Source organism: Eschrichtius robustus, chromosome 1, assembly GCF_028021215.1.
Source record: "Eschrichtius robustus isolate mEscRob2 chromosome 1, mEscRob2.pri, whole genome shotgun sequence".
NCBI classification, from domain to species: domain Eukaryota; kingdom Metazoa; phylum Chordata; class Mammalia; order Artiodactyla; family Eschrichtiidae; genus Eschrichtius; species Eschrichtius robustus.
This window is the reverse complement of record NC_090824.1, coordinates 119,854,974-119,927,062: the sequence shown is the minus strand read 5'-3', so window position 1 is coordinate 119,927,062 and position 72,089 is coordinate 119,854,974. Positions and strand designations below refer to the sequence as shown.

Below are 72,089 nucleotides of genomic sequence, written 5' to 3'. Positions count from 1 at the left end.
CAAGACAGTATGGTACTGGCACAAAAACAGAAATATAGATCAATGGAACAGGATAGAAAGTGCAGAGATAAGTCCATGCACTTATAGTCACCTTATCTTTGATAAAGGAGGCAAGAATATACAATGGAGAAAAGACAGCCTCTTAAATAAGTGGTGCTGGGAAAACTGGGCAGCTACATGTTAAAGAATGAAATTAGAACACAAAGTACCACCATACACAAAAATAAATTCAAAATGGATTAAAGACCTAAATGTAAGGCCAGACACTATAAAACTCTTAGAGGAAAACATAGGCAGAATACTCTATGACATAAATCACAGCAAGATCCTTTTTGACCCAGCTCCTAGAGAAAGGGAAATAAAAACAAAAATAAACAAATGGGACCTAATGAAACTTAAAAGCTTTTGCACAGCAAAGGAAACCATCAACAAGACGAAAAGACAACCCTCAGAATGGGAGAAAATATTTGCAAACGAAGCAACTGACAAAGGATTAATCTCCAAAATATACAAGCAGCTCATGCAGCTCAATATCAAAAGAACAAAGAACCCAATCCAAAAATGGGCAAAAGACCTAAATCAACATTTCTCTAAAGAAGATATACAGATTGCCAACAAACACATGAAAGGATGCTCAACATCACTAATTATTAGAGAAATGCAAATCAAAACTACAATGAGGTATAACCTCACACCAGTCAGAATGAAATGGCCATCATCAAAAAGTCTACAAACAATAAATGCTGGAGAGGGTGTAGAGAAAAGGGAACCCTTTGGTACCATTGTGGGAATGTAAACTGATACAGCCACTATGGAGAACAGTATGGAGGTTCCTTAAAAAACTAAAAAAAGAACTACCATACGACCCAGCAATCCCACCAGTGGGCATATACCCTGAGAAAACCATAATTCAAAAAGAGTCATGTACCACGATGTTCGTTGCAGCTCTATTTACAATAGCCAGGACATGGAAGCAACCTAAGTGTCCATCGACAGATGAATGGATAAAGAAGTTGAGGCACATATATACAAGGAATATTACTCAGCCATAAAAAAGAAATGAAATTGAATTATTTGTAGTGAGGTGGATGGACCTAGAGTCTGTCATACCGAGTGAAGTAAGACAGAAAGAGAAAAACAAATACTGTATACTAACACATATAAATGGAATCTAAAAAAAAAAAAAAAAGGTTCCGAAGAACCTGTGGGTAGGACAGGAATAAAGTCACAGACATAGAGAATGGACTTGAGGCCATGGGGAAGGAGAAGGGTAAGCTGGGACGAAGTGAGAGAGTGGCATGGACATATACACACTACCAAATGTAAAATAGATAGCTAGTGGGAAGCAGCCGCATTGCACTGGGAGGTCAGCTCGGTGCTTTGTGACCACCTAGAGGGGTGGGATGGGGGGGTGGGATACGGAAGGTGGGAGGGAGACACAAGAGGAAGGGGATATGGGGATATATGTATACGTATAGCTGATTCACTTTGTTATACAGCAGAAACTAACACACCATTGTAAAGCAATTATACTCCAATAAAGATGTTAAAAACAAAAAGTTCCTTATCAGATATATGATTGCAAATATTTTTATGCATTCTGTAGGTTGTGTCCTTTAAGCACAAAAGTTAAAGTCCAATTTATCTATTATTTTTTGTTGGTCATTATGCTTTTGGTATAAACCACTGTCTAATCCAAAGTCATAAAATTTTATGCCTATGTTTTCTTCTAAGAGTTCTATAGTTTTAGCTCTTACATTTAGAGACTTGATCCATTGTGAATTAATTTTTGTATATCTTATAAAGTATTGATCCACATTCATCTTTTGCATGTGGATATCCAGATATCCAGTTGTTCCAGCACCATTTGTTGAAAAGACCATTCTTTTCTCCACTGAATTGTCTATGTACCCTTATTGAAAATCAGTTGACTATGAATGTGAAAATTTATTTCTGGACTCTCAGTTCGATTCCATTTTTATATGTCTATCCTTATCCACACTGTCTTGATTACTGCAGCTTTGTACTACGTTGTAAAATTGGGAATCATGAGTCCTCCAACTTTGTTCTTTTTCAAGATTGTTTTGAGAGTGTTTGAGCATGTTAACCATCTGTATTGATTTTCTATGGCTCCTGTTATAAATTAGCACCAACCTAGTGGCTTGAAACAACAGAATTTTGTTATATTACAGTTCCACATGGATTCACCAAAATCACAAATTCCACATGGATTCACCAAAATCAAGGTGTTGGCAGGTTTGTGTTCCTCCCTAGTTGCTCCAGGGGAGAATCTATTTTCTTGTCTTTTCTAGCTTCTAGAGGCCACCCTCGTTCCTTGGCTCCATGATATGCTTTTCCATCTTCAAAGCCAGCGGTGGCAGGCCTAGTCCTTCTCACGCTGCTCTCTCACACATTCTCTCTTCTGAGGGAGGCACACCTCCCTCCCAAAATAATGTTTTGTAGTTTTCAGTATACAAGACTTGCATGTCTTTAATTAAATTTATTTGTAAATGTTATTCTTTTTGGTACTATTGTAAATGGAATTGTTTTCGTAATTTTATTTTCAGATGGTTTGTTGCTAGTGTATAGAAATAAAATCTATTTTTGTTTTTTTGATCTGTCCTGCAAACTTGCTAAACTCATTTATTATATCCAATGACTTTTTTGTGTGTGAAATCTTTAGGATTTCCTACATGAAATATCATGTCATCTCAAAATAGAAGTAGTTTTACTTTGTGTTTTCCAATCTAGCTGTCTTTTACTTCTTTTTCTTGCCTAATTGCTATAACGTCCAATAAAATGTTGAATAGATGTACCAGAGTGGACAACCTTGTCTTGTTCCTGATCTATGGGGGAAAGATTTCAGTTTTTCACCATTAAGTGTGATGTTGCTTTGTGTTTTTATGTAGATTCCCTTTATCCCATTAAAGAAGTTCCCTTCTATTACTAATTTGTTGAGTGTTTTTTATAATAAAAGTGTTTTGAATTTTTGTCAAATGATTTTTCTACTTCTGCTAAGATGACAATATATCCTCCCATGTTTTTCTCTAAAAGCTTAATAGTTTTGGCTTTTATTCTGAAGTCTGTAATCCATCTTGAATTATTTTTTGTGCATTAGGTTACCCTGAAGTAGGAGTCAAGGTTTCCTTTTTTCTAGTTGTTCAGTACCATTTGCTGAAAACAGTTTCCTTTCTCTATAGGATTGTATGGGCTCCTTTACTGAAAATCAATTTACTGCATAAGCATGGGTCGAAGTCTGAATTCTCTATTCTGTTCCATTTATCTATTTGTCCCTCCTTATGCCAATAGCATACTGTCTTGATTACGATAGCTTTATAGAAAGTCTTAATATTATATAGTATAAGTCCTCTAACTTTGTTCCTCTTTTTCAAGTTTGTTTTGGCTCTCCTAGCTCCTTTGTATTTACACATACATTTTATTTTATTTTTTTTAAACATCTTTACTGGGGTATAATTGCTTTACAATGGTGTGTTAGTTTCTGCTGTATAACAAAGTAAATCAGCTATACACATACATATATCCCCATATCCCCTCCCTCTTACGTCTCCCTCCCATCCTCCCTATCCCACCCCTCTAGGTGAGACACAAAACACCGAGCTGATCTCCCTGTGCTTTGCGGCTGCTTCCCACTAGCTATCTATTTTACATTTGGTAGTGTATTTAGGTCCATGCCACTCTCTCACTTCGTCCTAGCTTCCCCCTCCCCATGTCCTCAAGTCTGTTCCCTGTGTCTGCATCTTTATTCCTGTCCTGCTCCTAGGTTCTTCAGAACCATTTTTTTTTTTTAGATTCCATATATATGTGTTAGTATACAGTATTTGTTTTTCTCTTTCTGTCTTACTTCACTCTGTATGAGTCTCTGTGTCCATCCACCTCACTACAAATAATTCAATTTCGTTTCTTTTTTATGGCTGAGTAATATTCCTTGTATATATGTGCCTCAACTTCTTTATCCATTCATCTGTCGATGGACATTTAGGTTGCTTCCATGTCCTGGCTATTATAAATAGAGCTGCAGTGAACATCGTGGTACATGACTCTTTCTGAATTATGGTTTTCTCAGGGTATATGCCCAGTAGTGGGATTGCTGGGTAGTATGGTAGTTCTATTTTTAGTTTTTTAAGGAACGTCCATACTGTTCTCCATAGTGGCTGTATCAATTTACATTCCCACCAACAGTGCAAGAGGGTTCCTTTTCTTCACACCCTCTCCAGCATTTATTGTTTGTAGACTTTTTGATGATGGCCATTCTGACTGGTGTGAGGTGATACCTCATTGTATTTTTGATTTGCATTTCTCTAATGATTAGTGATGTAGAGCATCCTTTCATGTGTTTGTTGGCAATCTGTGTATCTTCTTTGGAGAAATGTCAATTTAGGTCTTCTGCCCATTTTTGGATTGGGTTCTTTGTTTTCTTGATATTGAGCTGCCTGAGCTGCTTGTATATTTTGGAGATTAATCCTTTGTCAGTTGCTTCATTTGCAAATATTTTCTCCCATTCTGAGGGTTGTCTTTTCATCTTGTTGATGGTTTCCTTTGCTGTGCAAAAGCTTTTAAGTTTCACTGGGTCCCATATATTTATTTTTGTTTTTATTTCCCTTTCTCTAGGAGGTGGGTCAAAAAGGATCTTGCTGTGATTTATGTCATAGAGTATTCTGCCTATGTTTTCCTCTAAGAGTTTTATAGTGCCTGGCCTTTCATTTAGGTCTTTAATCCATTTGGAGTCCATTTTTGTGTATGGTGTTAGGGAATGTTCTAATATCAGTCTTTTACCTGTAGCTGTCCAGTTTTCCCAGCACCACTTATTGAAGAGGCTGTCTTTTCTCCATTGTATATGCTTGCCCCCTTTATCAAAGATAAGGTGACCATGTGTGAGTGGGTTTATCTCTGGGCTTTCTATCCTGTTCCACTGATCTATATTTCTGTGTTTGTGCCAGTACCATACTGTCTTGATTACTGTAGTTTTGTAGTATAGTGTGAAGTCAGGGAGCCTGATTCCTCCAGCTCGGTTTTTCTTTCTCAAGATTGCTTTGGCTATTCACGGTCTTTTGTGTTTACATACAGATGGTGACATTTTTTGTTGTAGTTCTGTGAAAAATGCCATTGGTAGTTTGATAGGGATTGCATTGAATCTGTAGACTGCTTTGTGTAGTATAGTCACTTTCACCATGTTGATTCTTCCAATCCAAGAACATGGTATGTCTCTCCATCTGTTTGTATCATCTTTAATTTCTTTCATCAGTGTCTTGTAGTTTTCTGCATACAGGTTTTTTCTCTCCTTAGGTAGGTTTATTCCTAGATATTTTATTCTTTTTGTTGCAGTGGTAAATGGGAGTGTTTTCTTAATTTCCCTTTCAGATTTTTCATCATTAGTGTATAGGAATGCAAGAGATTTCTGTGCATTAAGTTTGTATCCTGATACTTTACCAAATTCATTGATTAGCTCTAGTTGTTTTCTGGTAGCATCTTTAGGATTCTCTGTTTATAGTATCATGTCATCTGCAAGCAGTGATAGTTTTACTTCCTTTCCGATTTGGATTCCTTTTATTTTTTTCTTCTCTGATTGTTGTGGCTAAAACTTCCAAAACTCTGTTGAATAATAGTGGTGAGAGTGGGCAGCCTTATCTTGTTCCTGATCTTAGTGGAAATGGTTTCAGTTTTTCACCATTGAGGATGATGTTGGCTGTGGGTTTGTCATATATGGCCTTTATTATGTTGAGGTAAGTTCCCTCTATGCCTACTTTCTGGAGGGTTTTTTATTATAAACGGTGTTGAATTCTGTTGAATGCTTTTTCTGCATCTATTGAGATGATCATATGGTTTTTATTCTTCAATTTGTTAATATGGTGTATCACATTGATTGATTTGCGTATATTGAAGAATCCTTGCATTCCTGGAATAAACCCCACTTGACCATGGTGTATGATCCTTTGAATGTGCTGTTGGATTCTGTTTGCTAGTATTTTGTTGAGGATTTTTGCATCTATGTTCATCCGTGATATTGGCCTGTAGTTTTCTTTTTTGTGGCATTTTGGCTGGTTTTGGTATCAGGGTGATGGTGGCCTTATAGAATGAGTTTGGGAGTGTTCCTTCCTCTGCTATATTTTGGAAGAGTTTGAGGATAGGTGTTAGCTCTTCTCTAGATGTTTGATAGAATTCGCCAGTGAAGCCATCTGGTCCTGGGCTTTTGTTTGTTGGAAGATTTTTAATCACAGTCTCAATTTCAGTGCTTGTGATTGGTCTGTTTATATTTTCTATTTCTTCTTGGTTCAGTCTCAGAAGGTTGTGCTTTTCTAAGAATTTGTCCATTTCTTCCAGGTTGTCCATTTTATTGGCATAGAGTTGCCTGTAGTAATCTCTCATGATCCTTTGTATTTCTGCAGTGTCAGTTGTTACTTCTCCTTTTTCATTTCTAATTCTACTGATTTGAGTTTTCTCCCTTTTTTTCTTGATGAGTCTGGCTAATGGTTTATCAATTTTGTTTATCTTCTCAAAGAACCAGCTTTTAGTTTTATTGATCTTTGCTATCATTTCCTTCATTTTGTTTTCATTTATTTCTGATCTGATCTTTATGATTTCTTTCCTTCTGCTAACTTTGGGGGTTTTTTGTTCTTCTTTCTCTATTTGCCTTAGGTGTAAGGTTAGGTTGTTTACTTGAGATGTTTCTTGTTTCTTGAGGAAGGATTGTCTTGCTATAAACTTCCCTCTTAGAACTGCTTTTGCTGCATCCCATACGTTTTCGGTCATCATGTTTTCATTGTCATTTTTTTCTAGGTATTTTTTGATTTCCTCTTTGATTTCTTCAGTGATCTCTTGGTTATTTAGTAGTGTATTGTTTAGCCTCTATGTGTTTGTATTTTTTACAGTTTTTTTCCTGTAATTGATAGCAGTCTCATAGCGTTGTGCTCAGAAAAGATACTTGATACGATTTCAATTTTCTTACATTTACCAAGGCTTGATTTGTGACCCAAGATATAATCTATCCTGGAGAATGTTCCATGAGCACTTGAGAACAAAGTGTAATGTGCTGTTTTTTGGATGGAATGTCCTATAAATATCAATTAAGTCCATCTTGTTTAATGTATCATTTGAAGCTTGTGTTTCCTTATTTATTTTCATTATGGAAGATGTGTCCATTGGTGAAAGTGGGGTGTTAAAGTCCCCTACTATGATTGCGTTGCTGTTGATTTCCCCTTTTATGGCTGTTAATATTTGTCTTATAACAGTTGTAAATATTTATGCACCCAACATAGGAGGTGCTCCTATGTTGGGTGCATAGTTATTTACCATTGTTCTATCTTCTTCTTGGATTGATCCCTTGATCATTATGTAGTGTCCTTCTTTGTCTCTTGTAATAGTCTTTATTTTAAAGTCTATCTTTTCTGATATGAGAATTGCTAATCCAGCTTTCTTTTGGTTTCCATTTGCATGGAACATCTTTTTCCATCCCCTCACTTTCAGTCTATACGTGTCCCTAGGTCTGAAGTGGGTCTCTTGTAGACAGCATATGAACGGCTCTTGTTTTTGTATCCATTCAGCCAGTTTATGTCTTTTGGTTGGAGCATTTAATCCATTTACATTTAAGGTAGTTATCAATACGTATGTTCCTATTACCATTTTCTTAATTGTTTTGGGTTTCTTATTTTAAGTCTTTTCCTTCTCTTGTGTTTCCTGCCTAGAGTAGTTCCCTTGGCATTTGTTGTAAAGCTGGTTTGGTGGTGCTGAATTCTCTTAGCTTTTGCTTGTTTGTAAAGGTTTTAATTTCTCTGTCGAATCTGAATGAGTTCCTTGCTGGGTAGAATAATCTTGGTTGTAGGTTTTTCCCTTTCATCACTTTAAATATGTCCTGCCACTCCCTTCTGGCTTGCAGAGTTTCTGCTGAAAGATCAGCTGTTAACCTTATGGCGATTCCCTTGTATGTTAATTGTTGCTTTTCCCTTGCTGCTTTTAACATTTTTTCTTTGTATTTAATTTTTAATACTTTGATTAATATGTGTCTTGGTGTGTTTCTCCTTGGATTTATCCTGTATGGGACTCTCTGCGCTTCCTGGACTTGGTTGACTGTGTCCTTACCCATATTAGGGAAGTTTTCAAGTATAATGTCTTCAAATAGTTTCTCGGTCCCTTTTTTTTTTTCTCTTGTTCTTCTGGGGCCCCTATAATTCGAATGTTGGTGCTTTTAATGTTGTCCCAGAGGTCTCTGAGATTGTCCTCAATTCTTTTCTTTCTTTTTTCTTTATTCTGCTCTGTGGTAGTTATTTCCACTATTCTGTCTTCCAGGTCACTTATCCGTTCTTCTGCCTCAGTTATTCTGCTATTGATTCCTTCTAGAGAATTTTAAATTTCATTTATTATGTTGTTTATCATTGTTTGTTTGCTTTTTAGTTCTTCCAGATCCTTGTTAAACGTTTCTTGTATTTTTTCCATTCTATTTCCAAGATTTTGGATCATCTTTACTATCATTACTCTGAATTTTTTTTCAGGTAGACTGCTTATTTCCTGTTCATTTGTTTGGTCTGGTGGGTTTTTACCTTGCTCCTTCATCTGCTGTGTAGTTCTCTGTCTTCTCATTTTGCTTAACTTACTGTGTTTGGGGTCTCCATTTCGCAGGCTGCAGGTTTGTAGTTCCTGTTGGTTTTGGTGTCTGTCCCCAGTGGCTAAGGTTGGTTCAGTGGGTTGTGTAGGCTTCCTGGTGGACGGGGCTGCTGACTGTGTTCTGGTGGATGAGGCTGGATCTTGTCTTTCTGGTAGGCAGGACCATGTCTGGTGGTGTGTTTTGGGGTGTCTGTGAACTTATTATGATTTTAGGCAGCCTCTGTGCTAATGGGTGGGTTTGTGTTCCTGTCTTCCTAGTTGTTTGTCATAGGGTGTCCAGCACTGTAGCTTGCTGGTCGTTGAGTGGAGCTGGGCCTTAACGTTGAGATGGAGATATCTGGGAGAGCTTTTGCTGTTTGATATTACATGGGGCCAGGAGGTCGCTGGTGGACCAATGTCCTGACCTCGGCTCTTCCACCTCAGAGGCTCCGGCCTGACACCCGGCCAGAGCACCAAGACCCTGTCAGCCACAAGGCTCAGAAGAAAAGGGAGGAAAAAAAAAAAGATAGAAAGAAAAAAGGAAGGAAGGAAGGAAGGGAAAAAGGAATGAAAAGAAAGTTATTGAAATAGAAAAAAACGTTAAAAATAAAAAAGTAATAAAAAAAAAGAAAGAAGAGAGCAACCAAACGAAGAAACAAATCCACCAAAGATAACAAGCACTAAAAACTATACTTAAAAAAAAAAAAAAAAAGGACAGTCAGAACCCTAGGACAAATGGCAAAAACAAAGCTATACAGACAAAATCACACAAAGAAGCATACACATACACACTCACAAAAAGAGAAAAAGAAAAAATATATATATATAAAAAAATTTAAAAAGGAAGCGAACAACCAAATCAATAAACAAATCTACCAATGATAATAAGTTCTAAATACTAAACTAAGATAAACATAAAATCAGAAACAAATTAGTTGCAGAAAGCCAACCTCAAGTCTACAGTTGCTCCCAATGTCCACTGCCTCAATTTTGGGATGATTCGTTGTCTATTCAGGTATTCCACAGATGCAGGGTACATCAAGTTGATTGTGGAGATTTAATCCGCTGCTCCTGAGGCTGCTAGGAGAGATTTCCCTTTCTCTTCTTTGTTTGCACAGCTCCTGGGGTTCAGCTTTGGATTTGGCCCCGCCTCTGAGTGTAGGTCACCTGAGGGCATCTGTTCTTCACTCCGACAGGCCGGGGTTAAAGGATCAGCTGATTCGGGGGCTCTGGCTCACTCAGGCCGAGGGGAGAGAGGGGTACAGAATGCAGGGTGAGCCTGTGGCGGCAGAGGCTCGCGTGACGTTGCAACAGCCTGAGGTGTGCTGTGTGTTCTCCTGGGGAAGTTATCCCTGGATCACGGGACCCTGGCAGTGGCGGGCTGCACGGGCTCCCGAGAGGGGAAGTGTGGATAGTGACCTGTGGTTGCACACAGGCTTCTTGGTGGCTGCAGCAGCAGCCTTAGTGTCTCACACCCGTCTCTGGGGTCCGCGCTAATAGCCGCAGCTCACACCCGTCTCTGGAGCTTGTTTAGGCGGTGCTCTGAATCCCCTCTCCTCGTGCGCCCCGAAACAACGGTCTCTTCTTGCCTTTTAGGCAGTTCCAGACTTTCTCCCGGACTCCCTTCCGGCTAGCTGTGGTGCACTAGCTCCCTTCAGGCTGTGTTCACGCAACCAACCCCAGTCCTCTCCCTGGGATCTGACCTCCGAAGCCATAGCCTCAGCTCCCAGCCCCTGCCCGTCCCGGCGGGTGAGCAGACAAGCCTCTCATGCTGGTGAGTGCTTTTCGACACCTATCCTCTGTGCGGGAATCTCTCCGCTTTGCCCTCCGCACCCCTGTTGCTGCGCTCTCCTCCATTGCACCGAAGCTTCCCCGCCGCTATCCCCCATCTCTGCCAGTGAAGGGGCTTCCTAGTGTGTGGAAACTTTTCCTCCTTCACAGCTCCCTCCCAGAGGTGCAGGTCCCGTCCCTATTCTTTTGTCTCTGTTTTTTCTTTTTTCTTTTGCCCTACCCAGGTACGTGGGGAGTTTCTTGCCTTTTGGGAAGTCTGAGGTCTTCTGCCAGCGTTCAGTAGGTGTTCTGTAGGAGTTGTTCCACATGTAGATGTATTTCTGATATATTTGTGGGGAGGAAGGTGATCTCTATGTCTTACTCCTCCACCATCTTGAAGGTGCCCCCCTGCACATACATTTTAGAACCAGTTTGTAAATTTCTACAAAAAAATCGTGCTGAAATTTTGATGGGAATTGCATTAAATATGTAAATCATTTTTATTTTTGATAGATTTTTGGATAAATTTGGTAGCTCTATTAGGCAATTAAGTAATTTGGTTAGCTTCTTTATTGAAACTAGACTCTGTAATTCATGAACTAAACATGGCCCTGTGCAAGTTCTTTGCACCTGAGTATATGAAGAAAACTGTCAAATCTAAGTCAGTCACATGACTTGGATTATTTAAGTGTCAGCAAATTTACACTCCTGGAGATTTTTCTGCAACGTTTTTTTATGTTAGCAAAGCAGATATACAGCTGAATTTGTAAATGTGAAATAGTAATAGAATCAGCTGACACTAATGAAGAGGAAAGTAAATTCCAGGCTCTGTGTTAAATGTTCCACAGGCATTTTCTAAATACTTCCAACAACACATAGAAGGCGAGTGCTAGTATCATTCCCATTTTATGGATAAAGAGGCTGAGGTCTAGAGGGTCACACAGCTATTCAGCAGTGGATCAGAATTCAGTCTGGTTGTCTGTAAAGCCTGACCTCTTGAGGACTAGCCACTTAGCCACCAACCTGTGTTTGCACAGACTCCTTCCATGGTCTTATTCCAGAGGTCTGTGATTCAGCAACAAAACATCTATTCCCTTCCCTTGGCCCCAGGCTAAGAGCAGGCTCCTGGATCGTCCTCTGTGGTGCATGGTCCTCTTTGCTTCTTGATCCACAGAGGTCTTTTTGGCTATAAATATATCATCTATTAAATTAGAATCTAATTCTCTGTATATCAGCAGATGAGATCTGCCAGCTGAGGACCATCAGAACCGCCTTTGGTAGAGGTAATTTCCTTCATGCAAAAGTTGGGAAGTATTAGCTTTTTTTCTAAAGGTCTGAAGTCATTGGGCAAAAAGTATAAACAAAAACAAACAATAAACAGGAAGTATCAAATAAACACCACTACTCCAGGTGGAGAAGCTTCAGTCACAGTGACTCCCTTGCATAGGGCTGCATGGATGTTAAATATTTGGATTTCTTTCTACAGTGTGTTTTAGCTTTTAAAGTATAAGCAGTTTATGGAGTGTGCATTTTTTGATGTAACAATAGTCACTAAAGGCCTTTTCTGCAATTCAGGTAAATTCAAGACTTCCTCTCTTTCTAAAAATAATTTCACTCCTGGCAGATGGCTACTTTTAGTAATAGTAGACAAACACATTTTCCTTTTGGTATAAAAATGAAAATATTTTGCAAAAATCTTACAGAAGACTCCGATACAAGGGTACAGAACTGAGGTAAACTTGTGCTACAAACTGAGGTAAACTTGTGCCCCATGTTCTCCTGAACAATTAGACATCAGAGTAAATCCCCTCTTTTCAGTTTTCACAGATTCCACATTATTAACTGGGGTTGAAGGACAGTCTCACTAGAATTGTGAACTGTGACTGGATATTTGATGATATTAAGAAATTATTGATAATTATTTTTATGTGTGATAATGATATTTTGTTTTTGTTTCTGTTTTTAAAAAGAATCCTTATCTTTTAGATATACATATTAAATATCCATGAATACAATTATATCATGTCTGGGATTTGCTTCAAAAAATAATCCTAGGGAGAGTAGTGAGAAACAGAGAGGAGGTATTGATGAAACCATGTTGACTATGTGCTGGCAACTGTTGAAGCTGGTTGGGAGTCTGTTATACTATTGTACTAGCATGATACTATTTCCTACTATGGTATATTTTAAAAATCTTCCATAATAAAAAAAAAAATGAAGGCAATCCCACTGACTTCTGTTAGAGTGGACAATAAAACTGGATCGTTAAGTATTTGAAAGATAGTTTTTGGAAGATACATGTAACTGAGAATTATTAAACTACAGAGAGTAAGAGAAGAGCTCGTGACCAAATTCTGATTTCCTCACTCCATGTCATCAAACTACAGCACATTAGAATGCCATTAATAATAGTAACAATAGCTGCTGCTACAGCAGCAACAGTTCATATTCATTGAATACATACCTTGAGCCTGGAACTGTTTTAAGAACTTGGCATTGATTATCTCACTATTTTTAGCCCCACTTAATAGATGACTAAACTGAGGCTAAGTAACTCGGCTACTGTCCTAGTAGTAAAATCCTGAGAAACCAGGATTTGAACCCAAAGAGTCTCACTCTACAATCCATTCTTTCATTCCTTCTCCAAACACCTATTGAGCAGCTACCATGTTCCAGGCACTGGAGCAGCAGTGGTGAATAAAAGAGCAAGAAGTCCTGCAAGCATGGGGCTTCTATTCCAGTGGGAGGAGCAGGCAAAACCCAATATGCTTAATAAGGAATATGTGTGTTTTATTTATTTATTTATTTATGTTTAAAAAATATGTGTTTTTTAAATTTATTTTTTGGCTGCATTGGGTCTTTGTTGCTGTGCGCAGGCTTTCTTTAGTTGTGGTGAGCGGGGGTTACTCTTCGTTGTCGTATGCGGGCTTCTCATTGCAGTGGCTTCTCTTGTTGTGGAGCGTGGGCTCTAGGTGCACAGGCTTCAGCAGTTGTGGCACATGGGCTCAGTAGTTGTGGCTCGTGGGCTCTAGAGTGCAGGCTCAGTAGTTGTGCCTCACCAGCTTAGTTGCTCCGCAGCATGTGAGATCTTCCCAGACCAGGGATCGAACCCGTGTCCCCTGCATTGGCAGGTGGATTCTTAACCACTGCTCCACCAGGGAAGTCCAGGAATATGTGTGTTTTAGAGATGGTAGTAAGTGCTGTGGAAAAAGATTAAGAAGGGAAGAGGACAGGGAGTGACAGGGTTGTCAGAAATACCTGACAAATGTGGTGACATTTGAGCAGACCTGAAGGAAGTGGTATAGGAAATTTCAGGCAAGAGAAACATCAAGTGCAAAGGTCCTGTGGCAGGAGCTTGTGTGGTGGGTTCAAGGATCAGGACAGAGGCTTGTATGGCTGCAGCTGAGGATAGACAAGGAGTACAATAATGGCAAGACCAGGGACACCCACATATTACAGGGTCTCTGGAGCTTATGGCGCCCCAGGACCTCCCTGGTTCCTTCTCAGAAGGTCAAGAAGGCCCTTTCCTGCTCAGTGCTTGAGAAGGAGAGAGAAGGGCCAAGATGTGGATGGTCCCCATGGCCTCAGGCCTCAGACCTGGCCTCCAGAGTATCCTCACAACTTCTAGGACTTCCAAGGCTCTCCTCTGTTTCCATCCTTCCTCTGCCCTTGGCCGTGTTTCCTGAGACCCCACAGGCAGGGTGTTGAGGACCCCAAGGAGGAAGAGGCTGCAGTATGACTGAGCTCTGGGACAGCAGGGGGCATGCTAGAGCCCAGGATATTTTTAGCAGACCAGGAAAATGTTTTAGTGTCTTCTAACATGATATAAAACATAATAATATAGTCTAGCTTGCCACCAGTGCAGTCATAAAACATAATTTAAGCAATAAAATTTTCTGTGAGGGAAGGGACCCATGAAGGCAAACATGCCTAAAGTCTACAAAAGACATAATGTAGCCCTGGAGAGGTGATAGAGTCAAGCTATGCTTGGACAACATGTCCATCCTCACACAGTTCCGTGGATTCTCTCAGCTAACTCAGTTCACTTATTCATGTTCAGTTTTAGGGGGGGCCTTCCTTTATTAATCTTGAGACTACGTTTCTTGATAGAGCTACTCCATTTCCAGCAACAAGAAAGAAGTTGGGGCTTGGTGGATCAGTCTGTCTACCTGTCTGTCTGTCTGTCTGTCTATCTATATCTATCTGTCTAAATATCAGTTATCTATCTATATTTATCTGTCATCAACTATGTACCTATTTATTTTTATAGAGACTTAGAGAGTCAGTAAACCTGACCAGGTCTACCACTGTTTCTCTCCATATACTGTGATAAGTAAACAAATCCTCAGTCTGAGAATTGATAAACAACTTGATATACAAAATTTCTTTGTGGGTGATATTTGGTAGGTTGAGTAATTCTGTTTAACTTATCTAAATACACTTACTAAGAAGTCTTTGACAAATTACCTGAGATTGAACTAACATCGCTTTTTGTAGGTTCTATACTTGAAACTTTTATAAAAATTTTTAGTAACAACTTGTCCCAAATTCTTTATCAATGGTTTTCAAATGGCGTCCCCCACCACACACACAGAGTTTCTCTTCAGAGACCCTTCAGTGGCTGCATTGGGGGTGGTATGTGAGATGATATCACAGGCAGGATGAAACTCACATCCTCTTCCCTGCCCTCTTTCTATTTATAGCAGCTCTGCTTTACTTGTGGATACCATATAAGATTTTATTTGAACAGTAGGTTCTGTGGCTAAACAAAACTTGTAAACCATTCTCTATAACTGGAAGTTGTAATTATTTTTCCATGATGACATTTTTGAACACTGACATACCTTTAAATAAGGCAAGTGTGTGTGTGTAAGCAATTTAAAGGAAATAATAATTTATATCTTAAGATTTGGATTTTTAAATGTGACATTTTTACCCCACATATTCTGTTCAACAGCTGAATATTAACTCTGGCTCTTAAAGATTAGAAAAGTCCTACAACCCTTGGCATGCTCTGAGATCTCAACTGGTTGGGGAATCATAGAGAAATTCCATCTTTGACATTAAAATAAATGCTTCTATTAGGTTTTGTGATTGACAAGGAAGAGAGGAGGAAAGATGTTGCATTTCTACCTCCTAAAGAATCTATTTTTTAAAGGTAGGTAGGCTCTAACTGACTTCTGACACATGTCATTCAACACTATAGAAACTCTCTTGGATAAGAACCTGACCCAGGCACACCCACTTGTAAACTGGGGAAGGGGGAGGATTTGAGTGTAAGCACCTTGAACCAGAGGACATTTTTTTTCCATTTAAAAAAACCTTCCTGGGGTTAATTTCCATAAGTGTACATTTCCTTTTCATAATTCTAGTCATTAATCACCAAGTAGTGTTTAAGAGCACCTGTGTGGATCACAGATTCCACAGTCCAACCTGAAAACTCGAATTTGGGATTACTTCTTGCTCTAAGAAGTATAATCCATCCCCAGGGTCTGCCCCTGACTCATCTGGCATCTCTGTTTTTGAAAGAACTTGGATCAGGGCACAGGATTTCAGTGTCTTCTCTTACTCCTCTTTTCTTGAATCCAGGGTCTCTTAACCTCCGCACTGTAGACATTTGGGGATGGATACTTCTTTACTGCAGGGGAGGCTGTCCTGTGCGTGGTGGGATGGTTAGCAGCGTCTCTGACTTCTACCCACTAGGTGCTAGAAATGCTCCTACCCCAGTTGTGACAACCAAAAATGTCCCCAGACATAGCCAAACGTCCCCTTGCAGAGGTAATAGGTAGGACTGTGAAGGAGCAAACTGTCCCCTACTGAGAACCACTGCTCTCTAATCCCTGAGCATCCCAAAACTGAGGATCCTACCAGGAATTACCCGGTCACCACTAGACATGGTTCTCAAGGATACCCATGTACTTTAACCAAGTCAGTGTTCTCAACACTGGTTGCACATTAGAATCACCTGAGATGTTTACCAATGACCAACTGAGCATTAGCATTTTTTAAAAAGCTCCCCAGAGATCTCAATTTGTAGACAGGACAGACAACCTCTGAACTAAGTGTACGTAGCAATCTTAATACTTATTAAAACACCAAAAAAAAACCTCACCCCAAATTTATTTCAAATAGGAAATGCCAAGTAGTTTCAGAGAAATAAAAAATTCCATATATCAGTCTATTACAGTCTATTATAGGCCCCTGGAGACATTCACATGTGCTTTTTGTTGTTTTGTTATCATCACAAAGCAGTTGAGAAACTGGATAACTCTGGGAATTCTGAGCTTTATAACAGTTTGACTGAAGGTGCATCACTTGATGTAGAGCAATTTCTCTGGTGCTTGTAATTCACAGACTCTTTTGACCAAAGTGACAGGGAGGAGCCTGACCAAGAGGAAATTCCTGGAATGTACAGTGTTGGAATTGACAGGGAAGGAAGATCAAGACTTAGCAAGACTAAGCGTGGCTTAGGAAGGGAGGCCTCTGATAATGTTCTTCAGCAGATGAAAAATATGATCTAATGGCTACCTCTTTCCTTTGTTAGTGCTTCAGTAACAGTGGGAATAAAACCAGACAATGGCGGTCTTCGTAACTTAGGATCCAGAAGAATGATGCCCAGAAGGTGTACATGTTCTGGCAGCTGCCAGTCCCACTTCTGGCCGGCCAGGAGGGGCTGGCCAAGGTTTTCATCCAGTTATTAATCTTCTGAAAGGTATAGGATGCATTCAGTGATGTTCAACTTTCCATGTGACCTTAGGCAACTCAACTTCCCTGAGGTTTTGTTTCCTTATTTGAAAGATGAGCAGCATGATATTTACCCCAGACAGTGACTATAAGGATTAAATTAGATAATGTGTGTGAAAGTGCTTTGTGAAATGTAAGGCCCAGTAGGTAGCCCATTGTAAACCCAGAACTGAGCGTGCTATTACATTATCACATTAAGTTCATGTTTCTCTGGTTTGTCCTCTGGCTGTTCTTCCTCGCAGTCTGGGTTAGGATCCGGGTGGTGGATTTCAATGACAAGAACATAGATGAGGCCTCCAATGATAGCACCAACAAAAGGGCCCACTACAGGAATCCACCAGAAGTTATTTCCAGCTCTGAAATCAAACAAAGAAATTAGTGATACACCACTTGGCCTTCTTCCTGGTATTACTGCTAGTTATTCACTAACCAGCTGGTCATTTCTCATGCTCATGACTCCCTTTTAAATCAGCAAGAGCTAAGTATAAGGGCACTCACTGTAGCTTGGCAACCATCATCCTAGATTTTGCAGTATACCTGATTTCAGATGATCTATTCCATTCTCCTATTAGTACTTGTGAGAGAAATGACCCGTTTATTTTCCTTTCAGAAAATATAGTCCCCGAACCCATGGCTACAATTGAGGGCATTTAGGGAAAGTTCAGGTCGATTATTCAGGAGTTGCCTTCCCCTCAAACTGAAATAATGAGTCTTGGGGATTATGAATGGTTGGGAGATGTGGAGAGATTCCTGGACATGATTGGTATATGAGGGCAATTACAAAATTAACAATCAGGAAACATTTGCCAATAAGTGAATTTAAAAAAATCAAAGGTAGAGATATGAATTACCTACTAAATATAATTTAGTTCAGTACTTATATTTTGAGGTCACAGCTTACTTAAACTTACTCTCTGATAAGGACTTTCTGCCATGTTTCCCTCTCCCCTCCAGAAATCCTCAATGTCAGCACATTGTATTGGAGGTATAGTTCTGAGAGAAAGCAGGTGCCTTTGCGAATTGTCACCATCTCTTTTGGAGATAGAAAATCCATTTAAATAATTCCGTAGAAAGGACCATGAGTGGTCAGAAGCAAGTAAAACTATACAATATGTTGTTTAAGGATATGTGCATTTGAGATAAAACTTTTTAAAAGCAGGATAATTATGAACAAAAAATTCAGAGTAATGCAGAGGAGGCAGAGGAAACAAGAGGAACACAACTACGCATGGGAATTTCACAGTGTTCTATTTGGGGGAAGGACTCATGGCTGCTATTTTTATTTTTATTCCTAACAACTATACATATTTCCATGGGACCTTTTGTTTGTATCAGTTTTTTATTAGAAAGGATAATAAAGGAAATAAGCACAGAACAGGGGGCCTGTCCTAGAATTCATGAGATTTAGTTCTAATCTCAGGAGGGTCCACAAGGTCTTTGGGCAAGTCTCCTCATCTCTGAGCTTCATTCTTCCATCTGAACAGTGGTCCCTTCCACCTGTATCATCCAAGCACTTTCTTAGATCCTGAATCTTGTATCATCAATGCAGGCTCACAATAAGATAATAAATCTTAAGACCATAAACGCAGGCTCTGGGGAAGAGCACCGTGATTAAGCACAGTGGCCGGCAGATGTCACTCTTACTGCACTGGAAAGAGGTCACTGCACTCAGCTGTTCTCACAGCGCCCTTTCCCATGCCTCCAAATCCAGGTGGAATTCTCTATGAGAGGCACCTGGGCTTTAAAGAACTAGGAGCCTTCTCTTCAGGTAAGCACACGAAGCAAGGTTAAGCCACTTATTTGGTCCATCACTTCCATCACTGGTTTGTGGCAAATCTCTTACTGTCATTTAACAGATTAGGGTCCAAGATATCTGCCAGCACACATGTCCTCCTTTCACTGGCTGGACCCTCTTGAGCTGGATGTGTTGCACCAGGGTCACAAGGCTTAAATGGAGGAGCTCTGATGCGGTTCCCTGCCTGGCCTCACAGGTAAACAAGGTCATTTGCACACTGTGATTTGGGGGATGCCAGAAATATGTCTGTGTTAATTGCTTACGGTACCATCATCAGGGATTCATTCCTTTGGTTAAACTATTTTAAAAATTAACAATACCCCTGAGATCCTTCATCCACTAAGTTATCAACACTTTAAAGTGAATTAGTGAAGACCACTTGCTTACATCCTAATACTTAAGGGAAAAGCAAGAGTCAGCCAGGGTCTGTCTTGCCCTTGTCAGACCTGCTGGAGCCCCGCTCCCGCTGTCATCCTCACTCCGTGCCGTGCAGGGACAAGTGAGGATCCAAGGCAGTCTCGGCTTTATCTGAGACCTTGGGTGTGGATCCAAACTAGAAAGTCCCCTGAGATGCTTAGCTTGGATGTAGAACCCTGAAAGGATGGGACACTTTAGGGACACTTTGGAGTCCTGTTATCCCTCAGAGGTTTCCTTGGGAACTTTTTGGTTGAGGATTATCAGTCAGTCTAGCTATTTCCTAACTGGTTTCTGCTGCCTCTACTCATTTTTAATCTGTTCTATATAATAATGTCGGATCAGTTTTGCTAAATTGAAGTTCTAAACATGTCAAACTTCTGCCCTAAATCCTTTGTTGCTCCCTATAACCTACAGAAGAGGGAGCAGCAAAAACCCCAAAGTCTCGTTCTGGGAATCTAGGTCCTCTAATGGTCTGAAACAATTGCCCTTCCAAGCCTCTTCACGCACCCTTCCAACTAAACTAGATCATGTGTTATTTTAACATTCTGTCTTGGGATACAGAATCCTCTCTGCCTGAAATATCCTCTCTGTCCCCTGTTTAAGCATGTCCAAATACTACAAAATGCCCCTACTTCCACCCCCATAATTCTCAAATTTGGAGCTACAAACCTTCTCTCAACTCTTGGAGTTAATTAGTCAAATCTCTTTAATGGCACTTGACAGCTTCAACCTGTGTAAGAGCCTATGCTCACTACTCTGAAATAGAACGTAAATAAAGCAGTGAAGGGCAACAACAGTGAAGGGCATCTTTAGCACAGGGCCTTGAATAAGAAATCAGGTAGCTGCATGGATGAATGAATGCATGAATGAGGGGAAAAGACCCTGATGCTAACAAGGAACATGGTGCTCAGAGTTTGGCATTAGGTGATTTCAGCATTCTCCCACAGACATGGTCTCCTGCCATATACTCAACAAAGCAAAGAAAACAGGCAAGATCTCTACCTCTTTAGAACCACCATCACTCTTAGAACTTTGGGTGAATCACCAAGCAGGGCTCAAATAGAGGTCACATCACTATGGGGCACCTTTGTTCTCGGTGTCTGTGTGAAGCTCACAGAGGTGTCTTGATGGTGCGGGCAGTGGTCTCCTGGAGTGAACCTCAGGAAATTGGGATTAAAGGAAACTCATGGGCCAATTCTGGGCTTTGGAAATAAGGAGATCTTTAACGTATGCTTTTGACAGTCCATTGGAAGAATACAAATGATCCTTCCTAGTTGTCATTTTCTTCAACCTTTTCACGTTCTAGTATGATCATTCTGGAAGAGAGCTCCTCAACTGTGGCACTCTTAACATTTTTGGCTGAGTAATTCTTAGTTGTGGCGATCTGTCCTGGATACTGTAAGATGCTTAGCAGTATCCCTCTACTGGCCTCTACCACTAGATGCTGGTGACATCTGCCCCCACCCTCCCCAGTTGTGACAACCCAAAGTGTCTCCAGGCATTGCCAAATGTCCCTAGGGGCAATATCACCTCTGGCTGAGAACCACTGCTCTAGAAAATTCACTGCATTGTTCGTTTCTTAAAGATAGGAAATGTTTCTTGATTCTTTTTTATCCCTCATCTCCTAGGACATGTGTGTCACATAGCATTTATCCATACTTTTATTCAATAGCTTTTATTGAGGCTTTCTATGCGCCAGGCCCCATCCTAGTCACAGTGGACACAGCAGTGAAAACATGGTCAAGGGCTCTGTCCTCATGATGCTTACACTATAGCGTAATGCTAATGCTGTCTGTGGTGGTGATCAGAATGGTGTCAGTGATTTCAGTAGCTTGTGTTTCATGATGGTGAAGGCAATCCAAACCCTTAAATAAAGTCATCACTTGTGTACAACTATATACAGGTCAGCATTAGGGACACTCAAGTGTTTTGTTCTCACAGCAGACATTAAACTAAAATTTGCTCACACATGTTTTCCCTGCTTCTCTTTCTCCATGTTAGAGCCCTGTGTCCTGGGGAACAAAGGTGGGTGGCTTTCCCAGAGAGAGATGTGATGAGTGGATGAGGACTGGCCACCATGACTTTAGTGGGGGGACAGTGGGAAGGAATTAATGGGCAAAGTTTGTCTTGGGAGCTTGGTACCAGCAGTTGGCATATTTCATCAGCACGTTCTGAGGTGTAAGGCACGGGGTCTTGCCACTTCCTGTGCACAGGCTCTCTTTGATGCCTGTTCTGCCAGGAATTTCTTATGCTTTAAGAATTCAAGAACCAGTGATTAGGACTCTGCACTTTCACTGCCGAGGGCAAGGGTTCGATCCCTGATTGGGGAACTAAGACCCCGAAAGCCACATGGCATGGCCAAAAGAAAAAGAAAAAAGAATAAGCTCAGCACTCACTTCTTCTGTGGTGCCTCCCCCAACTTCCCTGGGCAGAGCTAGTCACTCCCTCTTCTGTGTTGCCTTAGTACTTTGTTTCAAGGGTTACCAGAGCACTTGTTACATTGCTCAAGGCCAGTGTCTTATCTGATTTTGAAATTTCCTTGTCTGGCACAGTGACCACAGCATAGGTGGTGATCAAGGAAGATCTGTTGAATGAATGAATGAAGCGAAGCTAGCATGATCCACTAGAAAGAGCCCTATAGTAGTATCAGAAGATAGAAATTCTACCCCTTTGTCACAAAGTGAATATGTAGACAAGTTCTACATCCAAAATAGTCACATAAAACCATATACCAATTGAGAAATTATTATTATTATTATTATATAGGACAAACCTATCTCTTTGAATCTATCTAGAGCCTCTCTATCTTTCTCTGTCTCTTTGTCTCTCTCTCTGTCTCTGATTATGTCTCTGTGTCTATCTCTTTGTCTCCCTCCCCCTTCTCTCTCTCTCTCTCTCTCACACACACACACACACACACACCCCGTATCATAAATCACCAGTGATATGTTCCACACTTACGATGAGGATGCACTTAACCTCACCCTCCCATCTGCACTCTTTTGGATCTCCAGGTCAAAGCACAGCCTTCCCCATTGAGGCACAGTGTGAATCTTCCTCCCTCCTCCCTGACCGTTGTTACTTACGTGAAGACCTCAAACCCCCAACCTGCCAAGGCAGTGAAAAGTCTGGGACTCAGGTCTCGAGCTGGGTTCATGGCACAGCCACTGTTCATTCCCAGAGAGGAAGAAATGACAACAATCAGGAAGCCAATGACAATGGGCTGTAGGCCTTTGGGGACTCCCAAGTTTCTTGAGTCAAAAATGGCAAAGATGACAATGAGGAGGAACATGGTGGCCACTACCTGGGGAGGGAGAAAATGTACAAGGGATTTAGCTTATATTCTTCCCCCTTGCCCACCTCAAAATGCACCCACTCTCATTAAAAACAAACCTAGTAATAAGTAACGTACGCTGGGTGAGCACTCTGTGCCAGACCCTTATCGCAGCAATCCTAGACATGGGTGCTGATATCATTCTCCTTTACAGATTAGTTACCTGCCCAAGGTGACACAGTCAGTGACAGTCAGGTGTGGATCCAGAGAGTTCAGCTCTAGAGACTGTTATCTTTACTACACTATCCTGCTGAGCTACTACCAGCTAAATGGAGAGCAAGCTACAGGCTGGAAAAATGAACAAAGGGGCTCATTCAAATTGGTGAGAAAAACAATGTGAGACATCAATAGATGAATGGGCAAAGGAAATGAAAAGAAAATTCATAAAAGAAAAATAGATTTAAGAAACAAATAAGAGGGAAAAACTGATTCACAGTGAAAAAAAGTGCAAACAATACCAAGTGTTAGGGAACTGATACCACTTCTCTCAGGCTTTCCTAATTAAACTAAGCACATACTACACTTTTGAAAGGCAATTCATCAGTAATTTAGCAACATGCATTTAAAAAAATCCATAAGATTATGTACTGAATTTGACCCAGTTAGATATTTTGAGAACCACATCATGGAAATAATCTAACATATGGAAACATCATAAAGCAAATATGCAAATAAATAATTAAGCATCATTTATAGTATTGAGAAACTGGAGTCCACATCAATAGGGAAAGGGCTAACTATATTATGAAGTGCCCATTCTATAGTCTATTATACAGCCATTACAAACAAATACAAGAGCTATCTGGTAACATTTTTAAATGCTTATGATATTAAGAAAAATATGTGCATTATATTTTATACTTGAAAACAACATAAAAACAAGTTGTAAGAGATTATACAAACAATGGCAGCAGGTATTCTGAAGTGGTGTGGTACAGTGGGTATTTTCCCCACTCTCTAGTTTCTAAAATTTCCAAACTGTTATTTTACTTTAACAGCTAAATGATAGCTTCTATTTACCAGACACTTATTATGTGCCAGCTACTTCATATGCTTTTTCTCATTAGAACTTCACACCAATCGGTGAGATAAATCCTGTTTATTCACAGTTTACAGGTGAGGAAATGTAGATAGAAAGAGGTTAAGAAACTTGCCCAAGGGCACACAGCTCATAAGCAGAAGAATCAGGATAAGAACAAGGCAAGTGATTTTAGACCAGAATAGTTGTGCTATTGGCTACACGACAGATGCTTGGATGCAGCTTGTTTAAATGTCATTAAGGCAGAGACACTTCTAGCTGCCTAGAGAGTCTGGATAAACCTGTGCACGTGGGGAGACACAGAAGACCTGTGATACTCTTAAGCTCAACTACTACACTTCACAGTCCTTGAACTGAGATCACAATGTCTTTTCTTGAGGCCTCTACGTTTAGATCATGTGCACAAAAGAGACAGTTAGGTGGAACAAACCCCATTTGCCCCTACAGGGGTTGAAATGTCCAGTCATGCACTTTTCTCTGAAACTTGACTGATGTGGAACAAGTGTATGTATTAAAGAGGAGGCAGGAAACCCTTAGTGGTATCAACTTTGGCAAGGGCAGGAATTTGTCAACAAAGCCTGGGTTATGCGTAGGGACCTCTGACTTTGGAAACACAGCCTTTCCTTTCTGATAGGCCTATAATGTTCCTATGCATCCCCCTTATTAGATTATGTCTTTTCACCAAAGTTAGGTCTTTGTTGAATGTACACTTACTTGGTCTGCAAGTGCATTCACCAGAGACAGATACGGAGCTGGGTATGTTGCGAAAATGTGTGCTGTTGCGTTTTCTCCCACGACGAGCAGTTTTCCACCAGCAAAAGACAGAAATGCATCTATGGAAGACAGAGCTCTGGCATGTTAGTGTCCTCTGGGCAGAGGGGAGGTAGGCCTATGCCAGGTCTTGTGCTGAACAAGTACAGGAGAACCCTCAGGTTCAGCTAGGCAGATCCATATCATTTGCCTCTTTTCACTTCACAGTATGGTAGCTTTAGAGATACCCAGAGAACTTCCAGGATAGCTGAGAAAGTCCCGGCTGCCCTTGATGGTTCACTCCACGTTTGAGCCAAATCCTTATCCAGTGGGTCTTGGGAACCATTTTTCTTTGAGGGGAATTCTTGGAATTTTCAAGATTGACTAAAAGCCAAAGTGAAGCTTGGACTTGCTCTAGGCAGAGTTCATGATTCCCAGAGGGTTCTCAGTAACCCCTAATAGCAGTCCAGAATTTGAGGGCATCAAGGTACAGTGAAGATGCCCTTAGAACAAGGAATACAGCAGTCCCCGACACAGCCAGCACCACCCCAGGCCTCTCTGGCCACAGCAGCTGGTTCTCTAGGTTTCTGGTCTGGTCTTGAGTAATCCTTTAGTCTTCTTGCACTCTAATTCTTAGGATACTCTGTGGGAGTACATTTCCACACTGTACCCCTCAGGCTTGGCTCATAAATTCTAGTTCCTAAGGGCTTCAGTTTGAGAGTCATAAAGTATTAAGACTCACCTTGGGTTAGATAGAAGGAACTACTTTAACACTTGATTTTATGGAACCCCAAGATTTTTTAGTTTGAAGGGCCTAAGAAGTCATCTAGTTCAATTCCTTTATTTTCCAGAGGAGGAAACTGAGACCAATAAGGTCAGATGACTTACTGAAGTCACACAGCCTCGTACTTAGTTCACATGGAACTAAAGTCTGGGTCTTTGATCATCAGTACTCTGTTTCCCCCAGGACTGTTGCAGAATGGAAGCCCTGGCTATTGGATGGAAGGGAGAAGAGGTTCCCCACCCAGCCCATTTCTCTGCTATGCCTCTTCCTTCAAAGACTTTATTCCAGATTCCTTCTTTAAATACTTACTCATCATTCTCCTTGCCACAAGTCAACGGCTCCCTTCCCAGCCAAATCAGAGAAAGCCATGGAGAAGCCAGTGGCCTATTGCTTACTTTGGCATTGTTCACACTGTAGTGCTGGTTAGGTCTAAAAATATACTTCCTTTAAGTTCTGCCCTCCATTTAAGTTGTGACCATTTTCATTAAGAGGCTTCCTGAATGTGCCCTGATGATAATGTTGGCCCCATTATTTAGAACTTAGGACTCTTAGAACTGCCTGTCAAGTGTAAAACGTTTCCTGTTCTTACCTCATCTCACCTCTTCCTACAAGTAATTCTGACTTTCAACTTATAACCAGCTCTCCCTAATCTCTGGACTCAGGGGCCCTACTCACCATAATAAATGCCAAAGAGGGTTGCAGCCCCTACAAAGGCTCCCAAGAGCTGGGCCCCCACATAAAAGGGGAATTTGAACCACTTCATCCGTCCAAAAAGACACATTGCAAAAGTCACAGCTGGGTTGATGTGGCCACCTGCAAGGAAGATAAGGTGATTAGGAAAGTCAGAGGGCAGGCCAGCCAGGGAGAATTATTGTGAAGAAAACCTTATCTAGGGACTGCAGGCAGAATTCAGCCTTCTAGGTGAGGAACTGTATGTGAGGAGACAGAGGTGTGTGTGTGTGTGTGTGTGTGTCTGTGTGTGTGTTTGAGTGGAGAGGAAGAGAGGACTAATAATCCCCGTGGCATCATTAGACACTGTTTAGGAATTTTAGCTTTCTCAAAAGAAAGTCAAATATATAAAGAAACTTGTACTCAAGTGGCTCATTTTCTCTCTCTCTCTCTCTCTCTATCTATCTGTATCTATCTACTGGGTTTTGCCTAACTATAAAGCAATAACCCCAAAGAGATTGATATAAACCGTTAACTTCAGTATATTTTTAAGTCAATATACTTATATACATGTAAGATTTAAATCTATATCTAGTCCTTTCTAAGTCCATGTCCAGAGGATACAGAAACAGTCTTAGGACTGAAAAGAGATATCTCTTTAAGGGGAAATGGCCCTTCCTTTGTGGGCTGTGCCTCTCACTGAGGTAAGGGGCTCAGTTGATTTTGAGGTAGTCACAGTGTCTGAGTGGATTTTCTGTAGTTTCTCTGCATAAACGATGTATATCTCACACACAGAAATGGAGCGACACTTCCTCCACTCCAGCCTAAACTCTGACTAGAGAAATCAGCTTCTTTGATTCTAACCCAGTTGCAAGGTCAGGTAGAGGGCTTGCTCTGGGGTAGGTTACTGATATCCCCAGCTGGCTTTGCTAGTAACAACAATAAAAACAATGCCTATTGAACACTTGCCAGATGCTGTCATTGGGGTATTACATGCACTTGATCCTCCTAAGAACCCAGTGAGGTGGGTACTAGTCCAGTTAACTGCTGAGGAAACTGAGGCACAGAAGTAAAGTAACATTTTAAGGTCACATGGCTAATAAGTGGTAGGTCTAGGATTCACATTCAGGTTTATTTGAACTCTTGGGCCTATGTTCTTTTCTAGACCTTCTTCACCAAGTTTATAAAGGTTTCTCTGCCTTAGAAGGCAGGGAAAAATTTTTCAAAGATCATCTTTGAGCATATGGGCTTGATTCCTAGGGATGAAGGGCACTCACATGAAGCTTGCCAATGACATTTAGTGTGGAGGGGGGGATTAGAGTAACTGTCAATGTGACCACACTGAAATGTGGACCTCTGGGTTGTGGAAATAGTTGTAAACAAAGGAGTGATGATGATGATGATGACACTCTGCCATTTGACCCCCCACAGAACCTATTGGTGAGCTTGTTTTGGGAAGCCTTCCCCCCTCTCCCCTGTCCGTGAAGAAAGCTATGCTTTTTCTGAGTCTCTAAGCCAAAGTGGGCTTGAAATGGGGAGGGGTTCTGACTGCTGACTACACCGTGAGGGTCCTTTCTTCACCTGCCTCTGCCACTCTGGGGCTAATATGAACAAGAAAATGCCAATATATCAAAGCACAGGTGACTTCCTGAAGCCTTACACACACATCACCTGTTTTGTTTTACTTTTAAATCTAAGAGAGTCATAATTCTGGAGACTGGCAGGAGTACAGCTTACTAGGGAAGCTGGAAACAGGGGTTAGAAGAGGGGAGCACCCAGGGCAGTGGAAAGTTCCTGGAGCCAGCCCTGTTCCTCTTCTCCCAGAGCTGGTTGGAGGGTAGCCGCCACCCAGCCAGCCTGGAGGAACTCATTGTGAAAGGACAAGGGGATGTAAGAAGTCACCTCCAATCAAAAATGTCTCCCCTCAGATGAGTCCACCAATGGGAGAGTTACTGTTTAGCAAGCTCCTCTTCCAAAATAAGACTTGCTGTAGGTAGGTCTTATTTAGCCCCTCAAAGGCACCCTGAGGCAGAAACTGTTGTTCACCTTGACCTTGACATGCTGCAAGGCATTCAGTAGGTTTTCAAGATATGAAAGTTGATATATGTGGAATCTAAAATATGGCACAAATGAACCTATCTACAAAGCAGAAACAGACTCAGAGACATAGAGAACAGACTGGTGGTTGCCAAGGGGGAGGTGGGGAGGGAGAGGGATGGACTGGGAGTTTGGGGCCGGTAAGATGCCAACTATTACATTCAGAATGGATGAACAACAAGTCCTAATGTATAGCACGGGGAACTATATCCAGTCTCCTGAGATAAACCATAATGGAAAAGAATATAAAAAAAGAATGTCTATATGTGTATAACTGAGTCACTTTGCTGTGCCGCAGAGACTGGCACAACATTGTAAATCAACTGCACTTCAATTTAAAAAATTGAAGAAAAAAAAGATATGAAAGTTGAAGAAATAGAAGTCTTTATTCAGATGGCTCAGACTACAAAGATCTACAGAGGGAAGGTTGTTTGGGGGTCAGAGAGGCTGTGCCGGGAGGGTGCTTTGCAAAGCAACGAGGAGAGTTTCTCCTTGCAGAGATGCGTGATCACTTGGCTTACCTGAAGGACAAAGCAGAGCAGTGTAGTGGAAAGAACATGAGTGCTAGAGTCAGGGAAGGCCGCACTCACATCTTGGCCCTGCCAAGGTGGTTGTGATGATCAGATTATTCACATAAAGAGCCCAGGGGGATAGCTGGATTCCCCGAGGCCTGAGATGAAAGTCTTACGTGAGCAAGGTGAACTCTTTCAAGGTTCTGTCCTAGACGTGTCTCCTCCCCACCACCCACAGACAACTCTGTGATAGAGATCATCTTAATATTTTATTTGTCATTAAGCAAAGCTATTTTGATTTTTCAGTGAATTTTTATTGCTTATAAAAAAACTACATCAAAAACAACCGCCATAGTCTAGGTACAAGCTGGCAGTGTAAACACTTCGTGGGGGATGGTGCATAATTAGGGCATTATGAGTTCTGATTGGCCAGATTGGATTGCCAGACTATTGGCAAGTTCACAAGGGAGCAGGGTGCGGTAACTGCCATGCAGTAAGGTAATGCTTTATGTTCCACAACCAGATGTCAGCTGACCTCACCAGTCTGGACCACAAAGTGGGATCCCATTTATGTTTATGCCTAATATACATTGGTTATTTTTGGAATTCCCAAAGAGGGCCTCACATATGCCCACAAACCAGCATGTTAGCTGCAGCCACTGTGAGAAAGTCACCTCCCCTACACAGTCTTCCTCTCCTGTTCCTGGCCTGCTGAAGCCAATACTGAGTCTGCACTGATGTCATCAGTGGGCCAGTGTGTTGTCTGTGCATGTTTCCCCCAGTTCTCAGGGAGCCTGAATATCAGTTCCAAACAGAGATGGGGAGATAAGCTCCTTTTCCAACTCAATGCTACCTTATATCAGCCAGGCTCAGAAACTGCTCTCCTTGCATTTTGAGATCTCACAGTCTCTCATAAACAACTTGGACAGCTCCCGAGCCTCGCCCAGAAACAGCCTCTAGTGCAAACAGTCCCATCAATTGTGGCCCTTACTCCTCTGAGCGCAGGGGCTTAATCCCAGTCTAAAGGCCGGATGGGAAGACTCCACACCATCCTTTACTCCCTCTTCCCCTTCCTGCTGGTCCCTGTCACTTCTCCTCCTATCGTGACTCCAGATATACCAATGGATGCAAACAGACATTGACAGCGCTGGTGGTATAGGGTGTTAGCTACATTGGTAGGGTCTGGGACCAATTTATCCTAAGTAAATATTTGATGAAGTTTAATTCAGGGTGTTATGCAGGTGAAATACTGCAAAACCACATCTCCACCTTAAAAAATATCACTGAAAATATACCTACATTTATATTGAATGGTTTGTGGAAACAACACCTGTGTGAATGTAGTTGGGAGCGTGAGGGGAGGCAGTAGAGCATCCTGCATGCTTATTTGAAGCCAGGAGTGTGTTCTGTGTCTGGTGTCAAGGCCTGCAGCTGTAATTAAGCCTTGGCACATTCAGGGTGTTCCCCTGGTTATTCTTGTGTCTTAGGTAGGCAGTACAGTGCTGGGATCACAGCAAAGGCTCGGCAAGAGTTTGAACAGAAACACTGCTCATGCCAAACAAACCACATGTATGGGAATCTGTAACCTGGTCTGCTCCAGGATCTGAGTCCGCCTGTGATATGGAAAGGCTGACAGCTAGCAAATGACTGTTCCAAGTGCCCAGCCCGTGGATGCTCTGTGGGGGTCTGGACAATCATTCTTTAGTGCTCCAATGGCAGTACTTGTCACCAGTCCAGCCAGCTCAACTGCAGGATCCTCCAGCTGGACCGTACTGCCCATAGGCCCTGCCTGTACTGTCCTTCCCATAGTAGACCACTGGAAATGTTGTATAATAATGGGGATCTGTGCTTTGCTGTCGTATAGACCTGGGTCAAATCTTTGATCTGTCTCTCTGCCAGCTGTGGGACTTCTGGCAATTTACTCAATCCCTTGGAGCTCCAGTTTTCTCTGTAGAATGGACAATAATACTGGCCTCAGAGTGCTGCCATAGAAGTGAGAGGAGATAAAGTATGTACAGCACCCAGTACAGTGCCCAGCATGCAGGGGGTCCCTTCTTCCGTTATCACCAGCAGTCTTGCCTTAGTTCTCTGAGCCCCCAAACAAGGCTGCTGAGGATTCTGCAAGCCTTTGGGAAGTGGATCATTTCCACAGTTCCTTCCTAAGGTCCCAGGCTGTATTAAATATCATTTCATTTTGCTTCTCAGAACCTTGAGAATGGCTTCTAATTAGCCTACCACTCAGGACAGAATTGGACCAAGACCTTCTGACTAGCCCTGTACCTCCATGAACACACTAGCTATTTTGCAAATGACCTAGGCTCTCTCTGATTGCTGTGGATAAAGGTCCAGGGAATTGCCTCTGTTGGAATGATATTCACTGGGCTATTCACAGCGTATCTGGGAAGTGGTTTCCAAGCGTGGGGTAGAGCTAGTAAAAGATTCCATTGATAGATGAAGAATACTATTCAGTAGCCAGATTTAGGAATCAGTCAGTTCTGAGTTCCAACCTCATCTCTGTCTTTTGCTAAATGTTGCCTTTGCGCCAGTCACTTACCACTTGCTGGCCATTTAAATTTTGTCATCTATAAAAATAGAATCAAATACATATTCTTGCAGGACTGTTGAGATCTAGAAAAATTAAGGTCTGTAAAGTACCCAGAACTGCGCTAGTACATTGGAATGGTTGAGTTAATAGTAGCTATTATTATTAGTATTTCTATTACTTACCAGAGACACCTCCAGCAACATAAATGGCCATTACTATTGCCAATGAAAATCCAGTATTGATAGTGATGATTCCTCCATGACGTCCTCGACTGAGGACAGCTTGGGCAACAGAGCCACATCCAAGGACCTGGAATGAAAGGGAACTCAACAAGTAAGTGAAGATGGCCACTATCAAAGACAATGGAAAGTCAGAGTAACAACATGCATTTTTCAAGCACGCTCATGGATTGGACTGCCATAGGCCTCGTACAAATCAAATTATAATCTTCCAGCTGTGCACAGATAGCAAAATGATGGTCCCAAGGCTGCATCTGTCTTATGGATGAGTTTTGTTAAGACTGCACAGTGTTAAAATTTTGTATGAATTTATAAACCAAGTAATTTGGTAATCATTTCATAATATATATAAATATCAAATCATTATGTTGTAAAACTGAAACTAATATAATGGTGTGTGTCAATTATACCTCAAAAGGAAGGAAGGAAGGAAGGAAGGGCAGGAGGAAGGAAGGGGGGAAGAAAGGAACATTTGGTGAGGGAGGGTTATTGGGAAAGATGAAACAGTCACATACAAGTTTGGTAGGAAAACAACAGGGCAACAAATGACCATCAGCCTTTGTCACTGTGGTTTAAAGAGCCAGTGTGGCCCTGGAGGAATAAGTTCTGGGCTGCAGTATCATTAGATCATTGCTCTTAGATGTCAAATAGCCACAACTTTTTCTAGAATACAGGTTCTATTTTGGGTTTTATAACTAAAGAAGAGCAACCAACTGGAGGGAGGGCTCAGCATCAAGTAATGGATATTATTTAAGGGCATATGAAGAAAGGTTTCAGAAACAAACGTATTTAAGGAACAAGAGATTAAGAATGTGAAGACTTCTTATCTGGAAGATAATAACCAGCTCTCTTCACAAAAGGATGTCTCTTCACAAAAGGATGAGAAAGGAAGTCTGAACCTGAAATATGAGAGGTTGCACATAAACCATTTCCTGATAGTGATGAATTAATTCTGAATAGCTCCCTTGGGACCCATTTGTGGAGTCCTTCAGAGAAATACAATTTACAAACAATGGATATTTAATACATATAGAATGATTTTGGTTTACTCCTCCCTAAAGGCAGAGAAATTACCTAGATGATCTTTTAACATCCCCTCCAGTCCCTGATTCTAAGGTATATTGATTTAGCTCTACCTGCTAGACAGTAGGGAGAAGTAGGACTTGACATCTCAAGGGAAGCACAGGGGCTGCATATCACATGCACAGGGCTGTCTTTGACGTTAATCACAGACTCCAGACCCTGCACTGAGAGCTAAATAAAGTTGCAGCAGGAACATGTTCCCTTTTCCCTTTTCAAAAAACAAAAAATTCCCCTGGGTTCATTTCACAGCCTACCAATTTCACCTAGGCTTGACATTATTTTTTTCTAGGATCCCTATCTGTTATAATAACTGTCAGAATTAAAACCACACTGCTGTCTTTCTTTTTAATTTGCAGCCAATTAAATGCACCTGGCACAACTTCCAAGCTAACTGGCATTTTGGTAACATCTTCTGAAAGAAGGAAAAAAACATTCCAGACAGCTGAGATGACCTGATGTAGACAACCAGGGGTAAGAAGAGACACATCTAGACACTGGCCAGTCCTGAGCTATTACTACTTTCCAAATAAGCTCTTCCCTCTTTTATGGTCTGATATTCATGCACTTGTGATAGTCTACAGGGGGCATAAAAGCTTTAAATGGCCTGAGTGGACCTGGGGAAGCTTCTGTCCTGTCAAACTTCATTGTGATTAATACTGTCCTCTTCTACCCTAGATGTTGAAATTGCTTTTTTGTTCTTTTCTAGAGAGGATAACTGATGCTGTGCACTGCAAGAAAGGAGCAGAAGGAGAAATGAACAAGGTAAGGACTTTAGTTACCCTAGTCAGCAATTGTTACTCAGAAGATTTCAGCCCAACTTCACATCATTGCTTCTTAATTTTTGAATACATTCATACAGCCTGAAAATCAATGAGGAAGACAGGTAATTGCCTGCTAGTATCTTTCCTTGCCTGCTTCATCCCACCTGCATTCACAGCACCAGGGAAGCAGATCTGGGATATACTAATGTTATCATGGTCTGATTGCTAGGGAATTGGTCACCCACTCTGGTTTCCTTCTTCTGTGTGCCCACTGTAATTTTTTTTCCTTAAAAAAATGAGAGAACTGTTGTTTATGGTATTACTGATAGAATTTCCAGCATGATTCCATGCTCTAACCTTTAAGAACTGCCATACTTTCCCCCTTCTTAGACACAGAAAGAGCCAACCTGTCTCAGTTTTTCTGGTCTCCCTATCTAGAAATCTTTTTTTGGACCCATCACCCTTTCATATGCTTCTCACTAAACCTAACCTCTTTTCTCTGAAATTCACTTGTACTGTCCGTACTGAACAATTAATACTTAGTTGTTTTCCAGATGCCTGATCTTGATTTCCTTATCTAGAAAACAATCTCTAAGATTCCTTTACATACCAACAGGGCAATAATATGCTAGTTTATCCTGTTTTATTCTGTTTCCTTGGGTGTTGTGTTTCCCAAGTACACCACCCATATGCATGCCATCCACAGACCTCCAAGGTCTCTTCCACCTTCTTGCCAAGATCCAGCACCTACCTTCTCCAGGTAGGTAAAAAAAATCACAAAACCATGTAGGGGAGGGAAGGTATTACAAAGCCATGGATCTTGTCTTCACTGTGCCCCCAAAAGTCTTCGTTCATTTCTCATTCATATTCTCCCAATAGTTTCATCGAGCCTTCTCTTCTCTCATTAGCCCAAGACACCTGAGCCCCTTTCGGCAAATAATATCTCCTTCTACTTGACTCAGTACCTGTAAGTGGCCTTGAAGATCAATGGCAATTCAGAAGATCACATAAACATTGTGTTCCGGTTATTCAGTGCTACGTAACTAACTACTCCCAAACTTAGTGGTTTAAAATGGTAACATTTATTTTGCTTGTGAATCTGTCATTTGGGCAAGGTTTGGTAGAGCATCTTACCTCTGCTCCATTTGATATCAAATATGATGGTTCAAAACTTGAAAGACTGGAATTATCTGAAGGCTCACATAGTCACATGTCTAGTGGTTGATGTCAGCTGTCAGCTGATGCCTCAGCTGGTGGGTTGGCCAACACACCTACAAATGGTCTCTGTGTGGCTTGGCTGAGTTCCAAGGGTGAGCACTGTACAGCCTTCAGAGCCTGCGTTCTTAAACCCTGCATCATGCTGCCTCTCAGCCATAGCACTACTTTGGTTCTGAACTCAATAGCACACAAATTACAACATCCTTAATAGGCATTAACTTGGCCCATGTTGGTTACCTTTAGGAATAGGGAGCTCATTACCACATCAGGTAGCTTGTTCTAAATACTTTTGGTGTTCCAGTGGTTGGGGAGTCCTCCCTTATATGAAGTTGGAGTCCTTTTTTCCTGTAACTTCTGTTCATTAGCTCCTGGCTTACTCTTGGGACCTCAGAGAAGAAGCCTCTTTTATACACCAGGCACTCCATTAAGTAGAGGGAGCAAAAAGTCCTCCCTGAGTTCTTTTCTGCTGGATGTTTGTCCCTTCACCTTTGATCCCTAGGGCTCCTCAGATTCCCAGGGAGTCTCACCTGGACAAGCTCTAGGTTGTTAGCACCCCTTTTAAGCACGGAGCCCAGGAATGGACACAATCCTCCCTTATTTTTTTTAAGTTTTTAAAAATGTTTATTATTTAAGACCAAAAATCCTGTGCAGGCTCCTTAGAGAGAATATGAGGAATATATAAAAATATAAAGAAAAAAAACCCAATCACAATGCCTTTACCTATGAACAGACATTATAAACATTTTGGCTTATTTCTCCCCAGTAATTTTTAAAATATTTATTTATTTATTAAAGTATAATTGACCTAAAACACAATGATTCACTCTTTTCATACATTACAAAATGATCACCACAAGTCTAGTTACCATCTGTCACCATACAAACTTATTACAGTATTACTATGTTCCCCATGCTGTACTTTTCATCCCTGTGACTCATTTTGTAACTAGAAGTTTGTACCTCTTAATTTCCCTCACCTATTTCACTCATCCCTCCACCACCCTCCCCTTTGGCAACCACCTGTTTATTCTCTGTATCTATGAGTCTGTTTCTGTTTGTTATATTTGTTTATGTATTTTGATTTTAGATTCTCTGACTTATTTTACCTAGCATAATACCCTCGAGGTCCATCCATATTGTCACAAATGGCAAGATTTCATTCTTTTTATGGTTGAGTAGTATTCCATTGTATATACATACCACATCTTCTTTATCCATTACTCTATTGATGGACTCTTAGGTTGCTTCCATATCTTGGCTATTGTAAATAATGCTGCAGTGAACATAGGGATACATATAACTTTTCAAATTAGTGTTTTTATTTTCTTTGGATAAATACCCAGGAATGGAATTGCTGGATCATGTGGTAGTTTTATTTTTAATTTTTGGGGAAACCTCCATCCTGTTTTCTATAGTGGCTGCACCAATTTACATTCCCACCAACAGTGCATGAAAGTTCCCTTTTCTCCACATCCTTGCCAACACTTGTTATTTGTTGTCTTTTTGATGATAGCCATTCTAACAGGTGTGCGGTGACACCTCATTGTGGTTTTGATTTGCATTTCTTTGATGATTAGTGTTGTTGAGCATCTTTTCATGTGTCTGCTGACCATCTGTATGTCTTCTTTGGAAAAATGTCTGTTCAGGTCCTATACACATTTGTTTTTTTGATGTTGAGTTATATGAGTTCTTTGCATATTTGGGATATTAACCCCTTATCAGATACATCGTTTGCAAATGTCTTCTATTTTGTAGGCAGTCCTCCCTTATTTGTGCATCACAGTATGACATGGTAATTAATCATGTACCTTCTGCTCCTTGCTTCTATTGCTATCTAGTGGAGCACTTAACCACAGGATGTAATTCAACTGTTCACATATTAATGCCTGGTTTTCGCAATTTTGTAAGACGCTTAAGATTGTGTAATAAACTTCTTTGCCTTTTAACAGCATCTAGTATATTGGAAGTAATTAAATAACCAGATCCTACATGTTATTCCCAGTTATGACACTTGGTGTCTGTGTAAATGAACATGTTACTTCTCAGCCTCAGCTTGCTCATTTATTAAAAAATAATACCTGCCAGACTTGTTTCATAGGATTGTTCAGTAAAGGTTCAAATGGGATAACCTTAATGAAGGCACTATTTAAACAACAAAGGACAATAATAGGTGCAGGATATTATTGCCTTTGGTATAAACTCAAAAGGAAAACCCCAATTCAGGGTGAATAAATTAAAACAAAGGGACTCATGAACTTAACCACTAATGCACTGCCTGACAATAAAAATGGGGGCGAAAACACATCTATGACAGATATTAGAAATAGCTACTATTTCATTCCAAACATGAGATCAAAATTTTGGGGGAGAGGGGAAGTGAGAAACTGACAAGAACTTCAAGGTGTTTTGCGTATTTGTGATTACTCTTGAAAGATAGGTCGTTGCATAGATGGCAAGATTTTAGTGCTTTTGGTAGTAAAGCAACACTAGAAAAGAGGAGGGGGTAAATACTGTTGTTATCAGGTTCCTTGCATGGCAGGAGTGGGAGAAAGAATTTCAGTAGAAAAGGAAGAAAGACATTTGAAAGGCAGAACTCCTATAAAAGATTGATTGGTGAGTGAGGTACCCCCAGTCATTCCCAGTCACCCAGGCCATACATTCTGGAATCTTTTGGTATTCCTTCCTCTTCTCTCTCTTGGCTACCCATAGTCAATCATTCCCAAATCTTTGGAGTCTTCTTCTGTGGCCTCTGACAAGTGTCCCCACTTCCAGTGTCTCCCTACTCAGTGACCATGCCAGATGAAGCACAACATACATACTCTCCCACCCCCATTGCTCAGGAATTGCCAGCATAAGGAATCGCCCCTTAACCTGGTACTCAGGGCCTTGCCTCACAATCCCCAGCTACTTTCTGCCCAGGGTTCTTCAGCATAAGTCTCTGCATCAGCCAGTCACTTTGAGTCCTTTGAACTCATGACACTCATTTCCACCTCTGCACACCCGCTCATGCTATACCTTCCAGCAGAATATCTTTTCTGCATTTTTCCCAATCAAAACCGATCTATTCTTAACACTGAGCTAAAATGCTACCTTTTCCCTAGGGCTTTCTCTGGCAACTGAAGCCCTCAAAGTTCTCTTCTGCTTATTTTGCCATGTCTTTACAATGTCATTTCATTTTATTTCACCTTGCCTTGTGGCACCCCACCAAGGCTGTAATGTTCACAAGGGCACTCATGCTTCTTTGTATTCCGTGCTCAAACAATACTTATGAAAAAAATTAAAATATCTGAACAAGCAGGAAAAAATCCTGCATAAAATGCCTTTTCAAGAGAAAAAGTTAATTTGAGGGTAAGATGTAAAAAGTGGGAGGTGTAATTTCTAAGACATACCACTTGGGACTGATGGGTAGTTCCCAACTGAGCCATGAGCCCTATGACAGGCTGATTAATGGACACAATGAAATGCTGGAGATGAGGAGAGAGAAAAATGAGTCCACAGATTTTATTTCATTTGAGCCTTCTCAAATCCCCTTTGCATATACTACCTCCTTTAAAGTGAAAGCCAAGATGTTCTGAGCACAGAACACAGTGCAAAACAGGCACTCAAAATATTTGTTCAGTGAGTGTGTAAAAACTGAGCCCTTTCAGAAAAGCAGTTAGCGAAGGTTAGGGATTACTTAGCAAAATGTTGGCAAATGCGTGCACCCTGGAGCCAGGGATCACCTGGGAACCTTCTAATTATCGCAAGAGGTCTGTGATTCCCTGTGCACATCAACGTTATCCAAAGAAGGAAAAAATTAACATGTCTTGTATCTACCTTTCTGTTTCAGTATTTTCAGAATTAATGGATACTAAAAGAACAGTTTCTATCCTATAAAGCTCCTGAAAAAATTTTAAAGTCGAAAGGAGCTCCTTGGGAAACGTTGTCATAGACTTTGGAATAAAGGTTGTATGAAACGTTGACTATCTTTACTCATCTGTTTAGGGTAATGTGAGTAAAGGAATACAAATACCAGCTACCATCTATTTGGTGTGTGCTTTGTGCCAACTTCCATGCTAAGTGCTTTACCTGTATTACTTCATCATTATCCCATTAACTTGTGATCACCCTGAAGGGGAAGTATTATTATCTCCATTTTATGGATGAGGAAATTGAGGCTGGGAAAGGCCAAGCAATTTTCCCAATGTTACATAGTAAAAATAAAGGAGACAGAACCAAGATTTGATCCCAGGTCTTAGTCAGAGGACTGTGCTCCTAACCATGACATATTGGACAGAGCAAGAGGTCATCAGAACCAACCAGTGCCCCCAAGAATTCATGGAAGTTTTCAGGGAGGACACTGGGTTTTCCACAGGAAGTGAGATGGGGCACCATTTTTCCTATCGGCGTACTGAGAGTAAAGGCCGTCTGGGAATGTTGAAGGATTTGGAGAGCCCAGGCAGCAACCATCTGTTACCATCCACCCAGTATAAAAGGCCTCCCTGTAGACCAGATACAGTCTGAGGAAAAAAGACTGAGGTTGAAGCTCATTTGGAAGCCTCCTTGTAGACCCTGCTCTTTGTGCCAGGACAAGTGGCTTTTCTGATGACAATCACTCTAGTTCAGAAAAATACCCAACACTTGTACTTTTTCTCTAAAGCTTCCCATGACCTAGAGAAAAATTCTTTTCAGCCCCATTTCCCTTCCTTTCTCAGAGATCAAAGAGACATGGTGGTGATTAAGTGCAACTTTTTAGTTTATGCAAAACTTTTTTTATCGATTTCTACTTGCTTGATTTCTAGCTCCCCTTGCAGAGACAACTTCCACTAGATGACCAAGTGCTCACCGGGGAAAACTAGACCTGAAGGCAGAGTTAAACCTTTTCCTCTCTTGTTCTCTTTTGCTCGTTTTCTTTCCTCATAGTGTCTCCCAATCTTGTAGTCATCAGCAGAAATCACACTCCTCCCCCTATGCTGACAAAACCAGCCTACTCCTGGGAGTCAGTGGGCTGAGAGAATGGTGGGGTAGGCCTTTTCTACACTTACAAACCACACCCACAAGCCATGTGGATTTCCTGTGGAGCTGGCCAAAATTTAGGGCACTTATTTAGCATTCAACCTATTCACAACACCAAGACTCAAGAAGTCAACCAATTCCACCTCTCCCTCTCCGCCCCAAGTGCCCCGTTAGTACATTTTACTGAAAAAGAGCCAAAGAACTAACTCAGGTGGCCATTCTAAACTGCTCCAGTACCTCCAAAGCACACCTGGCTAGTGTTTATTTACTATTGTTCTTTTAAAAATGTATCTAGGAAGCCAATATCCTCCTTTAATCCAGTAATGTCAGTTTGGGTCATGTTTGCTATGTGCCATGTGGGCAGCAACAATGTGACCCAAGACAGGAACCATGTATGACTAATTTACCTTATGTTGCTGCAGGTCTTGGAAATAGGTAAGGAATATATTTTGAATAAAAAGTATTCTTCAGTAGATAATTTGTCATTAAATGATGTAAATATTCATAAAACAGAAGTCAGCATTAAAAGGTCATATCTGTGGCAACACTTATATTTTAAATAAACTGAGTTGTATTATGTGTAGGTGGGTGAGTGTATATGTATACACACACCCACCCACCCACATATATATATAGATATATATATGTTATAAATAATCTCATTTAGTCCCAATAATAACCTAAGGGGGAGGAAAACTCTGCTGTTTTCATCTAAAGAAAACTTAGGTCAAAGAAATTAAGTAATTTGCCTGAGGACTATAGCTAGTGAGAAGGTCATTTTGAACCTAAAATTAACATTTCCGTCCAAAGTTCATGTTCCTTCACTTACATAAACAGCCCTCAAGTGTACCTGAGCCAAATAAGTCATTTGTCCAGATTTGTACTTCAGAAGCCTGTCTTTCAAAAAATCAAATTGTGGAAAATGAAGATCTCCAAATCTACAAATACCTCTCACTGGGACTTGGCATTCACTTTTCTTCTTCCATTCCTCCCTGTTCATGTACATAAAAAAATTCTAAGTGCCATGCACAGTGCCCAGTGTCACAGGGATGCAAAAAACCAGACACAGGGCCTCCAAAGTTCACAGACCAGTAGGAGAGATAGGAGCTGGGAACTGGTAAGAATCACAAGAACAGTATGAAGTGATTCCCTGTCGTTTTATGTTATAATCCTGCTATTCGTGAATGGTTTAAGTATTTACGCCTAGGGAAAGTGTGCATGGGGATGTGGTTTTATAATTCAGCCTTACTAACTAGATGATGGAAATTTTGACATTTAGGTCTCCCCAAATTCTTGAATTACTTGATTAATACCCAAAATTACTGAGCCACCTGACAATACTATTAAATCCAAGATATATTAATATATCACATGAGTGTATAACAGATTGGCCTCATGAGGAACTTGACTACGATAATATAAGATGAAGGTTTATCTTCTGATATTGCCAGAAATAAAATTGTTTTCACCCTATTGCCTCAACCAATTTTACCAGGGGGTAGGATGGGAAAAGGAAAGGACCACAATCTTGCATGTAGACTTAGATTTCTAATAGCCAGGCCTCCTGTAAACAAATGATATCGGACAGTAGCCCTCACACTCTCTCCATTTGCGCTTTTCTGGTGAAAATATTTTGTCTTTGTAGAATGTGGTTAAGGACACCTTCAGGGCAGAGTCACAAACTGGTGGTCCATGGCTAAAGACAGCCTATGAGTAGGATTGACTCAAAGATGTGTTTTGTTTTGCCCACATGGTGATTTTTTCTAATTTTAGAAATTGTTACCAGTATTTAAAAATAGAAAAATTGGGCTTCCCTGGTGGTGCAGTGGGTAAGAATCCGCCTGCCAATGCAGGGGATATGGGTTCGAGCCCTGGTCCGGGAAGATCCCACATGCCGCGGAGCAACTAAGCCCGTGCACCACAACTACTGAAGCCCGCGTGCCTAGAGCCCGTGCTCCACAACAAGAGAAGCCACCGCAATGAGAAGCTTGCGCACCACAACAAAGAGTAGTCCCTGCTCACCACAACTAGAGAAAGCCCGCACGCAGCAGTGAAGACCCAACACAGCCAAAAATAAATAAATAAATTTACTAAAAAAATAGAAAAATTACACATAGAACTCTGGATTACTGACCATTCTCGAAAAACTGGAATATCTGATAAAGCCTTACCCCATTCCTGCTTAGCCACAGTGGAGACGGTCTGGGTGGCAGATGCCCCCCCGAGACATGGCATACACTGTCCACTTCCTCCCTAACTCCACCATGCCCATGTCACTCAGATATCTTACCTGACTGGTCTCAATAAGCTTTGGGGCTACTGAGTACCATCTTAAGTCCTAGAAAGTGAAACCCATTTAGATCTTGGGGCCAGTGACTTCCTGGCCCCACAGATACCATGGGTATAACCTACCTGGGCTGAGACGCAGGACAGCCTCCCAGTTCCTGGAGGAAGGATTGTTGGCTACCTTCAAGTGAAGGAATAACTATGGGCAAAGCTTTATCTAGGGAGGTAGTAACAGGGAGACCGAAAATACAGTCCTATTCTTGAGAAGAAAGTCGTTTTGGGGCCTGCCACAGGCTCTCCTCTCCCTGTAAGTGTTGTGTCTTTTGTAACTGGAGAGGAAGAACAAATCCCAACCTCAGTACACTGGTCTCTGCAAACCTTGTCCCTCCGGCCCGTGCTGTAGGTATGTGTTACCAGAAGTCCCACCTCCTACTCCATCTGTCTATATATACCTATTTAGTTTATGTAACTGTGTCCATTGGAACATGTAATGATAATAGTAACAACAAGAACAACAATAACAGATACTACTTATTGAGTATAATAGCATACATTAGCCCATTAATCCTCACAAAGACCCTATGAGTCAGGTCCTCTTAACTGTCTCCTCTTTACATATCAGGAAACAAAGCTTAGAGAGGTTAAGAGGTCAAGAGAATTCCTCACATACACACAGGCAGTAAGTGATAAAGCCCAGGTTTGATTGCACATAATTTTGGCCGCTGGGTGGATGAATGAGCAAACATTTACAGCCTGTATACCGTGGGCCAAGCATGCTCACTTCTATTACTTCCATTATTCCTCCCAACACTTAATCCTCATTTAAAAAGTGAAAGACTGGATGGCTTAACAAAAAATCCTATAGCTAATAAGTGGCAGAATCTGAATCGGGAGCCAGGTTCTCTGATTCCCAGTCCTGTGTTTCTCCTGAGACAACTTCTGCTACCTTGGTGGGGCTACTTGGTTTCTTTATTAGGACAGAATGCCTCTTCAGGCACGGCTTTCCAGTCAGTTAGTTTTCCAACTGGAAAATAAAACTTTCTCAATCATAACAAAAATGGTCACAAAGAACCGAGACTGAAATCTGGACATTCCAGTTAAAAATAAAGTATTGGGTGGCATGTAGCCTGAGATAATATCAGAATGTGATCAGTCACCTCTCAAGAACCAGCTGTACTTCAAAAGAGATGATGTTAAGGCAGGTTCATCAAAAGAGAGGAATCTGAGATTTGAGAAACAGGTGAATGGGCAAATGGCCAATTTTATAGGTCTCCAAATAGAAAAGAGTACCAAGAACCAACACAGACCTCAGAAATGAGAGGACTAAACTCCACTCTTTCCACTAGGCTGAAAAGAATAGTGCTCTCCTTTTCTGATCTACACCAGGCATTCACTCCTCCCTCAGCTCATCCCAAATAATGCTAGCTTGGACAAGAGCTTGATCACGATCCCAGGGCCAGAATAAGAAACTATAATTATTGATTAAGGTGTGTGTGTTCATATCAGGATAACCATGGGGCTGAGTGTGCTGGGTGTGGATGGGGGGTTGCTGAGGGCAATTCTCTCTTTATTCAGAGTGGCCCAACAAAGTCAAGTATACCTCGGGTCACTCTCAATCTGGAAGATCACTGAAGATGGAGGAGTTTTGGGCACTGATTTGTTTCTTAGGTTCATTCCAGGGCTTGCAGTTCCCAAAGTGTGTTCCACAGTTTATCAGTTCTGTGAGGTGCTCCTCAAAAAAAGTGGCTTGTGGTCAAGTAAGTCTGGGGACAGCTGTATATTCTAGTCCCCTCTTAGAAATTTACAGTGAAGATTAAAGGCCTGATAACTCCTACAGTTAAGAAAACTACTTAGCTTGATTTAACCCAGTGTTTCCAAAGCATATCTGGGAAGGATAGCATATTTTCTTTCATGTAGTTCTTGTCTGCATTTCGCAGAACTAGTGTTCTTCAGAACACAGTTTGAGCATCTCCCTAAATCACTTGGAAGGGATAAATTCTGCTGAGTGAGCTCTTTTGTGGGGAGCAGAGAGGTGAAGAAAATATACATGAACATTAAAAAATTTTCAGTTACAAAGGGTATATGATAAAATATAAGAATTCATGGGACTTCCCTGGTGGTCCAGTGGGTAAGACTCCATGCTCCCAATGCAGGGCACCCGTGTTTGATCCCTGGTCCGGGAACTAGATCCCACATGCATGCCGCAACTAAAAGTTCGCATGCCGCAACTAAGTACACATGCCACAACTAAAAATCCCACATGCCGCAACTAAAGATCCTGCATGCTGCAACAAAGATCCCACGTGCCACAACTAAGACACAGCACAGCCAAAATAAATAAATAAGTAAATATTAAAAAAACAAGAATCCGTGTCCTTCCCACCCCAGATTTCATATTTTATCCTCTGTAGGTAACAAATATCGATACTTTCTGGTGTATTCTGTTAAACATGTGTGTATATGTGTGTGTGTTTATACAAATGGGAGTTTTTATACGTAACATTTTCTGCCTGCTTTTTCACTTTAAAAGCTTAGCGAGTCTTTCTATATCAGCATTTAAAGGTTGGCCCCATTATCTTTAATGGCTGCATAAGAGTCCACTGCAGCAATGCACCCCAATTTCTTTAAACAATTACCTGTTGATAGGTTTTGAGGGGAGGTTTCCTGCTAAGAAAGTTTTACACAGAGTCTAAGCCATGTGGGCCAATTCTAGGATGAGAGGGACTAAGCCCTTGGGTCCTTTTTGGTCTTCGCTGACCATCCCAGGCCTGTACCTTAGAGCATATCAGCCAATCTATCAAGATGGCTGAGGGGGGGGCGGTGCATATTTTGCTGGCATATTTTCTTTTAAAGCATTTGCTTTGCTTTGCAGGGTCAGTGAACGTAGCAGTCCTACCTTAGATGTGAAATAAGGTGCCCACTAGATGCATGGAGTCACTGCTGGGCTCTTTCAGCATCTTGATATGTTCTGTGGGTTGTCTCACTTCTGTGAGGCTTCCCTTCCTCGGAGGCCTCACTTTTTGCCGTATCTACATCACAAGGCTGATGAGTAAGGAGGAGCCAGCTTCTGCTTTCATCCCATGTTCTCCTTTCTTGTCAAGTAATGAGAACATGTTGCAGAAAACTTGGTCATTAAAGAAAAACTAAGCGACTCCACTTCTGGAAAGTACAAAACAAAAATACTTCCCCTTTGAAAGTAATGAAAATAGCAAGTTTTCTGGGTCAAAATTAAAACTCAGGGATCACAAGCACAGTTTTGTTTGGCAGAATCAAATTTGGCTTTATGAGTCTGCAGCCCTTAGATCAGTGACTCAGAACAGACTTTTCTCCCCAGGTTCTTTGGAACTCTGAAATTTCCCAAGTTAGTCTGGCCCTTCATGTTCACTGACGATAAGGGGAAGCCCGCAAGAAAATCCTTCTTCAGCCAATACTGACTCAGGGTCTCAGGACTTGAAGAGGATCAGCCTCATTTAGAGAAAGCATGGGGTTTCCTAGTCACTCATGGTCACACATCCCATGTGGGAGAAAGGGAGTAGAGAGCTGTTCTTTAGAGTGAGTGCTCTTTACCACCACACCCACATTCTTCAGTCTTCTTTTTTGTCAGTTTTCCACCTCACAGTCATCATTTCTGGTTGGTGATATACCTGGACACCCTAGCAAAAGCAAATGCAAACCTGTTCTGGAAGAGCAACTCCACAGTTCAGGCCGTACAGATTTCCCACACTGAATAATAAACCTTCCTGAAGAGCTTACAATACAAATTTACAAAACACTAAAGGAAATGATCCTTTGTGAATGAGACAGTGGATAAAATAAGCAGGATGATTAGCAACTCCAAAACTTGAGATGATGGAAGTAAAATATCATAAAATACTGTAAATATGTTAGGCTTTAGTAAGTTAAGCAGATTAAAAATAAACCCATAAGGAGGGAAAAGAAAAGCAATTAAGTACAAGAACCAAATAGAACTTCTAGAAAGGAAAACATATTAATGAAACTGAAGACTTAATGAATGTATTAAACAGAAGACTAGATATAACTGAATAGGAAATTAGTGAATCAGAAGACAGATTTGAGAACACTACAGAAAATTCATCATAGAGAGGTTGAGATAGATTTATGAAAGAATGGTTAAGAGACATATAGAAAAAAGTGAGAGGGTCAAGCATATATACAAATATAATAGGAATTCTAAAAGGAGAAAATAGTCTGGAGGAGAGGAAAGGTGATAAGCTGAGAATTTTCTAGAATTGGTGAAAATTGCAAATCTTTACATTGAAGATGAACAATGAATCCTGAGCACTACAAAGATTCATTCCTAGTCATAGTGAAGTTTCAGGAAAAAAAAAGAAACTTGTAATAGTAGGCAGAGAAATGCAGGTTATTAAGGACAAAAATTAGACCAGTAACAGACTTGTCAATAGCAATAATAAAGACATTGGGATGACACCTGCAAAATGATAAACAAAACCAATCATCAACCTAAAATTTATCAACTAATTTATCATTGAACCTTGAGAATGAAATAAAGACATAGGCAAACAAAGACTGAGAAAGTTTATCCCTCACACACCCTTCCTGAAAAATTTCCTTAAGAAAGTTTATTTTATTGCACAAAGAAAATTGCACCTGAAAGAAAGTAATGAATGGATGCAGTAATGATTAGCAAGTAAACCGGTAAATGATAGTAAATTTAAATAAGTATTCACTCCTAAAAACACTAATATTAAGAAAAATGAGAGTAGAATATTGATAACAATGGCATAAGATGGAGTGGTTGATTACAATGAGGCTTTTAAAAAGTTTTTGTGTTGTTCAGAAGGAAAGAGATATAAATTCACTTTAAAGTTTGTGAATGCAATATTACATTTTTTTTTAATGTAAGGATAAGTACTTAAAGAATAGTGTAAGCAGAGGAGAAAAGGGAGAAACAAAGAAAGCTGATCAACTCAATGGGAGAATACAAGAAAGGTCAAAGCAGAAACTACTAAGCGGAAAACAAAGAAACCACATTAAAAATTAAAGAAAGGGCATCACCACAGGTACAGAAGAGATTTTTAAAAGCTGTAAGCAAATACTATGAAAAATCTTCTCAGAATTACTGCTTTCACTATATTAATTTTGAAAGTATTAACAATTTTGAAAAACTACATTTGAAAACAGAAATGAAGTACAGTTCCCTAGGAAAAAAATAAATTGCCAAAATGGAATTAAGAATAGAAAATCTAAATGAGACATAGCTTTGGAGAAACCGTCTCTCACACATCTCTCTCTCTTTTTCTCTCTCTTTCTCCCTTTTTCAGTTCACATGCTAAGTAATCTTTAAGAAACATAATCCTCATTTTATACAAAATGTTCCAGAAAACATAAAAAGAGGGAAAAATTCCAAAACATTTCATGAAGCTAATATAACCTTGGTAATAAAACTAGACAAGGGCAATATAATAAATGAAATTATAGTCCAGATCCTTAGTAAGACACTGCAAACTAAATGCTGCATGAGTAGGTGAGAATTAATCTCAGGAATGTAATGATGATTTAACCCAAAAATATTTATCAATGTAATTTTCTTTATCAACAGGTAAGAAAAGAAGCCCTTGTGCTTATTTTAATAGATGTAGAAAGGTATTTTTTAAAAAATTCAACAATCTTTCCTAATGAGAGTTTTAGTAAATGAGGAACAGACAGGACTTTCCTTTCTCAAATCAAGAATGTCTACCAAAAACCTACAGAAACTATCATGTTTCATGGTAAAATACCAGAAGCAGATTTTTGAAAGTTGGGAATAGAAGAAGAATGCCGCAATTATAGCTTCTAATAACATTGAACAAGAGGTTTTAACCACTATAATAAGATAAGAAGAAATTAACAATTTAAGGACTAAAAAGAAAGAAAATAAAAACTCTCATATTCTCAGAAAAAAGTATTATCTGTGTCAGCACAGTCCAATAGTGCATTTTTCAATGAGAGAAAAGTTCTACATCTGTGTTGTCCAATATGGTAGTCAGTAGTCATATATGGCTCTTGAGCACATGAAGTGGAACTAGGAAGACTGAGGAACTAAATTTTTAATTTTATTTAAGATTAATTTTAAGTAGACACATATGGCTAGTGGCACTCAAACTTGATGGCCTTGATCTATACAGAATAGCCAAGATAATCTATAAACTTATTTGAATTAATAAGAGAATTACCAAGTTTGCTGAATGTAAAATCAATATACAAAAATCAATATTGTTCTTAAACCCTAGTAATAACCAATTAGAAAATATAATTTTTAAAAGGTACTACTCACAATAGTGATAATAACCATAAAGTAGCTAAGAATATATCAAACAAAAATATATATGACTAATACCAAGTAAATTATAAAACTCTGGAAAGAAATATAAAAGCAGACCTATGAATGAGGAACTATTCATGGGTGAGAAGATTCAATATTTTAAAATGTCAGCTCTATCCAGAATACTATAAATTCAATGCAATTCCAGTCAATTAATCTTTTATTTGAGATTAATTTCCAGAGGAGAAAAATCTTAAGGTTCAGTAAACATGAAAAGATCAACTGCACTAGGAATTCATTAAAACTGCTAGTGAACTTCTATTTCCTACATAATCAAATGGGCAAAAATATAGAAGTTGGATCGTATCAAGGGTTGGTGAATGTATGGAGATGGGGACTCTTATGTTGCTGCCTGTAGTATAAATTTGAAACCACTTTGGAGAGCAATGTTACAATGCACATAAAGGTGAAGATAGACATGTCCTAAGCCACAAAACTCACTTCTAAGGATGTACTCAAGAGGAACTCATGTACCGGGAGACCTGTACAGGATGTTCATAACAGCAGGGTTGGTAATTGCAGCACATTGCAAACAACATACCAGTTCACGAGGCGAATGGATATATACACCTGCCGTACTACACAACAGTTAAAATGAATTACCTACATCTACATGTCCCCAAGTAGATTAATCTCAAAAAACGTCTTTGACATTTGTATACCTTCAAATTGTAGAAGGTATACAAGTTATGAAGCCACGCACGTAAGTTTGTAAAACATCCGAAACAGTAGCATAGATTGTCATGGGCGGCAGTAATAAAAGTTCAAAAGCATGCACAAGAATGAAGAGAAACCAGAGAGGTTTGATTCTAAATCCAGCTCCACCACACATTTGCCTGTGGGCAAGATGTTCCATCATACTAAGCCTTAATTTCCTCACCTGTAAAATAAGAACAATTTCCTTATCTCACTAGATTTTTCCAAGATTAAATTGAGTGTTAATGCTCTTCACCATCTTTTGTCCTCATCACATAACTGTATTTGGAGTGAGAGAACCTTCCGCTTCAGGCCCCTCTACGCTCCATTGAAGGCACAGGGCAAGAACCCACATAAGAGCTCGTGTTTGGTTCTTTCACAGTTCAGATTTAGAACCTTGGACTTTCTTAATGTGACAGAACACCCAGATGCAGAAGTACAGATCCATGAAAGGCAGAGTACTGGACATAAATCATAAGTAAATAAAAGAAGCAGGTAGGGTTGGCCATGGATGTTCTCTCTGATGTCCTGCTGTGGTAGAAAGAGCATTTGACAGAATTCTGTGAGCAAGCGTGTGGGTCTCTGTTTCCTCATCTGAAAGATGCAGGGGCCAGACGACAGAGACTACTTCATCCCAGTGTGTGAGGGCCCGAGGACAGAGCATCCCTCCATGGCTCTGGCAGACAAGCCATCCGAGACCAGCAGAGGCTTCTGGCCTATCATCAGTCAGCAAACCTACAGCTCCAGCTCCGTGGGACCCTCAGTCATGGACGTCCCAGGCTTGGAGTGGGGCACAGCTTTGCAAAGCCATAAGCTAGAACCAAGCAGATAGAAGACAGATAGAGGGCAGGGGGCTGTCGAGACAGAAAGTGAGAGAGAAGAGTTACCAAGTCTCTTGAGGGCCACTTCCCTTTAGGTCCTTTGCTCTGAGTCACAGACTGGTCTCATGGAGTATCTAGAAAATAGAGAAGTATTAAGGGAAAAACACAGTGCTTTCCATGGCCAACGTGTTCATTAGAGCCATGAAGAGATGGCTGAACCACCTCAGAATCCTGGTGTTACAGGAGGTTTGCACGTGTTTGTAGGTGGTGAAGAGGTCCAAAAACTTCATGCTAATAGATCTTCTGTAAAATTTTCCTGTCATAATTGTGTCTGTTCTATATAATAATCTTCTGACACTCTACTGTCTAATGTATTTTAGGCTATAAAATTAGTAAAGTTCTCTTGGACTTTCACATGAAATGAGTTAATTTTCATTAAATACTGGTATATTAGGAATGACTGAACTCAAGATATCAAGCCTAGCTCTTGTGTTCATGGGCTAGGTGACCTTGGGTGAACCTCTTGATTGTGTTACATCTGTTTTCCCATCTGCCGATTCAGAGTTGATCACCTCTCTCTCCCTCTCTCCCTCTCTCTCTCTCCCCCCCCCCCATCTATATCTATATCTATATCTATATCTATATCTATATCTATCTATATCTATATATATCCAAGGAGAGTTATATAAGTAAGCAACAGTCCAGATGAAAAAACACTCTGTCTCTCTTAGAGGAAAAGCACAGTGGAAACCCAAGGCCATGTACGTGCATGAGGCATGACAACTGGGCTCCATATTGACTCCTAGGACACATGACTGCATCAGCCCGTGCCTCAGCTTCCCCATCAATGAGATGGGCCAAGGACATTCACCTCACTCGTATCTCATAGTTGTCCTACCAGTCTCTGGGAACTCCAGATAAATAATGTAGTAGACCAGAATTGTCTTGAATTACACCCTGCAAAGCAGACTTATTTTAAGAACTGGCTAATTTTAAGAACTCTAAATGCTAACCATATATTCTTTTCTTTTTCTTTAACATCTTTATTGGAGTATAATTGCTTTACAATGTTGTGTTAGTTTCTGCTGTATAACAAAGTGAATCAGCTATACATATACATATATCCCCATATCCCCTCCCTCTTGCATCTCCCTCCCTCCCACCCTCCCTATCCCACCCCTCTAGGTGGTCACAAAGCACCGAGCTGATCTCCCTGTGCTATGTGGCTGCTTCCCACTAGCTATCTATTTTACATGTGGTAGTGTATATTTGTCAGCGCTACTCTCTCACTTCGTCCCAGCTTACCCTATATTCTTTTGTTTCAAAAGCTCCCTAATATGGAATAGACCTATTCCAAGATCTGAGGACACTTTGTAACAATCATTTTAAAGCCCCAGAATTTCTACAGCCAGCATATCTGAAAACCGTTCCAGAAACAGAGTGACGAACTTGGTGACTCTGTCAAAGAGAGAAGTTTGGTCATAAAGTCATGAAGGCAGGATCACATGTGGGAAACATGGTGGGGTCTGAAATTTCTCCATCCACCTCATTTCCTCCCTCCCTCCTGCAATGCCCACTCCCCTCTGCCCTCCATATCCTGTGTCCCAGGCCTCTGCCCTTTCTATTTCTCTTCAGGGCACAGATCAAAGGTATTACTTTTAGCAAAAGTACTTGCATTATTTCATTCTTAGATATGCCAAAAGATAGGTTGTCTAATAATGTACAAGCTTGATGGGGTGAGAAAAAAAATGTAGGATCTTTCACAATACACAAGTAGATGCTACCTACTCATAAGTCCAGACCTGGAAGGATGCCCTTCCACCACAAGAGGAAAATATGGCTGCTTGCTGGGCTGTTCACCTCAGCATCCTCAATAGGATGAGCTCTGTATCAAAGAATCCTGAGGGCTTCCCTGGTGGCGCAGTGGTTGAGAATCTGCCTGCCAATGCAGGGGACACGGGTTCGAGCCCTGGTCTGGGAAGATCCCACATGCCGCGGAGCAGCTGGGCCCGTGAGCCACAATTACTGAGCCTGCGCATCTGGAGCCTGTGCTCCGCAACAAGAGAGGCCGCGATAGTGAGAGGCCTGCGCACCGCGATGAAGAGTGGTCCCCGCTTGCCGCAACTGGAGAAAGCCCTCGCACAGAAACGAAGACCCAACACAGCCATAAATAAATAAAATTAAAAAAAAAAAAAAAAGAATCCTGAAATGTTTGGAGAGAGAAGAGGGTACACAAAAAAGCGACGGGTGAACATAGCTCCTTCGAAAAATGATGAGAGATCTTGGGAAGTTCAGCCCCTAAAAGGAATTATTTAATTCAACACACATTGACGGGGTCCCATATATGTATGGGCAGAGTTCCGTAGTCCGTGCTAGGGAAAGGCATGGGCACGATGCCCAGGAGGGGACAAAGCAGCTGTTTTTAAATACTACAAAGACGCTCAAGTAAAAGCAGAAGGATCGAGGGGTAAGGGAGCTAGCATGTAATGAGCATCCTATGTTAGGAATTTTACATGTAGTGGATATTTAATCTGCAACTTGAAACCCGCACACCATGGGCCCACGTGCAGGGGGCTGAGAAGTGTGTTTTCTGCCTTCACCTCAAACCCTCCACCTGAGTTGAGTAGCCTTTTCTGCTTAGGGGCACAACTAATGGTCTGGTCTCATCAGGTGCTCATCAATTAAACTCCCATGCCCATAGTACTAACTCAAGGCTCCAATCTGTGGAAATATTAAAGCAGAGTCTGATTTACTATCTATCTATCAAGGACATTGCCAAAGGAATTCCAGCAATGGGTGGAAGTACGTGGAAAGCGTAGCCTCTAGAATTAGAAAGAATCCCAGTTCACTACTTTCCCAGTTTTGGCCAGTTACTTCATCTGTTTGAGCCCTCACTTCTCCAGCTGTTTATGGGTGATAATAAAGTCTTCGTAATGCAGCTACCATAAGGATTAAACAAATGTAGGTAAAGAAGCTAACAAATGGTAGGTACTTAACACATACTCCCTACCTTTGCAGCTCAACACTTCTAAACCTCTTCTGTGATGGGGAAGATGCATTGCAAACTTTCTCCCTGGCACTAGCAAAGGCATAAAGGCCTACCTATCCCAATGTCTAAAAGGCCAAATTAGAGCTAGTTTTTTAGCTTATGACTTAATTATTGTTGTTTTTAGTTGTAGTCTACAGAGAATTTTTCATGGACTTGCTCTTTCCTTAGTGCTACCAGTAGCCCTTATTAGTCATTTATACCACAGTGTGAATGAGCTTGAGATGCTTCCCTTAAGAGCAGTTTTCGAGAAGAGAGAGGCAAAAGGCATCAGACTCCCAGTGTCTGGGGGAAAACTAATTTTACATATGAAAGACCAGTGAGTCCTGCATATACTCTGTCATCTTTTCAGTGCTCCCTTTGCTCCATGCCCTGTCAACATGCAAAGCTTTTTACTAGAGAAAGTAAGGCAAAATGCACATTTTCTAATAAAGCATAAACAATTACTTTGAATTACCTTTGAGAAAAACCATGTAGATTTATTAAAAATTAAATTTTTAATTTATATGTATATTAAAAATTGTGTTTTTGCAGAAGTTTCTTGTTTACACATCCCCACAAGCCTCAACAAAATTGAAGATTATACTCACCATGAAAGATTTCATCAGGGTTTGTTTTAGAACAGTATAAATAGAAATCAAACCTTACAGGAAATTATTGGCTTTAGCCAGAAGATACAAAGTTTAACTTTTCAGCATACAGTATTAAGATATTATTTCTTTAGCTCCCACCTTGAATAGTAGGGGAAGACACAATACTATTTGCATGAGTAGAATAGTGAATGGCTAAAAGCCACTTTCCTTTACTTAGACAGGATGGGATCATGAAATAGGTTCTTGTTAAGAAATAGGGTTTTAACTTTTTTGGTTACAAAATACATAGATGTTTAGTTCACTCCTCTTCTGTATTGTTTGCAGAGCACTTAGAATTGTAACTGAATTTGCCTCACTTCTCCGTACCACAGGTCACCTTGAGGACGGAAGTTAGGCCCGGGGCAGCAACCACTCTCCCCTTTGGGACCAAATTGTCAAGTAACATGACCCCAGGGTTTCTGTCTCCCTGAGGGCGATTTTCCAGTAAAGAGTGACGAGAATCAGAAGAATCTTGGACTTTTATTTTCTCTCTCTTTTCCTTCCAATGCCTTTCTCCCCCACACTACCCCCGCCTAACAAGTCACCATAGATGAGAGGTGAGGATGGTCAAGAGGGAATGTAGGAAATTGTCCATAACACCTTGAAAATACTTGAACAAATCAGGTACAAAGAGGTTTTCAGAGACCAGAAAACGTATTGCTCTCTCTTATTTTACACTAGTTCCATTTTTTGAATTCACATTTGTTTCTCAGTATTGGCTTAGTCTCCTAAAGTATTATGTATTTACCCAATGCAAAGAACTTAAAAAAAAAATTAGGTATAATTAGCATATAACAATTTATTAGTTTCAGGTGTACAACATACTAATTCAATATTTGTTTATATAATGAAATGAACACCACAGTAAGTCTAGTTAATATCCATCACCATACATAGTTACACATTTTTTTATCTTGTGATGAGAACTTTTAAGATATACTCTCTTAGCAATTTTCATATATGTAATATGATATTATTAACTGTAGTCACCATGCTACACCATGGTACATTACCAAAGAACTTTTAATGTACAAAGTTTATGGACAAAAATAACTTTTTGTTATTTTTTTATAACAGAAATCAGAAAATACTCACAATCATTATAAATGTGCCCAAGAACTCGGAGAGCATTTCTTTAGCTAAGCTGCTCTTCAAGACCAGTCTCTGCTTCAAGCTTTTTTTCTTTTGTTCCATCTCAGGCTGCATCTTGGGGCTTCTACAAGGACCACTCTTTTCACCAATACCTGCTTCTTCTGGTCCCTACTTCACTGGCACATGGAAGTTTTAACAACTGCTCACAGATTCCTGGAGATGCCTGATTAGATAATATGGCTGTACAAATCCAGTCCCAATTAGAGCCTGTGGCTTAATCCTCTTCTGGTGAAATTGTCATTCCCTGTTTGCTGCTGTTTATTTGAAATGGCGTATTAGAACCTGAAATCCTGAAAACAGTCCTTTTTGTACCTGATGGATTAATCATTACCTTTATTTTCAAGGTGTTTTTTTCTCTGTTGGGTTTTTTTTCAAGAGATGAGAAGAGAGATGTTTTGGTTGCGTTGCCAAACCACAGTGATGGGCTCCAGTCCAGGAGAGATTTACATGTTGCACAATTGCAAGCTTCTGATTTTTTTTTCCTATTCAGAATTGGTTGGTTGAGGTGTAGTTTGGAATTGTCAGATCAGGTATATACACATCTAATGTAAACATTCTTTTCTGAAGGAGCTTTCATGCAAATTGGAGAACAAGAAGAAAAATAAGACGTGTTGTTCAACAAGATTAATCACTCTTTTTTTCTTCCAGTAACATTTCAGTGATTTAATTACACCTCCCTGAGGGTGTTAAGAACCACTGCATTCCTTCTAGAGATGAAGAAATTAACGTACAGAGAGACCATTCCAAGTCTCACATGGCAAGTCTGTAGGACAGGATGGGATCTCCTCCTCGGTTACTGTAGCTGGGGTTCATCTACTGAGGATAGCTTGGGATCAAGAATCAGAAAGATGGAGAAGCCAACTTCTTAAGAAGCATTCTAGTTTGAAAACCAAGTTACTCTCCATCATTTACCATGAAATATTTAAGCAAAATACATAGCAAGTAAACAATAGTAACTTGAAAGTCTATACTGCTTGGAGATCACTAAGCCAGAAGGAGATCAATCTGAGTATATGTCACCCCAATTAAACAAGAAAGGGAGTAAAGATGCCTAAACAAGGCTCCTAGATTGTATCTTTTAAGTTTGATGAATTAACATCCTTACAGGCAACAAACTGTGTTCAGGACTAGCTTCTCATCATGTCAAATATTCAAGCCTTGTTTTTCAAAACTAGTTTGTGAGAAGAAGTAGAATCCAGCAGTTGTTTCTGAATACCAAGGCAGTCCCATGAAATTAGTACCCTTGCTGTGTGCTTCCTCCCAGTCCTCCCACAGAAAAGCCTGCTCTGTTTCAGACCCTCCCCTATCTTTGCAGGAGGCCCACAGTCATTCCCAGTTGAGGCAGCAGGCTGGAAGAGGGGCCTGGAAAAAACAGCTGTAGAGATTTCAAGGACAGAAGACGTACCTAGTCTGTAGGTGAAATCAAGAGTTAAGGCCTAAAGAGATTATAACTTGCCTGAGGGCATGCCATTGCAGAACCAAAACAGGAATGAGCATTTTGACTGTAACTCCTGGTTAAGTTATGGATACCATCCCACTACTGGGCATATACCCTGAGAAAACCATAATTCAGAAGGAGTCATGTACCACAATGTTCATTGCAGCTCTATTTACAATAGCCAGGACATGGAAGCAACCTAAGTGTCCATCAACAGATGATTGGATAAAGAAGATGTGGCACATATATACAATGAAATATTACTCAGCCATAAAAAACGAAATTGAGTTATTTGTAGTGAGGTGGATGGACCTAGAGTCTGTCATACAGAGTGAAGTAAGTCAGAAAGAGAAAAACAAATACCGTATGCTAACAGATATATATGGAATCTAAAAAAAAAATTGTTCTGAAGAACCTAGGGGCAGGACAGGAATAAAGACGCAGATGTAGAGGAATCGACTTGAGGACACAGGGAAGGGGAAGGGGAAGCTGGGATGAGGTGAGAGAGTAGCATTGACAGATATACACTACCAAATGTAAAATAGATAGCTAGTGGGAAGCAGCTGCATAGCATAGGGAGATCAGCTCGGTGCTTTGTGACCACCTAGAGGGGTGGGATAGGGAGGGTGGGAGGGAGACGTAAGAGGGAGGGGATATGGGGATATATGTATGCATATAGCTGATTCACTTTGTTATAAAGCAGAAACTAACACACCATTGTAAAACAATTATACTCCAAGAGTTATTTATGACCATGCTATTCCCAGGTCCCAGTGGATGGACCAGAGAGACAGGACTTTATTGTGATTACAACTAATACCACACAAGGGTGTTCTGTGGTCTCTCCATTCCCTCACCTAACAAATATTTATGGCATACTCCTTATGTGCCAAACACTGTACTTAACAAAAGCACATGGGGTTCTTGCCCCTTACAGAGCTTAGAGTCTCATGAGGGAGAGAGACGTGAGTGAACTAATCATACACACAGAAATATGAAATTACAACAGAGATGTATGCTCTGAAGATAGAGGACATATTTCTGTAAGCAGATGTAAGAGGGAGATTTCATCTTGCCAGAGATCTCTGATAGCTTTTCCAAGGACATCATGTCTGAGCTGAGATCAGAAACAAGTGTAGTGGGGAATGTCTTGTGGGGGGTGGGGGATGGGAACAGTATGGTGCGTATCCAAGAATGAAAGAGAGGCAGCGAAGGAGAACAGTGCGGAATGAACCTGGAGCCGTAGGCAGGGATCGGACCATAGTGAGGCTTGTAAATCAAGTTTAGGGTAAGAGCAGTAATAAGTCACTGAAGTGGTTTAAGCAGGAGCAGGACACCATCAGATTTGAGTTTTAAAACTCATGTCCATGGCACATAATGTTTGAATAAACATATGTTGAGGTAGGGAGAGAGGAGAACCCTCATCCTAGCTGTGAGGTGGAGAGGGGATTGGTGGGGGCCTAAGGTGGGCATATGTAGACATTGGGGGATATGCCAGAATTCCAGGACTAGGTGGTGGCTTTCACAATGGAGAGAAATGGAAGGACTCAAGAGTTCTTTATATCTTAAAATTGGAAGGACTTGATGGATTGGATATGAAGGATGAGGAAAAGAAACTCAAGTTTGATGGCTGTATTCCTGGCTTGCTGGGGAAGGAGGTGCTAAGCCTCCAGAGAGGAAATGCTGGAAGAGGACCAGGACTGCAAGGGAAGGTCATGAATTCTGCTTGTGCAGGTTGAGACCTTGGGGGCTCTCTCATGCTTCTGAGAGAAGATGTCAAGTAGGAAAGGATATGGTCTGTATTCAGAGGGAAGGTTCTTGTGCTCATCGAGGGGATAACTGAAGCCATGAATAAAGATGAGGTTACCTAAAATTAAATTAAATTAAATTTTTAAAAAAGATAAGGTTACCTGAGGGGAGAGTTTAAAGAAAGCAGAGGTTAAGCTTGTGGCACTGAACATTTCAGGCTTAAGTGGAGGAGATGAAATATTTATCATTTCTTTCAGTCTACCTTCAGAGGACAGTTACACTTTTTACCTGCATCACCATGAATTCATCATCAGACCTAACTCACCCATGCCCCCCTTTGCAAAGCACCCTCATGCCAAAGTTCCTGTTAGAAATATGGGGCTGCTTAGTTTCATTCATTCAGAAAAACCTTTTATTATTTACCATATGTCAGGCACAGCATTAAGCAGTAGGGATTCAAAAATAAGGAATACAAATCTCTACTTCTAAGGAGTTATATAGTCTTAAGTGACAAATACCTCCAAATGAACACATCATATGGTAAAATAGAAGCATGTGCAAAGTACTGAACCAAAAGTCCAGTTATCACTGCATGGGTATCCTAGAGGTTACCATGCATTGCCAACATACTGACTCATCCTGCCACCAACAGTCCTAAAATTGTGCTTACCTAGACACAGTGCCATGCTGAACCTATGGAGCTAGCCTACCCAGCTCTTTTATTTCTCCCTGACTGTCCCTCCCTGACCCCGACATTCTCTTCTCCGCTTTTGCCTTGAGAAGAGAAACCATCTTTGCCTCCATCATGGGATTCAACAAATCTGTTGTTCATAAGGGTAATCATCTCACACTCTGCTCTTACTCCCCCAACCTCTTCTACTTTGGCCAAATTTATCCCCACTATATCCTCTTGTTCAGAAGCCCCTTTCATGGCCATTGTTGGAACTGTGTCACCATCTCCTCTCTCAAAATCTTTCATACCAAGACACATCCCACTGACTAAAACTTCTAGTTTCCACCTTTCACCCACTCTCTTTCACAAATCTGCTTTACATCCTCTTCATAGATTACAGTTTCTCAACTCCTCCCTCTCCACCCAGCTCTTACCTCACTGTCACCCAGGTTAATGATGCACTTAACGTCTCTGGTTCCATTGACCCCTTGACTTTCTTCTACACCCACATTGCCAAAGCCCAATTCTGAGTAAATCCAGTGATCGATTTTTCTCAAATGCTCTCTTCCCACACTGTGAATAATGCTGGAAAAATTATATAAATGTATCAATTGACCCTAGAGATAGTTGCGATCTAGCATCAGCAGTGGCCCCATATCCTTAGTTGACCTTTTATTTCAAAGGTTCCAGACTTTAGGGTGCATTCGGATCACGCAACTTCAGAGGGTATGATTTGGTAGATCTGGGATGGAGCTCAGGAATCTCACACATATACCTGATAGTCCAGATACCGTGCACGATTTCATTCTCTGCAGCAGTAATATACCTCTTCCATGCCCCTCCAGTTCCCTGTCCCAATCCTCCTACTCAGCTGATGACCTTTTCTCCCAATCTACTGGGAAAACAAGTGGGTTCATTAGCTATAATACTTTTGTACCTCTTCTCCTCAAAAAGTTGCCCTAATGTTATTTATACTGTCCTTCTTTCCCTTCAAGTTAGCCCTGATGCTGGTGTACTGTCCCGGCCCCTCTGAGACCCTGGCTGATTAACATTCTCCTCACCCTCTCAATCTCTTCCCCCCATTGGCTTCTTTCCTGGGGCCTAAAAACAAGCTCAAGTCTTGACTATCCTGAAAAACGTTCCTTCAGAATTGTTTCACCTCAAATTCCACAGTCTTAGTCAATTTGGGCTACTATATCAAGACCCGTAAACTAGGTGGCTTAAGCAACAAGCTTTTATTTCTCACAGTTCTGGAGGCTGGAAGTCTGAGAGTAGGATACCAGTAAGGTTGGGAGAGGGTGAGAGCTCCTTTCCTGGGTATAGACAGCCACCTTCTTGTTGCATCCTCACATGGCTGAGAGTTCTAGTCTTTTTATCCTCTTTTAAGGGTACCAATCCCCCCATGGAGACTCTACCTCCATAACTTCATTCAAAACCAGTTTCCCCCAAAGTCCCCCCACTCCAAACACCACCGCATTTGGAAATTAGGGCCTCAATGTATGAGGACACGAACGTTCAATTCATAGCAACCATTTCATGTCTCATCTGCTTTTTTTCTTTTCTAGTTGGGGTAAAAAATAACCACTTTACCTTGAGCAAAAAATCATACTAAACTGAAAAGAAAAATTCAAAAGTATTTAAATTAAAACAAAAATCTCTCATAATTCCAGCCCTCATAGATAACCACTGTTAACAGACTGAAATATAACCCTCCAGAATTTTTTTCAGTAGATCTATATAAATATTCTTTTTCTAAAAGTGGGATTATATTATACATACTAGATTAATGTGTTTTCTCTTCAAAATTTCTGTCTTCTTTCTATGCCAATGTATAACTCATCTTTTTAATGACTGTAATATTCAATTGTACAAATGCGCCATAATTTAAACAACTTCCTTTCAATAGACAATTGGTTGTTGCTATTTTCCCCCCATTAAATGAACATCCTAGTGTATATAATTATCTATCTATCACTTAGCACAATGGCCTAGAAGTTGAATTACTGGTCAGAGAATATGCATATATTCTGGGTTTTAAAAGTACCTATTTCTCCGGGACTTCCCTGGTGGTCCAGTGGTTAAGACTCTTTGCTTCCACCACAGGGGGCACAGGTTCGATCCGATTCTGCATGCCTTGTGGTGCGGCCAAGGGGGGAAAAAGTACCTATTTCTCCCATTCTCTTTAGTATTGGTTAATGTAAATTCTTTCTAATTCTTTTCCGACTATAGCAGTTAAAAAATTATATTGTTTTTGTAGGCATTTCTTTGGTTAACAGTGAGTTTGGGCATCTTTCATGTGTTAGCTATTTGTGTTTATTCTTTTATACATTTTAAATTTATATCCTCTACCCCTTTTTCATCCGTTTCATTTTTTATTTATTAATTTTTGTCACTCTTTATAAGAATATAAATCTTTTATCTGTTATATTTGGCAAATCATTTTCCACTTAATCTTTTATCTTTAATTTATAATGATGATGTGTGGCTGCCATAGAGAAATTTATAAAATTTGTGTACTCAAGTCTATAAATATTTTTCTGTATGGTTACCAAATTTGGTAGTTATGCTAAAAAGACCTACTCTATCCCCAAATTACAAAAATATTAAACTTTGTCTTATGTTTTATTCCAATATTTTCATGATTTTACTTTTCACACTTAAATTTTTAATTTTTTTAGAATATATTATGTACAGTATAAGGTAGAATTCTAATATATTTCCAAAATATTTTGACAAGTTTTGCAACACTATTTGGTTTGAAATTCCATCTACGCTATATAAAAAAATTCCTGGAAGTAAAATTGTAATTTTTTTTAACATCTTTATTGGAGTATAATTGCTTTACAATGGTGTGTTAGTTTCTGCTTTATAACAAAGTGAATCAGCTATATATATACGTATATCCCCATATCTCCTCCCTCTTGCGTCTCGCTCCCACCCTCCCTATCCCACCCCTCTAGGTGGTCACAAAACACCGAGCTAATCTCCCTGTGCTTTGCGGCTGCTTCCCACTAGCTATCTATTTTACGTGTGGTAATGTATATATGTCCATGCCACTCTCTCACTTTGTCACAGCTTACCCTTCCCCCTCACCATATCCTCAAGTCCATTCTCTAGTAGATCTGTGTCTTTATTCCCGTCTTGCTCCTAGGTTCTTCATGACCTTTTTTCTTTCCTTTCTTTTAGATTCCATATATATCTGTTAGCATACTGTATTTGTTTTTCTCTTTCTGACTTACTTCACTCTGTATGACAGACTCTAGGTCCATCCACCTCACTACAAATAACTCAATTTCATTTCTTTTTATGGCTGAGTAATATTCCATTGTATATATACGCCACATCTTCTTTATCCATTCATCTGTCGATGGACACTTAGGTTGCTTCCATGTCCTGGCTATTGTAAATAGAGCTGCAATGAACATTTTGGTATATGATTCTTTTTAAATTATGGTTTTCTCAGGGTATATGCCCAGTAGTGGGATTGCTGGGTCATATGGTAGTTCTACTTTTAGTTTTTTAAGGAACCTCCATACTGTTCTCCATAGTGGCTGTATCAATTTACATTCCCACCAACAGTGCAAGAGGGTCCCCTTTTCTCCACACCCTCTCCAGCATTTATTGTTTGTAGATTTTTTGATGATGGCCATTCTGACTGGTGTGAGATGATATCTCATTGTAGTTTTGATTTGCGTTTCTCTAATGATTAATGATGTTGAGCATTCTTTCATGTGTTTGTTGACAATCTGTATATCTTTGGAGAAATGTCTATTTAGGTCTTCTGCCCATTTTTGGATTGGGTTCCTTGTTTTTTTGATGTTGAACTGCATGAGCTGCTTGTAAATTTAGGAGATTAATCCTTTGTCAGTTGCTTCATTTGCAAATATTTTCTCCCATTCTGAGGGTTGTCTTTTCGTCTTGTTTATGGTTTCCTTTGCTGTGCAAAAGCTTTTAAGTTTCATTAGGTCCAATTTGTTTATTTTTGTTTTTATTTCCATTTCTCTAGGACATGGGTCAAAAAGGATCTTGCTGTGATTTATGTCATAGAGTGTTCTGCCTATGTTTTCCTCTAAGAGTTTGATAGTGTCTGGCCTTACATTTAGGTCTTTAATCCATTATGAGTTTATTTTTGTGTATGGTGTTAGGGAGTGTTCTAATTTCATACTTTTACATGTAGCTGTCCAGTTTTTCCAGCACCACTTATTGAAGAGACTGTCTTTTCTCCACTGTATATTCCTGCCTCCTTTATCAAAGATAAGGTAACCATAGGTGCATGGGTTTATCTCTTGGCTTTCTATCCTGTTCCATTGATCTATATTTCCTTTTTTGTGCCAGTACCATACTGTCTTGATTACTGTAGCTTTGTAGTATAGTCTGAAGTCAGGGAGCCTGATTCCTCCAGCTCCGTTTTTCTTTCTCAAGCTTGCTTTGGCTATTCGAGATCTTTTGTGGTTCCATACAAATTGTGAAATTTTTTGTTGTAGTTCTGTGAAAAATGCCAGCGGTAGTTTGATAGTGATTGCATTGAATCTGTAGATTGCTTTGGGTAGTAGAGTCATTTTCACAATGTTGATTCTTCCAATCCAAGAACATGGTATATCTCTCCATCTATTTGTATCATCTTTAGTTTCTTTCATCAGTGTCTTATAATTTTCTGCATACAGGCATTTTGTCTCCTTAGGTAGGTTTATTCCTAGATATTTTATTCTTTTTGTTGCAGTGGTAAATGGGAGTGTTTTCTTAATTTCACTTTCAGATTTTTCATCATTAGTGTTTAGGAATGCTACAGATTTCTGTGCATTAATTTTGTATCCTGCCCCTTTACCAAATTCATTGATTAGTTCTAGTAGTTTTCTGGTAGCATCTTTAGGATTCTCTATGTATAGCATCATGTCATCTGCAAACAGTGACAGCTTTACTTCTTCATTTCTGATTTGGATTCCTTTTATTTTTTTCTCTTCTTTGATTGCTGTGGCTAAAACTTCCAAAAGTATGTTGAATAATAGTGGTGAGAGTGGGCAACCTTGTCTTGTTCCTGATCTTAGTGGAAATGGTTTCAGTTTTTCCCCATTGAGGACGATGTTGGCTGTGGGTTTGTCATGTATGGCCTTTATTATGTTGAGGAAAGTTCCCTCTATGCCTACTTTCTGGAGGTTTTTTATCATAAATGGTGTTGAATTTTGCCGAAAGCTTTCTCTGCATCTTTTGAGATGATCATATGGTTTTTCTCCTTCAATTTTTTAATATGGTGTATCGTATTGATTGATTTGCATATATTGAAGAATCCTTGCATCCCTGGGATAAACCCCACTTGATCATGGTGTATGATCCTTTTAATGTGCTGTTGGATTCTGTTTACCAGTATTTTGTTGAGGATTTTTGCATCTATGTTCATCAGTGATACTGGTCTTTAGTTTTCTTTCTTTGTGACATCTTTGTCTGGTTTTGGTATCAGGGTGATGGTGGCCTCGTAGAATGAGTTTGGGAATGTTCCTCCCTCTGCTATATTTTGGAAGAGTTTGAGAAGGATAGGTGTTAGCTCTTCTCTAAATGTTTGATAGAATTCGCCTGTGAAGCCATCTGGTCCTGGGCTTTTGTGTGTTGGAAGATTTTTAATCACAGTTTCAATTTCAGTGCTTGTGATTGGTCTGTTCATATTTTCTATTTCTTCCTGCTTCAATCTTGGAAGGTTGTGCATTTCTAAGAATTTGTCCATTTCTTCCAGGTTGTCCATTTTATTGGCATAGAGTTGCTTGTAGTAATCTCTCATGATCCTTTGTATTTCTGCAGTGTCAGTTGTTACTTCTCCTTTTTCAATTCTAATTCTATTGATTTGAGTCTTCTCCCTTTTTTTCTTGATGAGTCTGGCTAATGGTTTATCAATTTTGTTTATCTTCTCAAACATAGTTTATTGATCTTTAGTTTTAGTTTTATTGATCTTTGCTATCATTTCCTTCATTTCATTTTCATTTATTTCTGATCTGATCTTTATGATTTCTTTCCTTCTGCTAACTTTGGGATTTTTTTGTTCTTCTTTCTCTAATTGCTTTAGGTGTAAGGTTAGGTTATTTATTTGAGGTGTTTCTTGTTTCTTAAGGTAGCATTGTATTGCTATAAACTTCCCTCTTAGAACTGCTTTTGCTGTATCCCATAGGTTTTGGGTCGTCGCATTTTCATTGTCATTTGTTTCTAGGTATTTTTTGATTTCCTCTTTGATTTCTTCAGTGATCTCTTGGTTATTAAGTAATGTATTGTTTAGCCTCCATGTGTTTGTATTTTTTACAGATTTTTTCCTGTAATTGATATCTAGTCTCATAGCGTTGTGCTCGGAAAAGATACTTGATACGATCTCAATTTTCTTAAGTTTACCAAGGCTTGATTTGTGACCCAAGATGTAATCTGTCCTGGAGAATGTTCCATGAGCACTTGAGAGGAATGTGTATTTCATTGTTTTTGGATGGAATGTCCTATAAATATCAATTAAGTCCCTCTTGTTTAATGTATCATTTAAAGCTTGTGTTTCCTTATATATTTTCACTTTGGATGATCTGTCCATTGGTGAAAGGGGGGTGTTAAAATCCCCTACTATGATTGTGTTACTGTTGATTTCCCCTTTTATGGCTGTTAGTATTTGCCTTATGTATTGAGGTGCTCCCATTTTGGGGGCATAAATATTTACAATTGTTCTATCTTCTTCTTGGATTGATCCCTTGATCATTATGTAGTGTCCTTCTTTGTCTCTTGTAATCGTCTTTATTTTAAAGTCTATTTTGTCTGATATGAGAATTGCTACTCCAGCTTTCTTTTGATTTCCATTTGCATGGAATATCTTTTTCCATACCCTCACTTTCAGCCTGTATGTGTCCCTAGGTCTGAAGTGGGTCTCTTGTAGACAGCATATATACAGGTCTTGTTTTTGTATCCATTCAGCCAGTCTATGTCTTTTGGTTGGAGCATTTAATCCATTTACATTTAAGGTAATTATTGATATGTATGTTCCTATTACCATTTTCTTAATTGTTTTGGGTTTGTTATTGTAGGTCTTTTCCTTCTCTTGTGTTTCCTGCCTAGAGAAGTTCCTTTAGCATTTGTTGTAAAGCTGGTTTGATGGTGCTGAATTCCCTTAGCTTTCACTTGTCTGTAAAGGTTTTAATTTCTCCATCAAATCTGAATGAGTTCCTTGCTGGATAGAGTAATCTTGGTTGTAGGTTTTTCTCCTTCATCACTTTAAATATGTCCTGCCACTCCCTTCTGGCTTGCAGAGTTTCTGCTGAAAGATCAGCTGTTAACCTTATGGGGATTCCCTTGTGTGTTATTTGTTGTTTTTCCCTTGCTGCTTTTAATATTTTTTCTTTGTATTTAATTTTTGATAGTTTGATTAATATGTGTCTTGGTGTGTTTCTCCTTGGATTTATCCTGTATGGGCCTCTCTGTGCTTCCTGAACTTAATTAAGTATTTCCTTTCCCGTATCAGGGAAGTTTTCAACTGTAATGTCTTCTAATATTTTCTCAGTCCCTTTCTTTTTCTCTTCTTCTTCTGGGACCCCTATAATTTGAATGTTGGTATGTTTAATGTTGTCCCAGAGGTCTCTGAGACTGTCCTCAATTCTTTTCATTCTTTTTTCTTTATTCTGCTCTGCAGTAGTAATTTCCACTATTTTATCTTCCAGGTCACTTATCCGTTCTTCTGCCTAAGTTATTCTGCTATTGATCCCTTCTAGAGAATTTTCAATTTCATTTATTGTTTTGTTCATCACTGTTTGTTTGCTCTTTAGTTCTTCTAGGTCCTTGTTAAATGTTTCTTGTATTTTCTGTATTCTGTTTCCAAGATTTTGGATCATCTTTACTATCATTATTCTGAATTCTTTTTCAGGTAGACTGCCTATTTCCTCTTCATTTGTTAGGTCTGGTGAGGTTTTGCCTTGCTCATTCATCTGCTGTGTGTTTTTCTGTCTTCTCATTTTGCTTAACTTACTGTGTTTGGGGTCTCCTTTTTGCAGGCTGCAGGTTCGTAGTTCCCGTTGGTTTTGGTGTCTGTCCCCAGTGGCTGAGGTTGGTTCAGTGGGTTGTATAGGCTTCCTGATGGAGGGGACTAGTGCCTGTGTTCTGGTGGATGAGGCTGGATCTTGTCTTTCTTGTGGGCAGGTCCATGTCTGGTGGTGTATTTTGGGGTGTCTGTGGCCTTATTATGATTTTAGGCAGCCTCTCTGCTAATCAATGGGGTTGTATTCCTGTCTTGCTAGTTGTTTGGCATAGGGTGTCCAGCAGTGTAGCTTGCTGGTCGTTGAGTGAAGCTGGGTCTTGGCATTGAGATGGAGATCTCTGGGAGATTTTCGCCATTTGACATTACGTTGAGCTGGGAGGTCTCTTGTGGTCCAGTGTCCTGAATTTGGCTCTCCCACCTCAGAGACACAGCCCTGACGCCTGGCTGGAGCACCAAGCGCCTTTCATCCACATGGCTCAGAATAAAAGGGAGAAAAGAAAGAAAGAGAGAGAGAGGGAGGGAGGGAGGGAGGAAGAAAGAAAAGATAAAATAAAATAAAGTAAAATAAAGTAAAGTTATTAATATAAAAAATAAAAAGTAATTATTAAGAAAAAAATTTTGGAAAGTAAAAAAAAAAAAAAACACGGACAGAACCCTAGGACAAATGGTAAAAGCAAAGCTATACAGACAAAATTACACACAGAAGCATACACGTACACACTCACACAAAGAGAAAAGGGGAAAATATATATATATCTTTGCTCCCAAAGTCCACCTCCTCAATTTGGGATGATTCATTGTCTATTCAGGTATTCCACAGATGCAGGGTACAGCAAGTTGATTGTGGAGATTTAATCCGCTGCTCCTGAGGCTGCTGGGAGAAATTTCCCTTTCTCTTCTTTGTCCACACAGCTCCCAGGGTTCCGCTTTGGATTTGGGCCTGCCTCTGCATGTAGGTCACCTGAGGGCGTCTGTTCTTCGCTCAGACAGGACAGGGTGAAAGGAGCAGCTGATTCGGGGGCTCTGGCTCATTCAGGCCAGGGGCAGGGAGGGGTACGGAGTGTGGGGCAGGCCTGTGGTGGCAGAGGCTGGCGTGACGTTGCAACAGCCTGAGGCGCTCTGTGTGTTCTCCCGGGGAAGTTGTCTCTGGATCACGGGACCCTGGCAGTGGTGGGCTGCATAGGCTCTCAGGAGAGGAGGTGTGGATAGTGACCTGTGCTTGCACACAGGCTTCTTGGTGGCGGCAGCAGCAGCCTTAGCGTCCCATGCCCGTCTCTGGGGTCCGCGCTGATAGTGGCGGCTTGCGCCCGTCTCTGGAGCTCCTTTAAGCAGCGCTGTTAATCTCCTCTCCTCACGCACCAGGAAACAAAGAGGCAAGAAAAAGTCTCTTGCCTCTTCGGCAGCTCCAGACTTTTTCCCAGACTCCCTCCTGGCTGGCTGTGGCGCACTAGCCACTTCAGGCTGTGTTCATGCCACCAACCCCAGTCCTCTCCCTGGTATCCGACCGAAGCCTGAGCCTCAGCTCCCAGCCCCCGCCCACCCTGGCGGGTGAGCAGACAAGCCTCTCGGGCTGGTGAGTGCTGGTCGGCACCGATCCTCTGTGCGGGAATCTCTGCGCTTTGCCCTCCGCACCCCTGTGGCTGCGCTCTCCTCTGTGGCTCTGAAGCTTCCCCCCTCTGCCACCCGCAGTCTCCGCCCACGAAGGGGCTTCCTAATGTGTGGAAACCTTTCCTCCTTCACAGCTCCCTCCCAGAGGTGCAGGTCCCATCCCTATTCTTTTGTCTCTGTTTTTCCTTTTTTCTTTTGCCCTACCCCGGTACGTGGGGAGTTTCTTGCCTTTTGGGAGGTCTGAGGTCTTCTGCCAGCGTTCAGTAGGTGTTCTATAGGAGCTGTTCCACATGTAGATGTATTTCTGATGTATTTGTGGGGAGGAAGGTGATCTCCACGTCTTACTCTTCGCCATCTTGAAGCTCCTCCTGTGTAATTTTAATTACTCTAGTCTTGCTCTACTTTTTGATGTGTTTTTGGTAGTGTAGGACCCTCCTAATTACTGTTTTCAAATATTTATTATGTAGGTGAACTTTAAAATCATTTTTAAACTTTCATATCCTCCCAACTCTAATTAATGAAAAAGCATTAACTTTATGGATAAAGTTATAATGTTGAATTTTCCCTTCAAAAATATAATTCTCATCTTTCCATTTATTCAAGCCTTTTTTATGTTCTCAAGTAAGGTTACATTGTTTTCTCCACTGGGTCTTGTAAATTCTTAAATTTATTTCTAGGCATTTGATATTTAGTTGTCTTTATTTTTGGAGTTAAGATGAGATCTCCGTTTTAATTCTGTTTTCTGACTGACCATTATAAGCAAATTTCGGCATGTATATCTTTTATGTGCCCATCCTAATGAAATTTCTTATAGTTTTAAATAGGTTTCTAGTTGACATTGTAGTGAACAGCATTAGTTGCCTACTTGGAATCTCTTAAGCCCCCTTTCTAATAGGACCAGATTTTTATTTGGATATCCACCTTTTTTTCTAGGCAACTATAGGCTTTGGGTGGAACACTGAGTAAGGGTAAATACAGGTTTAAGGTTTAAGGGTAAAAACAGATTAGTCTAACCTATGAGAACCATTTTTCCACCCTTGAAACAATGCCTGGTTCAGAAATAATAATGTGGTTTAATTTGGGCCAATGAAATTTGAGAAGAAACTTTCTGAGGCTTTAGAAAGGAATTCCTCAACTCTCTGAAAGCTATAAGAACCCAATTCTCTGTCATCCCCTGGACATGAACAAGGACGCTTATAGCCCCAACTACTGTAGACACCCATCCTATAACTTTAAGGGAAACTAGCCTTTCAATTAAGCTGACACAGGGACCAGGACATGAAGGCAGAATGCAGCTGAGTCCTTGATGATATCACTGAATTACTGGATCAGTCAACCCTGAGGCCCATGCCATTTCTGGGCTTTCAGTTATGTAAACCAATAATGTTTAATATTTTCAAAACCAGTTTGAATGGGATTTCTGTTAATTTCAATGTTAAAGAGCCCTAACTTGTTTGGTATCTTAAATTTTTGAGATAGAATATAATATGAACTATAAATAATCATCATTTACTCTCTTTTTTTCTTCTTAATCCTTATATTTATTTCTTTTTCTTCTCTTATTATATGGGCAGAAATCGTTATAAAAATACTGAGTCATAATAATAAAAACAGGCATCCTTGTATTGTTCCTTAATTTACTGACAATGTCTTTAGTGGGCCATTCATTAACTTTCTTGTTTCTTGTTTCTCATGATAAGACTTTTTAAAAAAAATTTAAGCAATGTGATGTTAAAAACAGGAATGAGTTTGGATTTTATCAAATGTCTTTTGAATATTTAATGAGAGTATTGCATTTCAAAAAATTCTTCTGTTTCTTGTTATGTTATTACTTAATTATACTATATTTTAAATGTTCTACTGTTGAGCTAACCTTGTATTCCTGAAAAGACCCTTATTTAGTCATGATACACATATTCATATACTGCTAGATTTAATTTTCCAGTATTTAGTTTTTGATTTCTTTTTGGCTTGGAAATTATAAGTATGTGATTTGTGTTTTATTTGTCAGACTTTGATATCAAACTAATACTATTCATGAACAAAAGAACTGGAAAGATTTCCATATTTCTCTAGCCTGTGGAACAATTTAAATAACCCAAGAATGATCTGTTCCTTAAAAATAATGTGTTCCATTTATATACAGATATGAGCTAACCTCCTCTTTGGTTAGCAGATCTTGGAGAAGGTTTTAATATCTACTATAGTTATTGTTGTTTATATGTCTTAAGTGATTTTTGATCAGTTATGCTTTTCTAGAAATTCTTTTACTTGGTGTAGATTTTTAAAATAGTAATACTGATGTAGCATATAATTTTAAAGCATCCTTTTTAATTTCAAAAATTATTTACTTATATTTTCCTCTCTTTTTTCCTTGGTCTCAATTGCTAGAGGTGTATCTGTTTTCATAGTTATTTTTGAAGAACGATGCCTTGATTTTTGTCAGTTAGTTTTGTTTTATTTAAAATCAACTAGTTTCTTATTTTTCTTAATATATTTCCCCTGATTTAGTTTAATTTCTTTCATTGTTCTTATTTATTTCTTTAAGTTTACTGATTTTAATTTATATGTTTCCTTGTAGAAGTAATTCAGGTTTTGAGTTTTCCTCTGAGAACTGCTTTGGTTGTATAAATATATTTTGGTATATTGTGTTTAATTGTTGTTAATTCTTAGAAAAATCTGTCATTTCTGTTTGATTTCCCTTAGACCAAATAGTTATTTGTCAGTGTGATTTTTTAATATAGTATCCAAGGAAGTTTTATTATTAGTATCTAACTTTATTGTAGAATATTCAGAGAATGTGTGCTAAGATTTCAAATTTGTGGAATATATTGTAAATGTCTTTGTGGCCTAATATACAATAAAAGTTTTTAACAGTCTGTAAGCTTTTGAAGAATATCTTTGCATTGTACAAAGTTATATATTTGTATAATCAAGATGAATGCTTATTTAAATTTGTTACTTTATTATACTTATTATATTAGTTTTCTATTATTGCATAACAAATTATCACAAACCTAGCATCTTAATACAACACAAATTTATTATCTTACAGATTGTATGGGCCAAGATGGCATTGACGGTTCCTCTGCTCAAACCTCCCAAGGCTAAAATCAAGCTGTTGGCCAGCCATCAGCCAGTGTCCTTATCTGGAGGCTCGACTAGAGAAAACCATGCTAAGTACCTCAGGTTTTTGGTAGAATTCTTTTCCTTTTGGTTGAAAGAATGTTTCCATTGTGTTGCTAGTTGTTGGTTGGGAGCTGCTTTCAGACCCTAGGGTTGCTTTCAGGTCCTTGCCATATAACCCCCTCCATAAGCCCTCTCTGACTTCCAAATTTCTTAGTTTGGGAACAGCCTTGTCCATTTTAAGGGTTCCCCTAATTAGATCTAGCTCACCCAGGATAACCTCCCTTTTGTTTAGCTCAAACTCAACTGATTAGGGATATAAATTATAGTTGCAAAATCCCTTCAGCCATTAACATAACACAATCACAGGAGTGATATCCCATTGTATTCAAGCCTGGCCCATGCTCAAGGAGAGTGGACTATAGAGAGTGTATATACCAGTGGTGGGAAACTTGGGGACCAACTAAGAATTCTGTCTGCCACACTTAACCTATCAAATCCTGAGGAAACTATGTTCAAATCTTCCGCCATGATAATGGTTTTAATAAATTCCTGTGTTATTGGAAGGTTTTACTTAATCTGTGTCTATATTATGCTTTGTTGTTTGTTGGGTGGCTTTGCACTGTGTCAGCATGGCTGGGCTCAATGCATCTCCCCGAATTCCCTTTTCTGTATATTTCTGGTTGGGGTGGAGCCACCAGAGAGATTCTCACACAGGTTGTGGAGGACAGAATTAAACGAGTAGGCATTTTGTAGCTCACACGTGTTGCTGCTTGTCTGCTGGTTCACCTTGTGGGTGGGAGGCAGCAGCCAGATTGCACCCACTTCACCTCCCCTGGCTCCTCCTTCAGCTTCTCTGATTCCTGCACTAGAGGTGTGTGTATGTGTGTGTGATTCCATGATGAAGTGTCTCAGCTTCTGTAGGACATCCAAACCACCAAGGTCAGGGACAATAAGGGCTAAGAGTTTTCAGCAGTTGTCAGTCTGTCCTTGTGGACTCCTGATTGTGCTGGTAGTTTCCGGCTTGTTCTTGTTCTCCCTTACCTTTCATCCATCTTCCCTTTCTGACTGCCTGCCCTCTGGACCTCAGATATGCTCCCCTGTGCTAGTAACTGAACAAATGCAAATTAAAACCCCAATAAGATAACAATTCATACCAATCAGATTGGCAAAACCAAAAAATGTTAT

At 40.2% G+C, this 72,089-nt stretch overlaps 1 protein-coding gene across 1 annotated transcript; it reads right to left on the bottom strand.

The window, feature by feature from the left end:
• Positions 1–16,477: 16,477 nt before the first annotated feature.
• Positions 16,478–54,582, bottom strand: AQP9 (aquaporin 9). The gene is made up of 6 exons (XM_068552460.1): positions 54,267–54,582; positions 31,234–31,360; positions 25,904–26,041; positions 24,409–24,527; positions 22,408–22,625; positions 16,478–17,465 (listed from the first exon to the last, which is right to left on the bottom strand). Exons 1-6 carry the CDS (start codon positions 54,375–54,377, stop codon positions 17,291–17,293), a joined length of 888 nt encoding a protein of 295 aa, XP_068408561.1. The 5' UTR covers positions 54,378–54,582; the 3' UTR covers positions 16,478–17,290.
• Between the last annotated feature and the right edge of the window lie 17,507 nt (positions 54,583–72,089).

Excerpts from the sequence above, each read along its gene's own strand:
- AQP9 (XM_068552460.1), bottom strand. The coding sequence starts at position 54,377 with ATGCAGCCTGAGATGGAACAAAAGAAAAAAAGCTTGAAGCAGAGACTG. Across the intron at positions 24,528-25,903 it reads CCTCTTTGGCATTTATTATG|ATGCATTTCTGTCTTTTGCT; the intron begins GTGAGTAGGGCC and ends TGTCTTCCATAG. Across the intron at positions 22,626-24,408 it reads TGAATGCACTTGCAGACCAA|GTAGTGGCCACCATGTTCCT; the intron begins GTAAGTGTACAT and ends CTCCCTCCCCAG.